Source organism: Oncorhynchus nerka, linkage group LG12 (genome assembly GCF_034236695.1).
Source record: "Oncorhynchus nerka isolate Pitt River linkage group LG12, Oner_Uvic_2.0, whole genome shotgun sequence".
NCBI lineage: Eukaryota > Metazoa > Chordata > Actinopteri > Salmoniformes > Salmonidae > Oncorhynchus > Oncorhynchus nerka.
Window position 1 is genome coordinate 74833492 of NC_088407.1, and position 71892 is coordinate 74905383.

The 71892-nt window shown below is 48.4% G+C and overlaps 1 long non-coding RNA gene across 2 annotated transcripts; it reads left to right on the forward strand.

The window, feature by feature from the left end:
• Positions 1–9754: 9754 nt before the first annotated feature.
• On the forward strand, positions 9755–58859 carry LOC115139020 (uncharacterized). Of its 2 annotated transcripts, XR_010465415.1 has the most exons (4): positions 9755–9952; positions 13574–13746; positions 14262–14429; positions 58573–58859. It is a non-coding gene; the product is annotated as an uncharacterized LOC115139020 (long non-coding RNA). The 2 variants fall into 2 exon arrangements; XR_003865054.2 differs by lacking the exon at positions 58573–58859 and having other exon boundaries at positions 14262–18415.
• Positions 58860–71892: the final 13033 nt, after the last annotated feature.

Consider the following 71892-nt stretch of genomic DNA (forward strand, 5'->3'; position numbering starts at 1 on the left):
AGGATAAGGGGAGAGGGGAGAAGGAGTAGAGGAGAGGGAAGAGGGAAGAAGGAGGAGAGAAGAGAGGAGAGGAGAGAAGGTGGAGAGGGGCAAAGGAGAGAGAATAGGGGAGAGGGGAGAAGGAGAGAGAAAAGGGGTGAGGGGAGAAGGTGGAGAGGAGAGGGGCGAAGGAGAGAGGAGAGGGGAGAAGGAGAGAGAGGGGAGAATGGAGAAGGAGGAGAAGAGAGGGGAGAAGGAGGAAAGGAGAGGCAGAAGGGTGAAGGATGAGAGGAGAGAAGGAGGAGAGGAAAGTGGAGAGGGGCGAAGGTGATAGAAGAGGGGAGAGGGGAGAAGGAGAGGGGAGAGGGAAGATGGAGAGAGACGAGGGGAAAGGAGAGGAGAGTAGAGAAGTAGAGAGAAGAGGGGAGAGGGCAGAGTTGCTCTGCTTTTCCTTTGGTTAACTTTATACCGAGAATAAAAATAACTCCTGAAAACACAAGACTATAATTCTGTATGGCTGCAACGACATGATTCATCCAAAACAAGCAGGTTAAGAAACACTTATAAAGTATGCCAGACAGTGGGATAGTCATTATCTAGTGGATATGAGGTTACATTGGAGTATTTTCCACCAATAAATAAGTGACCATGATGACAGAACAGGTTAAGTTCATCCTCATCAAATACTGTTTCACCAATATATAATATATATATATAATATATATATATATATATATATATAATATATATATATATAATATATATAATCTCTCTCTCTCTAACACGCACACACACACACACACACACACACACACACACACACACACACACACACCTCTCCCATCCCACCAAGCCCCTCAGCATCTTACCTGCAGGCCCAGAGGACGGTAGGTCTGCCAACGGAGGGCCCAAATACGAGATAATCTCAGTCATTCATATTCCACTTCCTGACACAAATGATCTGATAATTCACATCTGAAGTGAATTAACATCTGTTGTTTGAATGGGGCTAATGTCTAGCCATTCATCAATTTCACAGAATTATATTGCTGACCGGAGGTGTGTGTGTGTGCCTGTGTGTGTGTGCCTGTGTGTGTGTGTGTGTGTGTCTGTGTGTGTGTGTGTGCGTGTGCGTGTGCGTGTGTGTATGTGTGTGTGTGTGTGTGTGTGTGTGTGCCTGTGTGTGTGTGTGTATTATTTAAATGAAGGTCCATGAAGATTAATCAAAATCACCCAGTCAATCACATTAGCTAAATCTGTAAACCCTATGTTGATTTGAAGACACAAAGACTCACATTGACATCAATGTTAAACATGCTTGATCACAATACCTCATCCAGACTTGAATTCCATCTCCAGAGCTCAAATACATTCATGAATGTATGAAACGCAAACTTTTCCTTTATATTCACTCTGAGGCATTTTCTTCCAAATGTTATTGATTCTTGATCAAGGCAAAATAAGGCATAACAAGGAAGAGCAAGCATAGACTGCAGGTAGAGTACACTGCAGGTAGAGAACACTGCAGGAAGAGTACACTGCAGGAAGAGTACACTGCAGGAAGAGTACACCGCAGGAAGAGTACACTGCAGGAAGAGTACAATGCAGATCTAGTACACTGCAGGTAGAGTACACTGAAGGAAGAGTACACTGCAGGAAGAGTACACTGCAGATCTAGTACACAGCAGGTAGAGTACACTGCAGGAAGAGTACAATGCAGGAAGAGTACACTGCAGGAAGAGTACACTGCAGGAAGAGTACACTGCAGGAAGAGTACACTGCAGAGCTAGTACACTGCAGGTAGAGTACACTGAAGGAAGAGTACACTACAGGAAGAGTACACTGCAGATCTAGTACACTGCAGGAAGAGTACACTGCAGGAAGAGTACACTGCAGATCTAGTACACTGCAGGTAGAGTACACTGCAGATCTAGTACACTGCAGGAAGAGTACACTGCAGGAAGAGTACACTGCAGATCTAGTACACTGCAGGTAGAGTACACCGCAGGAAGAGTACACTGCAGGAAGAGTACAATGCAGATCTAGTACACTGCAGGAAGAGTACACTGCAGGAAGAGTACACTGCAGGAAGAGTACACTGCAGATCTAGTACACTGCAGGAAGAGTACACTGCAGATCTAGTACACTGCAGGTAGAGTACACTGCATGAAGAGTACACTGCAGGAAGAGTACACTGCAGATCTAGTACACTGCAGGTAGAGTACACTGCAGGAAGAGTACACTGCAGGAAGAGTACACTGCAGATCTAGTACACTGCAGGTAGAGTACACTGCAGGAAGAGTACACTGCAGGAAGAGTACACTGCAGATCTAGTACACTGCGGGTAGAGTACACTGCAGGAAGATTACACTGCAGGAAGAGTACAATGCAGATCTAGTACACTGCAGGTAGAGTACACTGCAGGAAGAGTACACTGCAGGAAGAGTACACTGCAGGAAGAGTACACTGCAGGAAGAGTACAATGCAGATCTAGTACACTGCAGGAAGAGTACACTGCAGGAAGAGTACACTGCAGGAAGAGTACACTGCAGATCTAGTACACTGCAGGAAGAGTACACTGCAGATCTAGTACACTGCAGGTAGAGTACACTGCATGAAGAGTACACTGCAGGAAGAGTACACTGCAGATCTAGTACACTGCAGGTAGAGTACACTGCAGGAAGAGTACACTGCAGGAAGAGTACACTGCAGATCTAGTACACTGCAGGTAGAGTACACTGCAGGAAGAGTACATTGCAGGAAGAGTACACTGCAGATCTAGTACACTGCGGGTAGAGTACACTGCAGGAAGATTACACTGCAGGAAGAGTACAATGCAGATCTAGTACACTGCAGGTAGAGTACACTGCAGGAAGAGTACACTGCAGGAAGAGTACACTGCAGATCTAGTACACTGCAGGTAGAGTACACTGCAGGAAGAGTACACTGCAGATCTAGTACACTGCAGGTAGAGTACACCGCAGGAAGAGTACACTGCAGGAAGAGTACAATGCAGATCTAGTACACTGCAGGAAGAGTACACTGCAGGAAGAGTACACTGCAGATCTAGTACACTGCAGGTAGAGTACACTGCAGGAAGAGTATACTGCAGGAAGAGTACACTGCAGATCTAGTACACTGCAGGTAGAGTACACTGCAGGAAGAGTACACTGCAGATCTAGTACACTGCAGGTAGAGTACACCGCAGGAAGAGTACACTGCAGGAAGAGTACAATGCAGATCTAGTACACTGCAGGTAGAGTACACTGCAGGAAGAGTACACTGCAGGAAGAGTACACTGTAGATCTAGTACACATCAGGTAGAGAACACTGCAGGAAGAGTACACTGCAGGAAGAGTACAATGCAGATCTAGTACACTGCAGGTAGAGTACACTGCAGGAAGAGTACACTGCAGATCTAGTACACTGCAGGTAGAGTACACTGCAGATCTAGTATACTGCAGGTCTAGTACACTGCAGGTAGATTAAGCTGCAAGTCTAGTACACTGCAGGTAGAGTACATATCAGGTAGAGTACAATGCAAGTCCTGTACACTTCAGGTGGAGTACACTGCAGATCTAGTACACTGCAGGTCTAGTACACTGCATGTAGATTAAGCTGCAAGTCTAGCGCACTGCAAGTCTAGTACACTGCAGGTAGAGTACATATCAGGTAGAGTACAATGCAAGTCCTGTACACTTCAGGTGGAGTACACTGCATGTCTAGTACACTGCAGGTAGAGTATACTGCAAGTTTAGCACTCTGCACGTCTAGTACACTGCATTTATAGTACACTGCACGTCTAGTACACTGCAGGTAGAGTATACTGCAAGTTTAGTACTCTGCAAGTCTAGTACACTGCATTTATAGTACACTGCAAGTCTAGTAAACTGCAGGTAGAGTACACTGCAGGTCGAGTACACTGCAAGTCTAGTACACTGCAAGTCTAGTACACTGCACATCTAGTACCCTTCAGGTAGAGTATACTTCAGGTAGAAGTACACTGCAAGTCTAGTAAACTGCAGGTAGAAGTACACTGCACTTCTAGGACACTGCAAGTCTAGTACAGTTCAGGTAGAGTATACTGCAAGTCTAGTACACTGCAAGTCTAGTACACTGCATGTAGAGTACACTGCAAGTCTAGTACACTGCAGGTAGAAGTACACCTCAAGTCTAGTACACTGCAGGTAGAAGTACACTGCACTTCTAGGACACTGCAAGTCTAGTACAGTTCAGGTGGAGTACACTGCAGGTCTAGTACACTGCATGTAGAGTACACTGCAAGTCTACTACACTGCAAGACTAGTCCACTGAATGTCTAGTACACCACAAGTCTAGTACACTGCAGGTAGAGTACACTGCAGTTCCACTACACTGCAGGTAGAGTACACTGCAGTTCCAGTACACTGCAGGTAGAGTACACTGGAGGCTTAGTAAGCTGCAGGTAGAGTACACTGCATGTCTAGTATGCTGCAGGTAGAGTACACTGAAGTTCTAGTACACTGCAGGTAGAGTACACTGCAGGCTTAGCAAACTGTAGGTAGAGTACACTGGAGGCTTAGTAAGCTGCAGGTAGAGTACACTGCAGTTAGAGTACGCTGCAGGCATAGGAAGCTGCAGCTAGAGTACACTGCAGGTAGAGTACACTGCAGGTAGAGTACACTGCAGGTAGAGTACACTGGAGGTCTATTACAATGTAGATCTAGTACACTGCATATCTAGTACACTGCAGGTCTAGTACACTGCAGGTAGATTAAGCTGCAAGTCTAGCGCACTGCAAGTCTAGTACACTGCAGGTAGAGTACACTGCACGTCTAGTACACTGCAGGTAGAGTATACAGCAAGTTTAGTATTCTGCAAGTCTAGTACACTGCATTTATAGTACACTGCAAGTCTAGTAAACTGCAGGTAGAGTACACTGCAGGTAGAGTACACTGCAAGTCTAGTACACTGCAAGTCTAGTACACTGCACATCTAGTACCCTTCAGGTAGAGTATACTTCAGGTAGAGTACACTGCAGGGAGAGAAAACTGCAGGTAGAGTACACTGCAAGTAGAGTATGATGCAGGTAGAGTACACTGCAAGTCTCGTACACTGCAGGTAGATCACAATGCAGATCTAGTACTCTGCAGGTAGAGTACACTTCAGATAGAGTACACTGCAAGTCTAGTACTCTGCAGATCTCGTACACTGCAGGTAGAGTACACTGCAATTATAGTACATTGCAGGATGATTACACTGCAAGTAGCCTACACAGCAAGTAGAGTACACTGCAGGTTTAGTACACTGCAGGAAGAGTACACTGCAGGTAGAATACACTGCATGTAGAGTACACTATAGGGATGTACACTGCAGTATTCAACATTTGCGCGTGTTTAGATAAAGGTGACGTATATACATTCCCATCCTCATCTAACATTTAAAGATAACACAATGAACAAGTGATTGAGGCTTCTCACTACTTTGCATAACAGCCTTGAGTAACAATGCAGATGAGGCTTCCCATTCATCAGTGATGCAATTATGTTCCTCGTCAACAGCTGAACGGGGAGTATTTATACTCAGAGAGGTAAGAAAGCGCATTTATCAGAAGGAATGCTCTCTGAAAATGTCTGCTTCTCAGGAACTGAGACAATTTAAAAAATGTGTGGTGATAAGTCGTATTTAACCGTCTACATTTGATAACCCTGAATATCTGACTCCATGTGATATTATAGTAAAACCAGGTGCAATCAAGAGGTATTTATTTAGCTGACTAAGATCAATAAATGGTCATGAGAAGTGAATGCAAAATGCAAGTATTAATAACTTTGTAAAATGCTTAAGTTAATTAACACACAATACAATGCATTATTCTAGAGAGAGAGAGAGAGAGAGAGAGAGAGAGGCCATGTCCCAAGATTCACTGAGGTGGGGAGAGAAATAGTGTATCTCACCAGCGCAGGTCAGGAACAAAGAGACAATGAATCTGAATCCCCGTTTTAACATCTGAGTAGTTTGGATTTAAAATCAAGTTGTTGACCAATAGTATAAATTTAAAGTTAAACTCCAATCAGTTATCAGACCTACAGAATGTAAAGACAACAAACCCTGCATTGTTATTGTAGTCCTTTTTTTACTTCATCAGTTTCACACAGATGCTATAATGAGTTTTAGAAATGAAGACAGGGTGAAGAAAAGAGGGTCCGGAAGAGAGAGAGATTGAGGGAAGCTGAGGCAAAATCCGGAGGATGAAGGGCAGGGATGAGTCAAATTCTAGAAGAAATCTATGCGATTCAATCAAGCTGAATTCTATTTTGATAATGGTCTGCGTTTGCATCTCTGCCTCTCTCCATAGGGATGCTGTGACTTGTGTATGAGACTGACAATGAAGTCGGTAACAGCAGCTGCTTGGTGCTGGGGAGCTTGTGTACCTCACTGCTCAAGTCTTGTCTGTCACATGTCTCCTAATTAACTAACATCTGCTTTCCATTTCCAGTTACACTGCATCGCCAGCTTGCCTCATGTGAATCGCAGAATCCTGACCTCCCCTGAGGTAGGAGCTCACTGTCAGAAGAACCCCCGCAACCACCCAGCCACCTCTTAAGAGTGGTGCTTTAAAGGCCCTGAACACACTGGGTGAAACAGAGTGGAGAGAACACACACACAAACACACACACTTACACACACACACACACACACACACACACACACACACACACACACACACACACACACACACACACACACACACACACACACACACACACACACACACACACATTACCACACACACACAAACAGAGTGTGCCGAGGCCACGCCAGACACCAGAGGGGCCTTTGGGCGTGTGGCGGGTTAACCTCTGAGACTTTGGCTGGAGACGGTCCCTGCGATAAGCATTCTCTGGTGACTTCAGACTCTTTTTCTCCCTGAAGGACCAGAACATCCCTCTCTGTGCTTTGCTGTTCGCCAGAATGTGTGTGTGTGTGTGTGTGTGTGTGTGTGTGTGTGTGTGTGTGTGTGTGTGTGTGTGTGTGTGTGTGTGTGTGTGTGTGTGTGTGTGTGTGTGTGTGTGTGTGTGTGTGTGTACAGACAGCGATGGGGATGGGCTTGTTGATCAAGTAGAGCAACTGAAACGGTACCAGGTGGCAACTATACAGAACAAAACATGCATTTATGTACACTGTATTTCTGCTATCTAAGTCAAATATTACTAAGACTTAGTTCTCAATAAGGGAAGCAACATATCACATCACTTACACAGCACTTCTTGTACATTTCACCTTTAACTTGTTTGGTTTTAATGTTGTGGTTTGACATCATGATAGTATGGTACATTTTAGTATTTAATCCACAGTTAAAATAGATTGTGTGGGATACCACTTAATTCAAATCCCTTTTCCAGACAGCTACAAGCCTTAGCCACTGCACAGTCTGTTGTTGTCTACTCATCACTGTACTGATACAAATCTATATGATTTACTCATATATCAGAGAATATATTATCAAGACGTGAATATATACATGCATATCTTTAAATATATGTATGTTTCTAAGGTGACTTTAAATTACAAGTGCTAGTGTAATCCCTCAGGAGAGAAATCCTGTCCCAGTTTAGTGCTCTGACAGTTGAACTGTCACTGTTTTTCCTCTGCCAGCTGGAAATACACAAACCAAACAACTGAGCAAGATGGCCTCTAGTCACCATATAGATGTGTGAGAGCTGTCAGTGAAAAGGCTGTTTACGCCCACGTGATGCTACAGTAGTATAGCATTACACTCTCTCATGTCTGACTACACCACATGCCTCCTTATAATGTTTTAATCATGCATTTCAGAATTGTACATATTCTGTCATATTTACCACTGGTCCCATACCTTCTATCTTGTTTGGGAAAGGAACAAAACTATGAGGTTTTATCAAAAACAAAGGGTCAATTATTACATTAAAAAAACACAAAAAACACGCATATATATATATATATATATAATAATTGTTATGATTAACGGATGGTCCAGCCTAGGAAAGAAATATGATTTTCTACAATGATTGCATTCTCTCCCCTTTGGTGTGAAAAGTAGATTCAAGAACACTTTTAAATAATTTGTTCAATTTGTTCCACCGCCAAAGAAAAGCGTCTTGGTGGAAATTCAAATTCATTAAAATGTAATTAATATGCATCATTATGTAAATGAGGTTGCAGTTAATGAGTTCTTAAAAGAAGCCTTCCTTAATTAGTTCACTTTTAATGGCATCATCATTTATCTTTTTTTCTTTGAAGCAGAATGACGCGTGGAACTAGCCGTTCCCAAAAGTGCCCACATTTTCAATCTTTTAATTATTCTTATTTCCTTCATTTATATATGATTAAGAATTGCATTTAGAATATTCAACATATTTGAAAAAAAACATTTTCTTACTCACCTATTTGAATTGAAAAGGGATGTCTCTTTAGATGGAAAGGTCCTTCAAATTTAAATGAAGAAGAGCATCTTCTCTCCTAAAACAACACAGAGATGATCTCTCTCCATCACCTCTACACTCTTTGAAAAAAAAGGTGATATCTAAGAACCTAAAATGGTTCTTCGGCTGTCAACATAGTAGAACCCTTTGAAGAACCATTTTTGGTTCCAGGTAGAACCCTTTTCAAATCAAATCAACAACAAAAAAACTTCAGATGAGGCGAGTACAACTGGTGTAAACTTTACCTTTCCACAGAGGGTTTCACATGGAACCCAAAAAGGGGTTTTCTAACAGTGTACAACAGGCCCTCATTAAGATAGTCTAGATAGAGATACACATATTAATTTGACTTTAAGCCATATAACTTACGTATCTGCTTGATGAATAAGTATATATAGAAGTTGTTGACTTTATTACTATTTATACAGTGTTATACATGGATGCTTTCTCTCACGGGAAATAAAAGACAGTGCCACAGATGTAACTAACATATGATAGTCAGACTTGGCATCGTTCCACATTTTTTTTGTAGCAATGTGCTTTGGCTAATCATTTGAAATCTTCTTTCTGTCTACCATATCCAGCATTACCCAGCATTACCCCCACATGGCACAGCAGTGGTACACTGATGTGTACTGAGTCTCATATATCTCTCTGGCATGATTGTTGTTGCTTTCCCAAAAGTTGGTGTGCCTATTTATAGCAGTGTAGGATGGTGGAGAGAATGTTGTAGCATTTATATCATTCTGATTGATACTTTTTATAGGTGGAGGTAATGAAATTAACTTGGGAAGAACATCAGCTATAGACTCCAATTGAAAGTAATGCTACATAGGAATTCTAACAAAGTTGCTAGTTACATTATTACTACACAGGTACAAGAGGATGTTCATGTAAAGTGTTACCCAAAGAACAAATGTATCTGCAATTTTAAACCTATTGTGACTATTGTCACACGAAACTTTAAGAATACCTTCCTAATATTGAGTGAATTTAACAGGTGATCAACAAGGGATCATAGCTTTCACCTGGATTCACCTGGTTAGTCTATGTCATGGAAAGAGCAGGTGTTCTTAATGTTTTGTACACTCAGTGTAAAAACATGACAGTAGATTACCATCTGATTTTACCGGTGTGAGGAATGTTCATCCATTTGAAAAGTTTTGGTGAAATAAATTCGGAGATCTTTTTTCATGTAGAAACATTTTGGGTGAACGATCTCTGTTCTACCCAGTCTGTATCATTGGAGGGATAGTGTTTCTCTTTTTCTATCTTGCTGAGGAAGTCCCTTATTACCAGAGAGGTAAGAGGCAGCAGCAAGGCCTACAGTACACTAGCGTTTCATGTTGTCAGAGCGCACCTTCCCTCTTAATTGATAACCACTGCCATTTGATCTGAAGGCGTTCAAACACACAGTCTATCTTTGTGCCTCCAATAAGAAAACCATCTGTTGTTGCTGAGCGATCGTTCATTACAATGTATTTCCTACTGCAGGAATATCTCACCAGCTGAATTCCTGGACACCATGGGTAAGGTAATATGACTGTTGTAAAGAATGAGTTAAAATGAGAATGAGAATGAGTGTTAAACAATTAGATTGTTTCTGTCTATTTGGTTCATTTATGGGACTTTAAATAAGGGATTGTTAATACAGTTGAAGTCGGAAGTTTACATACACTTAGGTTGGAGTCATTAAACTAGTTTACATACACTTAGGTTGGAGTCATTAAAACTAGTTTACATACACTTAGGTTGGAGTCATTAAAACTAGTTGACATACACTTAGGTTGGAGTCATTAAACTAGTTTACATACACTTAGGTTGGAGTCATTAAAACTAGTTTACATACACTTAGGTTGGAGTCATTAAACTAGTTTACATACACTTAGGTTGGAGTCATTAAAACTAGTTTACATACACTTAGGTTGGAGTCATTAAAACTAGTTTACATAAACTTAGGTTGGAGTCATTAAAACTAGTTTACATACACTTAGGTTGGAGTCATTAAAACTAGTTTACATACACTTAGGTTGGAGTCATTAAAACTAGTTTACATAAACTTAGGTTGGAGTCATTAAAACTAGTTTACATACACTTAGGTTGGAGTCATTAAAACTAGTTTACATACACTTAGGTTGGAGTCATTAAAACTAGTTTACATAAACTTAGGTTGGAGTCATTAAAACTAGTTTACATAAACTTAGGTTGGAGTCATTAAAACTAGTTTACATACACTTAGGTTGGAGTCATTAAAACTAGTTTACATAAACTTAGGTTGGAGTCATTAAAACTAGTTTACATACACTTAGGTTGGAGTCATTAAAACTAGTTTACATACACTTAGGGTGGAGTCATTAAAACTAGTTTACATACACGTAGGTTGGAGTCATTAAACTAGTTTACATACACTTAGGTTGGAGTCATTAAAACTAGTTTACATACACTTAGGTTGAAGTCATTAAAACTAGTTTACATACACTTAGGTTGGAGTCATTAAAACTAGTTTACATACACTTAGGTTGGAGTCATTAAAACTAGTTGACATACACTTAGGGTGGAGTCATTAAAACTAGTTTACATACACTTAGGTTGGAGTCATTAAAACTAGTTGACATACACTTAGGGTGGAGTCATTAAAACTAGTTTACATACACTTAGGTTTGAGTCATTAAAACTAGTTTACATACACTTAGGTTTGAGTCATTAAAACTCGGTTTTCAACCACTCCACACATTTCTTGTTAACAACTATAGTTTTGGCAAGTCTGTTAGGACATCTACTTTATGCATGACACAAGTATTTTTTCCAACAATTGTTTACAGACAGACTATTTCACTTATAATTCACTGTATCATAATTCCAGTGGGTCAGAGAAAACATACACTAAGTTCACTGTGCCTTTAAACAGCTTGGAAAATTCCAGAAAAATATGCAGCTTTAGAAGCTTCTGATAGGCTAATTGACATCATTTGAGTCAATTGGAGGTGTACCTGTGGATGTATTTCGAGGCCTATCTTCAAACTCAGTATCTCTTTGCTTGACATCATGGGAAAATCAAAATAAAATCTCAGGACCAAGACCTCAGAAAAGAAATTGTAGACCTCCACAAGTCTGGTTCATCCTTGAGAACAATTTCCAAATGCCTGAAGGTACCACGTTCATCTGTACAAACAATAGTACGCAAGTATAAACACCATGGGACCATGCAGCCGTCATACCGCTCAGGAAGGAGGCATGTTCTGTCTCCTAGAGATGAACGTACTTTGATGCGAAAAGTGCAAATCAATCCCAGAACAACAGCAAAGGACCTTGTGTAGATGCTGGAGGAAACAGGCACAAAAGTATCTATATCCACAGTAAAGGAGGCCTATATAGATATAATCTGAAAGGCCGATCAGTAAGGAAGAAGCCACTGCACCAAAACCACCATAAAAAAGCCAGACTACAGTTTGCAGCTGCACATGGGGACAAAGATTGTACTTTTTGGAGAAATGTCCTATGGTCTGATGAAGAAAGAATTGAACTGTTTGGCCACAATGACCATTGTTATGTTTGGAGGAAAAGGGGGAGGCTTGCAAGCCAAAGAACACCATCCAACTGTGAAGCATGGGGGTGGCAGCATCATGTTGTGGGAGTGCATTGCTGCATGAGGGACTGGTGCACTTCACAAAATAGATGGCATCAAGAGGGAGGAAAATTCCGTGGATATATTGAAGCAACATCTCAAGATATTAGTCGGGAATTTAAAACTTGGTCGCAAATGGGTCTTCCAAATGGACAATGACCCCAAGCATACTTCCAAAGTTGTGGCAAAATTGCTTAAGGATAACAAAGTCTAGGTATTGGAGCGGCCATTGCAAAGCCCTGACCTCAATCGTATAGAAAATTTGTGGGCAGAACTGAAAAAGTGTGTGCAAGCAAGGAGGCCTACAAACCTGACTCAGTTACACCAGCTATGTCAGGAGGAATGGGCCAAAATTCACCCAACTTATTGTGGGAAGCTTGTGGAAGGCTACCTGAAACCTTTGACCTAAGTGAAACAATTTAAAGGTAATGCTACCAAATTCTAATTGAGTGTATGTAAACTTCTGACCCACTGGGAATGTGATGAAATAAACAAAAGCTGAAATAAATCATTCTCTCTACAATTATTCTGACATTTCACATTCTTAAAATAAAGTGGTAATCCTAACTGACCTAAGACAGGGAATTTTTCACTTGAATAAATGTCAGGAATTGTGAAAAACTGAGTTTAAATGTATTTGCCTACGGTGTATGTAAACTTCCGACTTCACCTGTATGCCGGAAGGTTTAGGAGAGTGTTTTTTTATCAACCTACTCTTTTGTTTCAGGCTATAAAAGTCCAGGTATTTCCAATGAACTTCCATTCAAATAGAATCAATGCACTACCAACACCTGACTCTAATAACCAAAATAATGGTTGAGTGATGTGTGGATGTAGCCAGTTGTCTCCTCCTGTGATATAGAGACACTGGTGACATTCTGTACATAATTCAACCAACTCACCGAATATTTCAGTCCGTCAGTCCTATGAAAGAGCTCCAGCTCTAATAGATAAATACGATGTTTGTTTCACCACGCCAACTTATCTCAACTACACATTATATGCGATGAGTGAACACTCCTTTGCAGTTAAGTGCATTGTTTGTGAGACCACGGATTTCGTTTTTCCGGTTTTAATTGCCATCTGTGCCAGAGAGGGAAAAAAGACATGGTGAGAGAGTTAACCAATTGAAGAACCTTTAGTTTGCTGCAAATGAAAGAAGAGAAGGAATCCAATCTCCAGCTAGATGCATTAGCGCTGCACTGTTAGCTATTATGTTACGTTTTAGGGTTTGGGTTTTAGAGTCAATGGCTTAGAGGATGAATGGAACTGATTTCTGTACAGTATATTTAGGAAGTGACAATATGAGTCTCTTATTAAAAGTGGATGTGCCCGCTTGCATGTTGTCCATTTTGTACATCATCAAAACATCAACAGTGACGTTTACATGCAACCTCCTGTGTGTGGAATATGACTATCACAGACTATACACTCTAATCACATGATCATCTTATTCAACATACCACACTGTGATGTACATTATAGATGCCTCTTTGTCTTGGCTGACACTAGATCTCATTGGTAGGTGCCTGTAGATAAACTCCTGTAGGGCCTCCAGCCTCAGTCCAGACATAACTGATCATGACACAGAGCCTTGGAGACGGAGTGAGGGATAGGAGGTGAAGACATGTCGGGTAGACATGGCCCTTCCACAAGGCCTGGCCAATAAGAGCTCAGATATCTAGGAGGGCCAAGCTGGTAAGTTGGCGTTTGATTGTATTCAATGTGATGTCCGAAGTTAGGCCCAGCGCCAGCCCATTTATTGATGCTCTCTTGGATTAGAATGGGCCGGTGAGTGTGAAATGATGGAGTGATCATAACATGTTAATCTCATCCCTTGGCTTTTTCTTCTTCTCTGGCAGGGGAGGAGGGATCGGGGGATGTGGAGATAGAGTTATGAGGTTTGACAAAGGGAGGAGGGGACACGATTATTTATCCAGATGTTTGTTTGAAAGTGTTGATGATTGATGGGACGTGTGTGTGTGTGTGTGTGTGTGTGTGTGTGTGTGTGTGTGTGTGGGGGGGGGCGGGGGGGGGGGGGTTCAGAGGTGGTGGAAATGCTGAAATTGCATCACACCTAAACAATCGTCCATTTGAGGTCTGCGTCTCTACTCTTCTAAAATTCTACAATCTACGTCAGTCTAGCATAGGAAGTGACTGTTGAGAGTTAAACAGTTAAACTGGTCCATGTTTCTTTCTGTGTTTCTGTGCAGTGTGTTTAGAACAGCAGCGGAGGCCAGGCTTCCTTTTGTTCTAAGTCTGATGAGGAGGGGAACCCTGCTAGGCTGCTATGAGCGCTCATCATCGCCCTGCGCAGCCCCACAGCCCTGCCAAGCTGTCGACAGCACATTTCTCACAGACTGGGGGGTGTGATTGACAGGGTAAGGAGTAAGGAGAGCAGCTTTTGGTACAGAGAGATCTTTATCTTCCTGTAAGGCAGATAGATGTACCACAGTGTTCTGCTAAGGACCCAGGGACGGAACGTTGGGTGAGAATAGAACACAGAATGTACAGTAGAGATGCTTCTAGAACTGGTGTGTGTTGTGGTGTCAACCTAGACTTGACCTTTTGTTGCAGATAAACACACACATACATAGATAGAATCACAAATAACAACATTAGCCATAAAAAAGTATTCTTTAGAATTACACTGTTGAGTTTGTTGTTTCATGGTCACCTTGGGTTGTGCTCATGAATCTCTGTAAATTGTGGCACGTAAGATAAAATATCAATATTTCTTGTGCAAGTCCAGGCAGTCAATGTCAAAGGCGTTTTTTCAAGTTCTGCATCAACAAAGCAATTTGTTTCCCTTGAGTATACTAATTTCTGGATTTCACAGTGGCAGGTGTTATGGCTGCCAGTCATTATATGAAAATCAGCAAAATCCTAACCATGGTGCTTATCCTCCTGACAAAATGGGACTGATTCCTTCTGCCTGATTTGACAACCTGGTCTCAGAGCATTTTCTATTATTCTGTATGTAAATCCGAGACACTCTATTTAGTATGATATGTTACGTTTCATATGGCACAGTATGTATTAATTTGTGGATGTCCATCACCCATTTCATATGATATGTTACGAATAACCATTTTTATTACATGTTATGCATTTTCAAAACATACAATATGTTACGCATTCGCAAAAAAATTGAGCATCCCAAATTTACATTTAGTGTGTTACATCTAGTCTCTGAGACTGGGCTGGATTTGAGGGAGGGCAGGCAGAAGACAGGTTAACTTTCTGATTTGAGGGAGGGCAGGCAGAAGACAGGTTAACTTTCTGATTTGAGGGAGGGCAGGCAGAAGACAGGTTAAGTTTATGATTTGAGGGAGGGCAGGCAGAAGACAGGTTAACTTTCTGATTTGAGGGAGGGCAGACAGGAGACAGGTTAACTTTCTGATTTGAGGGAGGGCAGGCAGAAGACAGGTTAACTTTCTGATTTGAGGGAGGGCAGGCAGAAGACAGGTTAACTTTCTGATTTGAGGGAGGGCAGGCAGGAGACAGGTTAACTTTCTGATTTGAGGGAGGGCAGGCAGGAGACAGGTTAACTTTCTGATTTGAGGGAGGGCAGGCAGAAGACAGGTTAACTTTCTGATTTGAGGGAGGGCAGGCAGGAGACAGGTTAACTTTCTGATTTGAGGGAGGGCAGGCAGGAGACAGGTTAACTTTCTGATTTGAGGTAGGGCAGGCAGGTGACAGGTTAACTTCCTGATTTGAGGGAGGGCAGGCAGGAGACAGGTTAACTTCCTGATTTGAGGTAGGGCAGGCAGGTGACAGGTTAACTTCCTGATTTGAGGAGGGGAGGCGGAAGGTAGGTTAACTTCTTTCCATCTTATATGTGCTTTAATTTAAGAACAAAAATTCCAAACCGTTTTTGTCTCAACAGACAGCATTTCTGATTCCAACAGTCTCCACAGAATTACTCCACTCTTTTCCCTCAGACAAAGATCAGTGTTGTTTGATACAAGCATTTTGCATTAACAATTAACAATGCATGACTATAGCACCCTTGTGAATTGTGAGGTTGCCATAAATATATAAGGGATGCCTTGCAATATTAAAGTTAATAGCATCGGGGAGAAGATGTGCAAAAATGCACTGGTTGAGGAAAACAGTGAATCCATACTTCAGCGAATGCTTGAGTTATGCGCCTGTAGCAACCTGCACGCAGTTCTGAATGTGTGGTAAAAACAGAGCTTTGCACAAAGATGTGTTTTATATTCGTGCGAACATTCCTATCGCTGTAAAAGAGAAGTGTGGGTCAACTCAGTCCCTGGCAGAACATATCCACTTTGTCTGAAATGGAAATGGAGGGATGACTTGAAAAATAAAAACTCTTAAAGATCAGTGTCTGAAGATATAGAAAATAACAAAATACAGAAACGTGTTATTGTATGTCTTGTTTCACTTGAGAACAGCGTTCCTCTCAGAGGCCATAGAATTGTCTGCTAATTCACAACATAAACATTTTATTTTGACAGTTCATTAATCAGTCAGTTGTAAAAAAAACAATCGGGAGGTATGGTAAGGTATGGCTACCATATGTTATTTCTGAATAACTAAATATTGTGTCAAAAGTAGTTTTCAGATTAATTGCTGTGAACATGTACATATTGAAATTGAAATAGATAAATGTATATGCAAAATGTGTACATCTGCAGCCATAGTTTCTGCACATATTTTTATATTTTTATATTATGGATGAACATTATAACTAGGGCTGTCAAACAATTAAAAAAGTAGATTTTTGTTAATTGCAGGATTTACTGTGATTAATCACAATTAATCGCAAATTCCGAATTTGCTCAAATAGAGCTGCTAAAAAGCATTGATTTTGTAATGGTAAGTAATGGAAAGCACAATCAGGTCAATTGATAAAGCATATTGTGTTTTGGATGTTTTCAGTGTATTTTTAATGATTTCAGACAATGAGATTAATCGTGAAAAAAAATGGTGTAATTGTGATAGTAATTCATCTGTGTAGTGTAATATAATACATTACAATGGTTTTGGAGTATGAAGCAGTTTCATTGCAGTTATGTTCATGTCATAGAAGCTATGTTGTTGTTGAGATATACAGTATGTTTAGATTTACTGAGAGCAGCATTCCATTTTGGGCATTCATTATGTACACTTGTGTTGAGCTAATTGAGTCAATCAGCTACAGAAATAACATGAGGAGATAAAGATTCATCTAAAGTGATAGGGTGTGTGTGTGTGTGTGTGTGTGTGTGTGTGTGTGTGTGTGTGTGTGTGTGTGTGTGTGTGTGTGTGTGTGTGTGTGTATGTGTGTGTGTGTGTATGTGTGTGTGTGTGTGTGTGTGTGTGTGTGTGTGTGTGTGTGTGTGTGTGTGTGTGTCTATACATGCACATTTTAGGAATATGTTCTGGTTAATATGAATATTGTAGTTAATGATAATTCATGATAACAGTAAGTATCATTTTTTGTTATTATTATTAATATTATTATTATTATAGATAACTTTGGTAAGAATAATTTCCTAATTTTGGACATTGAACCAAATTGAACAATGAACTTGTGTTTATCATTCCCCGTTTCTTTATGCACATATACAACTAATGGAATCAATCTTGGCAGAACACCGAGTCATTTATTTGAAGGAAAACCCACACTTGATAAATTATTTAAAGCAACTGGGATTACAATATGTTATCAAATCAGAGCCAACAAAGTCTTCTCTTTCTCTCGCTCTGCGCTGTCGGCAGAGAGGAGACGTGTACCAGCCAGTCTTCAGAACCGGGGTGGGTCTGATGCTAAATAAAGAGACATTCCCTGCAAACTGCTTATGATTCCAGAATAATTGGTAAATTCCACATCGAGGTACATACTGTAGACTCTGTTATTCAAATGTGGCCTTTGTTGGCCTTGTTTACAGGAATGTTAATTGGGCTATTGACACTCTCTGAGTGGACTCCTGTTCTCCTCCTTCAGCTTGTCTTATTTTCTCTCTCGCTCGTTATATTTTCGTTGTTTCATTCCCTACTTCTGAATGAACTTTGTTTCACGGTCTCCTTTTCTCTCCAGTCTCAGACGGTGTTAGTTTACTGAAGGTACTTGCTGTTGCATGTCAACACACATCCAGTCTGCTGTAGTCATTTACTGTTCAATGATGAAATAGGAACGATTGTCCAGAAATAATCATAAGAACGTCAATTTGTTTTGATTGATGATTCGGATCATAATTCAATTGAATATAACTGATATGTGGGTTTTCATATTTGTTTTGTTTTGTGGGTTTAAGGCGTTTTTAAATGTATCATTAATTAAATTGAAAAAAATGTAATCAATAATAATACAAATAGTTATTTGAATAATTGAATAAAGAAGCAATTATAGTGAAAAGTTATTGCATTTTACATTTAGGATTTCTTCCCCCAAACAATATATACATTTCCAAACAAAAACTAACAGATATAGCCTCTACACAAAAAACTAACACATATAAGTAGACATAGACTACAGGTCTTAGTCATGCCCGTACACTTAACAACGTCGGTCCCTGCTAAAATGACCACAAGATGAAGTATATGTACACACTCCATCCTGCATAACGAACCTGTAGTGGTGTTCAGGGCATGTATTCTATGTTGGGGAGTGTGTTTCTATGTCCAAACTAAAGAGAGAGAGATAGAGAAAGAGAGAGAGATTTCGCTTCTCCTCTCCCTCTCCTCTCCTCCCCCCCTCTCCTCATCCCCCTCTCCAGCTGTAGCCTATATGATGCCGCCATGGTACTTGTGGGTTGGTAAATATGAAGGAAAAAGGAGGGGGCATCATTTCATCCTTCCTATCATCACGCTTAACCCCAAACCATGCCACCCTTCGGCAACAGCTACAGCACAGGTGGGCACACCTCCGCACTGCCAGGGCATGGAAGTGGGTGGGCGGGCAAGCGGGGCACACAGGGCACATGGGGCTCGGCAGGAAGCCAGACAGGAAGCAGAAAGCTGACAGAGGAAGCTGCAGGGTGAAGGGTGTAGCGGAGGAGTACGGTGTCTACCATGTTGTGTCAGAGAGAGCTGTAGTCACTCAGACAGAGAGAGAGACGAGGGGAAACCACGCTCAGGCGGTCACACTCCTCACGGGACTAGCACACACACAGATACAATGTCCCAGTTACACTAACCCTACAAACAGGAAGAAGTCGTGCCACATCGGGCACAGATAGATCTCGCCCCTTTCCTTCCCTCCCCATCCGTGGCTCCCTGGCACAACCCGGCATGACACCAACTCCCCCACCATTCTGCCATCAGAACACACCACAGCCCCTCTGGAAGCTCAACGTGTCACTTATGAAAGCCTCTCTCTGCTGAATATGCTAACGTGGATGAAAGGATGGCAAAACTTGGGGTTCATTCGCAACGCACTGAATTCTTCGTCTTTTTGTTCCTCTGCTTCTTGCCTCCTCTCCTCTTTTATTTGTTTCAAGGGCAGCTGTCTCCTCTACGGGTTTCTAGGGCTGAACACAACCCTGTATAGTCAGAGGAAGGTTTTTCTCACACAGACATGCCTCAGCTGTATCCTGTAAATATGTAGGCCTCGGCTCAATCAAACCCACATTGCAGTAAGCAATGGCATATACTGTATGTGTATTTTTCCACGTGTCCAACAACAATAAGAAATTCTTGCTCTCAAGGTAAACCTGAAGTTTCAGCTAAATCCCAATTGGAAAAACTTAAATGGATACCATCAAATGACTCTGACTTGCAGGTTCACCCCCAGACATTTGCTCTCACAAGAGTCAAGCTGTTTATCCATTTCATGTAAGCATTATGTTGAGCATCTCGTACTGTCAGAATTCAAAATGGAGGTAGGCCTAAACACTTGTACTTCTGTGCACCTGGTCGTGTCACCGTGGTGACATGTATATGAATGTTTCTATCAGAGGTGGCTGGTGGGAGGAGCTATAGGAGGAAAGGATCATTGTTATGGCTGGAATGGAATAAATGGAAATGGAGTCAAACATGTGGTTTGATATGTTTGATGTTTGGTACTGTTCCATTTACTCTATTCCAACCATTACAATGAGGCCGTCCTCCTAAAGCTCCACCCCCAGCCTCCTCTGGTTTCAATACACGTTGTCTGTTGTCAGAGCAATGTGGATAAATTAGCAAACCAACTTCAGGTGTCAGTCTGAGGGATCGTTCCTTTATCCCCATTCCACCATCCATCTGTCACTCCACACATTTTTCATGTTTTCAGATATGTTTTCTCCCCCCTTCTCCCTCCTTCCTTCATAGGACAATCTCAACAACAAGCAAGCAGAACCTCCCCCTTCTCCCTCCTTCCTTCATAGGACAATCTCAACAACAAGCAAGCAGAACCTCCCCCTTCTCCCTCCTTCCTTCATAGGACAATCTCAACAACAAGCAAGCAGAACCTCCCCCTTCTCCCTCCTTCCTTCATAGGACAATCTCAACAACAAGCAAGCAGAACCTCCCCCTTCTCCCTCCTTCCTTCATAGGACAATCTCAACAACAAGCAAGCAGAACCTCCCCCTTCTCCCTCCTTCCTTCATAGGACACTCTCAACAACAAGCAAGCAGAACCTCCCCCCTTCTCCCTCCTTCCTTCATAGGACAATCTCAACAACAAGCAAGCAGAACCTCCCCTCTTCTCCCTCCTTCCTTCATAGGACAATCTCAACAACAAGCAAGCAGAACCTCCCCCCTTCTCCCTCCTTCCTTCATAGGACAATCTCAACAACAAGCAAGCAGAACCTCCCCCCTTCTCCCTTCTTCCTTCATAGGACTGGGAGACGTAGCTAGATTAGTCATTGTATAACTACTAGGGAGATCACATTCTCACAGGTACACCATGAATCATAACAGATGCCCCAGAATACCCAGACATCCTTATCCCTTCCCTGTCCCCATCCCTGTCCCTGGTCACTGGTCCTTGGTCCCATCCCTGTCCCTGTTGCTGTGCCTGTCCCATCCCTGTCCCCGTCACTGTCCCATCCCTGTCTCCATCCCTGTCCCCGTCCCTGGTGCCATCCCTGTCCCTGATCCCATCCCTGTCCCCATCCCTGGTCCCATCCCTGTCCCCATCCCTGGTCCCATCCCTGTCCCTGTTGCTATGCCTGTCCCATCCCTGTCCCCATCCCTGTCCCCGTCGCTGTCCCATCCCTGTCTCGATCCCTGTCCCTGTCCCCATCCCTGTCCCCGTTGCTGTCCCATCCCTGTCTCGATCCCTGTCCCCATCCCTGTCCCATCCCTGTCCCTGGTCCCATCCCTGTCCCCATCCCTGTCCCATCCCTGTCCCTGGTCTCATCCCTGTCTCTATCCCTGTCCCCATCCCTGTCTCGATCCCTGTCCCCATCCCTGTCCCTGGTCCCATCCCTGTCTCGATCCCTGTCCCCATCCCTGTCCCATCCCTGTCCCTGGTCCCATCCCTGTCCCTGGTCCCATCCATGTCCCTGGTCCCATCCCTGTCCTCATCCCTGTCCCTTTCCCTGTCCCTTTCCCTGTCCCCATCCCTGTCCCCATCCCTGTCCCTATCCCTGGTCCCCATCCCTGTCCCTATCCCTGGTCCCCATCCCTGTCCTCATCCCTGTCCTCATCTTTTCCCCTGTCCCCGTTGCTGTCCCTGCCCGCATACACGTTAACAATGAAGTAGCTCTTTATAATTCACAGACTGATTAGCATAGTTTTCCTGATTAGCGTACGAAAGCTCTGGTTGGCTGCCCTGTAAAGAAACAATGCAGAAAGGAGTTGAGGAGGAAGGAGGGAGGAACGTCTAGTTCGGGTTTATCTCCATAGTTCCTAGATTACAGTTTGACTGTTGGCATTGTTGTTAAATAATCTTATTTTCCCGTAGATGATGTCAACCTCTTATCCTTCTTGTGGCAGAGCTGAAGGAGGAACAGGAGGAACTTAACTAACGCTCACAGCACTGTGTTGGTAAAACGAAAAAAAATCACTTTCAATATTCACACCAGGTCTCAAATGGCACCCTATTCCCTATATAGTACACTACTTTTGACCAGGGCCCATTGGCCTATTCCCTAATGTTATGAATGAAATAGGGGAAACAGGTTACCATTGGGTACACACTATGATTTCCGCCCTTCCTCCTCTTCCAGTATCTCATTAAAGAGTAGTTTTTGATCTTTACCGCTGCCCTGTCCACCATGAGGTCAGTCTCTGTAGAGGAACGCACAGCCCTGTCTCTCGCTCTCTCTCTCTCTCTCTGCCCTGTCCACCATGCGGTCAGTCTCTGTAGAGGAACGCACAGCCCTGTCTATCGCTCTCTCTCTCTCTCTCTCTCTCTCTCTCTGCCCTGTCCACCATGCGGTCAGTCTCTGTAGAGGAACGCACAGCCCTGTCTCTCTCTCTCTCTCTCTCTCTCTCTCTCTCTCTCTCTCTCTCTCTCTCTCTCTCTCTCTCTCTCTCTCTCTCTCTCTGCCCTGTCCACCATGCGGTCAGAGTCTCTGTAGAGGAACGCACAGCCCTGTCTCTCGCTCTCTCTCTGCCCTGTCCACCATGCGGTCAGTCTCTGTAGAGGAACGCACAGCCCCGTCTCTCTCTCTCTCTCTCTGCCCTGTCCACCATGCGGTCAGTCTCTGTAGAGGAACGCACAGCCCTGTCTCTCTCTCTCTCTCTCTCTCTCTCTCTGCCCTGTCCACCATGCGGTCAGAGTCTCTGTAGAGGAACGCACAGCCCTGTCTCTCTCTCTCTCTCTCTGCCCTGTCCACCATGCGGTCAGTCTCTGTAGAGGAACGCACAGCCCTGTCTCTCTCGCTCTCTCTCTGCCCTATCCACCATGAGCTCAGTCTCTGTAGAGGAACGCACAGCCCTGTCTCTCTCTCTCTCTCTGCCCTGTCCACCATGCGGTCAGTCTCTGTAGAGGAACGCACAGCCCTGTCTCTCTCTCTCTCTCTCTGCCCTGTCCACCATGCGGTCAGAGTCTCTGTAGAGGAACGCACAGCCCTGTCTCTCTCTCTCTCTCTGCCCTGTCCACCATGCGGTCAGTCTCTGTAGAGGAACGCACAGCCCCGTCTCTCTCTCTCTCTCTCTGCCCTGTCCACCATGCGGTCAGTCTCTGTAGAGGAACGCACAGCCCTGTCTCTCTCTCTCTCTCTCTGCCCTGTACACCATAAGGTCAGTCTCTGTAGAGGAACGCACAGCCCTGTCTCTCTCTCTCTCTCTGTCCTGTCCACCATGCGGTCAGTCTCTGTAGAGGAACGCACAGCCCTGTCTCTCTCTCTGCCCTGTCCACCATGCGGTCAGAGTCTCTGTAGAGGAACGCACAGCCCTGTCTCTCTCTCTCTCTCTGCCCTGTCCACCATGCGGTCAGTCTCTGTAGAGGAACGCACAGCCCCGTCTCTCTCTCTCTCTCTCTGCCCTGTCCACCATGCGGTCAGTGTCTGTAGAGGAACGCACAGCCCTGTCTCTCTCTCTCTCTCTCTCTCTCTCTCTCTCTCTCTCTCTGCCCTGTCCACCATGCGGTCAGAGTCTCTGTAGAGGAACGCACAGCCCTCTCTCTCTCTCTCTCTCTGCCCTGTCCACCATGCGGTCAGTCTCTGTAGAGGAACGCACAGCCCTGTCTCTCTCTCTCTCTCTCTGCCCTATCCACCATGAGGTCAGTCTCTGTAGAGGAACGCACAGCCCTGTCTCTCTCTCTCTCTCTCTCTCTCTCTCTCTCTCTCTCTCTCTCTCTCTGCCCTGTCCACCATGCGGTCAGAGTCTCTGTAGAGGAACGCACAGCCCTGTCTCTCTCTCTCTCTCTGCCCTGTCCACCATGCGGTCAGTCTCTGTAGAGGAACGCACAGCCCTGTCTCTCTCTCTCTCTCTGCCCTGTCCACCATGCGGTCAGTCTCTATAGAGGAACGCACAGCCCTGTCTCTCTCTCTCTCTCTCTCTCTCTCTCTCTCTCTCTCTCTCTCTCTCTCTCTCTCTCTCTCTCTCTCTCTCTGCCCTGTCCACCATGCTGTCAGTCTCTGTAGAGGAACGCACAGCCCTGTCTCTCTCTCTCTCTCTCTCTCTCTCTCTCTCTCTCTCTGTCTCTCTCTCTCTCTCTGCCCTGTCCACCATGCGGTCAGTCTCTGTAGAGGAACGCACAGCCCTGTCTCTCGCTCTCTCTCTCTCTCTCTCTCTCTCTGCCCTGTCCACCATGCGGTCAGTCTCTGTAGAGGAACGCACAGCCCTGTCTCTCTCTCTCTCTGCCCTGTCCACCATGCGGTCAGTCTCTGTAGAGGAACGCACAGCCCTGTCTCTCTCTCTCTCTGCCCTGTCCACCATGCGGACAGTCTCTGTAGAGGAACGGACAGCCCTGTCTCTCTCTCTCTCTCTGCCCTGTCCACCATGAGGTCAGTCTCTGTAGAGGACCGCACAGCCCTGTCTCTCTCTCTCTCTGCCCTGTCCACCATGAGGTCAGTCTCTGTAGAGGAAAGCACAGCCCTGTCTCTCTCTCTCTCTCTCTCTGCCCTGTCCACCATGCGGTCAGTCTCTGTAGAGGAACGCACAGCCCTGTCTCTCTCTCTCTCTCTCTGCCCTGTCCACCATGCGGTTAGTCTCTGTAGAGGAACGGACAGCCCTGTCTCTCTCTGCCCTGTCCACCATGCGGTCAGTCTCTGTAGAGGAACGGACAGCCCTGTCTCTCTCTCTCTCTCTCTCTCTCTCTCTGCCCTGTCCACCATGCGGTCAGTCTCTGTAGAGGAACGGACAGCCCCGTCTCTCTCTCTCTCTCTCTGCCCCGTCGACCATGCGGTCAGTCTCTGTAGAGGAACGGACAGCCCCGTCTCTCTCTGCCCTGTCCACCATGCGGTCAGTCTCTGTAGAGGAATGCACAGCCCTGTCTCTCTCTCTCTCTGCCCTGTCCACCATGCGGTCAGTCTCTGTAGAGGAACGCACAACCCTGTCTCTCGCTCTCTCTCTCTCTCTCTCTCTCTCTCTCTCTCTCTCTCTCTCTCTCTCTCTCTCTCTCTGCCCTGTCCACCATGCGGTCAGTCTCTGTAGAGGAACGCACAGCCCTGTCTCTCTCTCTCTCTCTCTCTCTCTCTCTCTCTCTCTCTCTCTCTCTCTCTCTCTCTCTCTGCCCTGTCCACCATGCGGTCAGTCTCTGTAGAGGAACGCACAGCCCTGTCTCTCGCTCTCTCTCTCTCTCTCTCTCTCTCTCTCTGCCCTGTCCACCATGCGGTCAGTCTCTGTAGAGGAACGCACAGCCCTGTCTCTCTCTCTCTCTGCCCTGTCCACCATGCGGTCAGTCTCTGTAGAGGAACGCACAGCCCTGTCTCTCTCTCTCTCTGCCCTGTCCACCATGCGGACAGTCTCTGTAGAGGAACGGACAGCCCTGTCTCTCTCTCTCTCTCTCTGCCCTGTCCACCATGAGGTCAGTCTCTGTAGAGGACCGCACAGCCCTGTCTCTCTCTCTCTCTGCCCTGTCCACCATGAGGTCAGTCTCTGTAGAGGAAAGCACAGCCCTGTCTCTCTCTCTCTCTCTCTCTCTGCCCTGTCCACCATGCGGTCAGTCTCTGTAGAGGAACGCACAGCCCTGTCTCTCTCTCTCTCTCTCTGCCCTGTCCACCATGCGGTGAGTCTCTGTAGAGGAACGGACAGCCCTGTCTCTCTCTGCCCTGTCCACCATGCGGTCAGTCTCTGTAGAGGAACGGACAGCCCTGTCTCTCTCTCTCTCTCTCTCTCTCTCTGCCCTGTCCACCATGCGGTCAGTCTCTGTAGAGGAACGGACAGCCCCTCTCTCTCTCTCTCTCTGCCCCGTCGACCATGCGGTCAGTCTCTGTAGAGGAACGGACAGCCCCGTCTCTCTCTGCCCTGTCCACCATGCGGTCAGTCTCTGTAGAGGAATGCACAGCCCTGTCTCTCTCTCTCTCTGCCCTGTCCACCATGTGGTCAGTCTCTGTAGAGGAAGGCACAGCCCCGTCTCTCTCTCTCTCTTTCTGCCCTGTCCACCATGTGGTCAGTCTCTGTAGAGGAACGCACAGCCCTGTCTCTCTCTCTCTCTCTCTCTCTCTCTCTCTCTGTCCTGTCCACCATGCGGTCAGTCTCTGTAGAGGAATGCACAGCCCTGTCTCTCTCTCTCTCTGCCCTGTCCACCATGCGGTCAGTCTCTGTAGAGGAAGGCACAGCCCCGTCTCTCTCTCTCTCTTTCTGTCCTGTCCACCATGCGGTCAGTCTCTGTAGAGGAACGCACAGCCCTGTCTCTCTCTCTCTCTCTCTGCCCTGTCCACCATGCGGTCAGTCTCTGTAGAGGAACGGACAGCCCCGTGTCTCTCTCTCTCTGCCGTGTCCACCATGAGGTAAGTCTCTGTAGAGGCCCGGACAGCCCTGTCTCTCTCTCTCTCTCTGCCCTGTCGACCATGCGGTCAGAGTCTCTGTAGAGGAACGCACAGCCCTGTCTCTCTCTCTCTCTCTCTGCCCTGTCCACCATGCGGTCGGTCTCTGTAGAGGAACGCACAGCCCTGTCTCTCTCTCTCTCTCTCTGCCCTGTACACCATAAGGTCAGTCTCTGTAGAGGAACGCACAGCCCTGTCTCTCTCTCTCTCTCTGTCCTGTCCACCATGCGGTCAGTCTCTGTAGAGGAACGCACAGCCCTGTCTCTCTCTCTGCCCTGTCCACCATGCGGTCAGAGTCTCTGTAGAGGAACGCACAGCCCTCTCTCTCTCTCTCTCTCTCTCTCTCTCTCTCTTTCTCTCTCTCTCTCTCTCTGCCCTGTCCACCATGCGGTCAGTCTCTGTAGAGGAACGCACAGCCCTGTCTCTCTCTCTCTCTCTCTCTCTCTCTCTCTCTCTCTCTCTCTCTGCCCTGTCCACCATGCGGTCAGAGTCTCTGTAGAGGAACGCACAGCCCTGTCTCTCTCTCTCTCTCTGCCCTGTCCACCATGCGGTCAGTCTCTGTAGAGGAACGCACAGCCCTGTCTCTCTCTCTCTCTCTCTGCCCTATCCACCATGAGGTCAGTCTCTGTAGAGGAACGCACAGCCCTGTCTCTCTCTCTCTGCCCTGTCCACCATGCGGTCAGTCTCTGTAGAGGAATGCACAGCCCTGTCTCTCTCTCTCTCTCTCTGCCCTGTCCACCATGCGGTCAGAGTCTCTGTAGAGGAACGCACAGCCCTGTCTCTCTCTCTCTCTCTGCCCTGTCCACCATGCGGTCAGTCTCTGTAGAGGAACGCACAGCCCTGTCTCTCTCTCTCTCTCTGCCCTGTCCACCATGCGGTCAGTCTCTATAGAGGAACGCACAGCCCTGTCTCTCTCTCTCTCTCTCTCTCTCTCTCTCTCTCTCTCTCTCTCTCTCTCTCTCTCTCTCTCTGCCCTGTCCACCATGCGGTCAGTCTCTGTAGAGGAACGCACAGCCCTGTCTCTCTCTCTCTCTCTCTCTCTCTCTCTCTCTCTCTCTCTCTCTCTCTGCCCTGTCCACCATGCGGTCAGTCTCTGTAGAGGAACGCACAGCCCTGTCTCTCGCTCTCTCTCTCTCTCTCTCTCTCTCTCTCTGCCCTGTCCACCATGCGGTCAGTCTCTGTAGAGGAACGCACAGCCCTGTCTCTCTCTCTCTCTGCCCTGTCCACCATGCGGTCAGTCTCTGTAGAGGAACGCACAGCCCTGTCTCTCTCTCTCTCTGCCCTGTCCACCATGCGGACAGTCTCTGTAGAGGAACGGACAGCCCTGTCTCTCTCTCTCTCTCTCTGCCCTGTCCACCATGAGGTCAGTCTCTGTAGAGGACCGCACAGCCCTGTCTCTCTCTCTCTCTGCCCTGTCCACCATGAGGTCAGTCTCTGTAGAGGAAAGCACAGCCCTGTCTCTCTCTCTCTCTCTCTCTGCCCTGTCCACCATGCGGTCAGTCTCTGTAGAGGAACGCACAGCCCTGTCTCTCTCTCTCTCTCTCTGCCCTGTCCACCATGCGGTTAGTCTCTGTAGAGGAACGGACAGCCCTGTCTCTCTCTGCCCTGTCCACCATGCGGTCAGTCTCTGTAGAGGAACGGACAGCCCTGTCTCTCTCTCTCTCTCTCTCTCTCTGCCCTGTCCACCATGCGGTCAGTCTCTGTAGAGGAACGGACAGCCCCGTCTCTCTCTCTCTCTCTCTGCCCCGTCGACCATGCGGTCAGTCTCTGTAGAGGAACGGACAGCCCCGTCTCTCTCTGCCCTGTCCACCATGCGGTCAGTCTCTGTAGAGGAATGCACAGCCCTGTCTCTCTCTCTCTCTGCCCTGTCCACCATGCGGTCAGTCTCTGTAGAGGAACGCACAACCCTGTCTCTCGCTCTCTCGCTCTCTCTCTCTCTCTCTCTCTCTCTCTCTCTCTCTCTCTCTCTCTCTCTCTCTCTCTGCCCTGTCCACCATGCGGTCAGTCTCTGTAGAGGAACGCACAGCCCTGTCTCTCTCTCTCTCTCTCTCTCTCTCTCTCTCTCTCTCTCTCTCTCTCTCTCTCTCTCTCTCTCTCTCTCTGCCCTGTCCACCATGCGGTCAGTCTCTGTAGAGGAACGCACAGCCCTGTCTCTCGCTCTCTCTCTCTCTCTCTCTCTCTCTCTCTCTCTCTGCCCTGTCCACCATGCGGTCAGTCTCTGTAGAGGAACGCACAGCCCTGTCTCTCTCTCTCTCTGCCCTGTCCACCATGCGGTCAGTCTCTGTAGAGGAACGCACAGCCCTGTCTCTCTCTCTCTCTGCCCTGTCCACCATGCGGACAGTCTCTGTAGAGGAACGGACAGCCCTGTCTCTCTCTCTCTCTCTCTGCCCTGTCCACCATGAGGTCAGTCTCTGTAGAGGACCGCACAGCCCTGTCTCTCTCTCTCTCTGCCCTGTCCACCATGAGGTCAGTCTCTGTAGAGGAAAGCACAGCCCTGTCTCTCTCTCTCTCTCTCTCTGCCCTGTCCACCATGCGGTCAGTCTCTGTAGAGGAACGCACAGCCCTGTCTCTCTCTCTCTCTCTCTGCCCTGTCCACCATGCGGTGAGTCTCTGTAGAGGAACGGACAGCCCTGTCTCTCTCTGCCCTGTCCACCATGCGGTCAGTCTCTGTAGAGGAACGGACAGCCCTGTCTCTCTCTCTCTCTCTCTCTCTCTGCCCTGTCCACCATGCGGTCAGTCTCTGTAGAGGAACGGACAGCCCCGTCTCTCTCTCTCTCTCTCTGCCCCGTCGACCATGCGGTCAGTCTCTGTAGAGGAACGGACAGCCCCGTCTCTCTCTGCCCTGTCCACCATGCGGTCAGTCTCTGTAGAGGAATGCACAGCCCTGTCTCTCTCTCTCTCTGCCCTGTCCACCATGTGGTCAGTCTCTGTAGAGGAAGGCACAGCCCCGTCTCTCTCTCTCTCTTTCTGCCCTGTCCACCATGTGGTCAGTCTCTGTAGAGGAACGCACAGCCCTGTCTCTCTCTCTCTCTCTCTCTCTCTCTCTCTCTGTCCTGTCCACCATGCGGTCAGTCTCTGTAGAGGAATGCACAGCCCTGTCTCTCTCTCTCTCTGCCCTGTCCACCATGCGGTCAGTCTCTGTAGAGGAAGGCACAGCCCCGTCTCTCTCTCTCTCTTTCTGTCCTGTCCACCATGCGGTCAGTCTCTGTAGAGGAACGCACAGCCCTGTCTCTCTCTCTCTCTCTCTGCCCTGTCCACCATGCGGTCAGTCTCTGTAGAGGAACGGACAGCCCCGTGTCTCTCTCTCTCTCTGCCGTGTCCACCATGAGGTAAGTCTCTGTAGAGGCCCGGACAGCCCTGTCTCTCTCTCTCTCTCTCTGCCCTGTCGACCATGCGGTCAGAGTCTCTGTAGAGGAACGCACAGCCCTGTCTCTCTCTCTCTCTCTCTGCCCTGTCCACCATGCGGTCAGTCTCTGTAGAGGAACGCACAGCCCTGTCTCTCTCTCTCTCTCTCTGCCCTGTACACCATAAGGTCAGTCTCTGTAGAGGAACGCACAGCCCTGTCTCTCTCTCTCTCTCTGTCCTGTCCACCATGCGGTCAGTCTCTGTAGAGGAACGCACAGCCCTGTCTCTCTCTCTGCCCTGTCCACCATGCGGTCAGAGTCTCTGTAGAGGAACGCACAGCCCTGTCTCTCTCTCTCTCTCTGCCCTGTCCACCATGCGGTCAGTCTCTGTAGAGGAACGCACAGCCCCGTCTCTCTCTCTCTCTCTCTCTGCCCTGTCCACCATGCGGTCAGTGTCTGTAGAGGAACGCACAGCCCTGTCTCTCTCTCTCTCTCTCTCTCTCTCTCTCTCTCTCTCTCTGCCCTGTCCACCATGCGGTCAGAGTCTCTGTAGAGGAACGCACAGCCCTGTCTCTCTCTCTCTCTCTCTGCCCTGTCCACCATGCGGTCAGTCTCTGTAGAGGAACGCACAGCCCTGTCTCTCTCTCTCTCTCTCTGCCCTATCCACCATGAGGTCAGTCTCTGTAGAGGAACGCACAGCCCTGTCTCTCTCTCTCTCTCTCTCTCTCTCTCTCTCTCTCTCTCTCTCTCTCTCTCTCTCTCTGCACTGTCCACCATGCGGTCAGAGTCTCTGTAGAGGAACGCACAGCCCTGTCTCTCTCTCTCTCTCTGCCCTGTCCACCATGCGGTCAGTCTCTGTAGAGGAACGCACAGCCCTGTCTCTCTCTCTCTCTGCCCTGTCCACCATGCGGTCAGTCTCTATAGAGGAACGCACAGCCCTGTCTCTCTCTCTCTCTCTCTCTCTCTCTCTCTCTCTCTCTCTCTCTCTCTCTCTCTCTCTCTCTCTCTCTCTCTGCCCTGTCCACCATGCGGTCAGAGTCTCTGTAGAGGAACGCACAGCCCTGTCTCTCTCTCTCTCTCTCTGCCCTGTCCACCATGCGGTCAGTCTCTGTAGAGGAACGCACAGCCCTGTCTCTCTCTCTCTCTCTCTGCCCTATCCACCATGAGGTCAGTCTCTGTAGAGGAACGCACAGCCCTGTCTCTCTCTCTCTGCCCTGTCCACCATGCGGTCAGTCTCTGTAGAGGAATGCACAGCCCTGTCTCTCTCTCTCTCTCTGCCCTGTCCACCATGCGGTCAGAGTCTCTGTAGAGGAACGCACAGCCCTGTGTCTCTCTCTCTCTCTGCCCTGTCCACCATGCGGTCAGTCTCTGTAGAGGAACGCACAGCCCTGTCTCTCTCTCTCTCTCTGCCCTGTCCACCATGCGGTCAGTCTCTATAGAGAAACGCACAGCCCTGTCTCTCTCTCTCTCTCTCTCTCTCTCTCTCTCTCTCTCTCTCTCTCTCTCTCTCTCTCTCTCTCTCTCTCTGCCCTGTCCACCATGCGGTCAGTCTCTGTAGAGGAACGCACAGCCCTGTCTCTCTCTCTCTCTCTCTCTCTCTCTCTCTCTCTCTCTCTCTCTCTCTCTCTCTCTCTCTCTGCCCTGTCCACCATGCGGTCAGTCTCCGTAGAGGAACGCACAGCCCTGTCTCTCGCTCTCTCTCTCTCTCTCTCTCTCTCTCTCTGCCCTGTCCACCATGCGGTCAGTCTCTGTAGAGGAACGCACAGCCCTGTCTCTCTCTCTCTCTCTGCCCTGTCCACCATGCGGTCAGTCTCTGTAGAGGAACGCACAGCCCTGTCTCTCTCTCTCTCTGCCCTGTCCACCATGCGGACAGTCTCTGTAGAGGAACGGACAGCCCTGTCTCTCTCTCTCTCTCTCTGCCCTGTCCACCATGAGGTCAGTCTCTGTAGAGGACCGCACAGCCCTGTCTCTCTCTCTCTCTGCCCTGTCCACCATGAGGTCAGTCTCTGTAGAGGAAAGCACAGCCCTGTCTCTCTCTCTCTCTCTCTCTGCCCTGTCCACCATGCGGTCAGTCTCTGTAGAGGAACGCACAGCCCTGTCTCTCTCTCTCTCTCTCTGCCCTGTCCACCATGCGGTGAGTCTCTGTAGAGGAACGGACAGCCCTGTCTCTCTCTGCCCTGTCCACCATGCGGTCAGTCTCTGTAGAGGAACGGACAGCCCTGTCTCTCTCTCTCTCTCTCTCTCTCTGCCCTGACCACCATGCGGTCAGTCTCTGTAGAGGAACGGACAGCCCCGTCTCTCTCTCTCTCTCTGCCCCGTCGACCATGCGGTCAGTCTCTGTAGAGGAACGGACAGCCCCGTCTCTCTCTGCCCTGTCCACCATGCGGTCAGTCTCTGTAGAGGAATGCACAGCCCTGTCTCTCTCTCTCTCTGCCCTGTCCACCATGCGGTCAGTCTCTGTAGAGGAACGCACAACCCTGTCTCTCGCTCTCTCGCTCTCTCTCTCTCTCTCTCTCTCTCTCTCTCTCTCTCTCTCTCTCTCTCTCTCTCTCTCTCTGCCCTGTCCACCATGCGGTCAGTCTCTGTAGAGGAACGCACAGCCCTGTCTCTCTCTCTCTCTCTCTCTCTCTCTCTCTCTCTCTCTCTCTCTCTCTCTCTCTCTCTGCCCTGTCCACCATGCGGTCAGTCTCTGTAGAGGAACGCACAGCCCTGTCTCTCTCGCTCTCTCTCTCTCTCTCTCTCTCTCTCTCTGCCCTGTCCACCATGCGGTCAGTCTCTGTAGAGGAACGCACAGCCCTGTCTCTCTCTCTCTCTGCCCTGTCCACCATGCGGACAGTCTCTGTAGAGGAACGGGCAGCCCTGTCTCTCTCTCTCTCTCTCTGCCCTGTCCACCATGAGGTCAGTCTCTGTAGAGGACCGCACAGCCCTGTCTCTCTCTCTCTCTGCCCTGTCCACCATGAGGTCAGTCTCTGTAGAGGAAAGCACAGCCCTGTCTCTCTCTCTCTCTCTCTCTGCCCTGTCCACCATGCGGTCAGTCTCTGTAGAGGAACGCACAGCCCTGTCTCTCTCTCTCTCTCTCTGCCCTGTCCACCATGCGGTCAGTCTCTGTAGAGGAAGGCACAGCCCCGTCTCTCTCTCTCTCTTTCTGTCCTGTCCACCATGCGGTCAGTCTCTGTAGAGGAACGGACAGCCCCGTGTCTCTCTCTCTCTCTGCCGTGTCCACCATGAGGTAAGTCTCTGTAGAGGCCCGGACAGCCCTGTCTCTCTCTCTCTCTCTCTGCCCTGTCCACCATGCGGTCAGTCTCTGTAGAGGAACGGACAACCCTGTCTCTCTCTCTCTCTCTCTCTGCCCTGTCCACCATGCGGTCAGTCTCTGTAGAGGAATGGACAGCCCTGTCTCTCTCTCTCTCTCTCTCTCTCTCTCTCTGCCCTGTCCACCATGCGGTCAGTCTCTGTAGAGGAATGCACAGCCCTGTCTCTCTCTCTGCCCTGTCCACCATGCGGTCAGTCTCTGTAGAGGAAGGCACAGCCCCGTCTCTCTCTCTCTCTTTCTGCCCTGTCCACCATGCGGTCAGTCTCTGTAGAGGAACGCACAGCCCTGTCTCTCTCTCTCTCTGCCCTGTCCACCATGCGGTCAGTCTCTGTAGAGGAATGCACAGCCCTGTCTCTCTCTCTCTCTGCCCTGTCCACCATGCGGTCAGTCTCTGTAGAGGAAGACACAGCCCCGTCTCTTTCTCTCTCTCTGCCCTGTCCACCATGCGGTCAGTCTCTGTAGAGGAATGCACAGCCCTGTCTCTCTCTCTCTCTGCCCTGTACACCATGTGTTCAGTCTCTGTAGAGGAACGCACAGCCCTGTCTCTCTCTCTCTCTGCCCTGTCCACCATGCGGTCAGTCTCTGTAGAGGAACACACAGCCCCGTCTCTCTCTCTCTCTCTGCCCTGTCCACCATGCGGTCAGTCTCTGTAGAGGAATGCACAGCCCTGTCTCTCTCTCTCTCTGCCCTGTCCACCATGTGGTCAGTCTCTGTAGAGGAACGCACAGCCCCGTGACTCTCTCTCTCTCTCTGCCCTGTCCACCATGCGGTCAGTCTCTGTAGAGGAATGCACAGCCCTGTCTCTCTCTCTCTCTCTGCCCTGTCCACCATGCGGTCAGTCTCTGTAGAGGAAGGCACAGCCCCGTCTCTCTTGCTCTCTTTCTGCCCTGTCCACCATGCGGTCAGTCTCTGTAGAGGAATGCACAGCCCTGTCTCTCTCTCTCTCTGCCCTGTCCACCATGCGGTCAGTCTCTGTAGAGGAACGCACAGCCCTGTCTCTCTCTCTCTCTGCCCTGTCCACCATGCGGGCAGTCTCTGTAGAGGAACGCACAGCCCTGTCTCTCTCTCTCTCTGCCCTGTCCACCATGAGGTCAGTCTCTGTAGAGGAACGCACAGCCCTGTCTCTCTCTCTCTCTGCCCTGTCCACCATGCGGTCAGTCTCTGTAGAGGAACGCACAGCCCTGTCTCTCTCTCTCTCTGCCCTGTCCACCATGCGGACAGTCTCTGTAGAGGAACGGACAGCCCTGTCTCTCTCTCTCTCTCTCTGCCCTGTCCACCATGAGGTCAGTCTCTGTAGAGGACCGCACAGCCCTGTCTCTCTCTCTCTCTGCCCTGTCCACCATGAGGTCAGTCTCTGTAGAGGAAAGCACAGCCCTGTCTCTCTCTCTCTCTCTCTGCCCTGTCCACCATGCGGTCAGTCTCTGTAGAGGAACGCACAGCCCTGTCTCTCTCTCTCTCTCTCTCTCTCTGCCCTGTCCACCATGCGGTCAGTCTCTGTAGAGGAAGGCACAGCCCCGTCTCTCTCTCTCTCTTTCTGCCCTGTCCACCATGCGGTCAGTCTCTGTAGAGGAAAGCACAGCCCTGTCTCTCTCTCTCTCTCTCTCTGCCCTGTCCACCATGCGGTCAGTCTCTGTAGAGGAAGGCACAGCCCCGTCTCTCTCTCTCTCTTTCTGCCCTGTCCACCATGCGGTCAGTCTCTGTAGAGGAACGCACAGCCCTGTCTCGCTCTCTCTCTCTCTCTGCCCTGTCCACCATGCGGTCAGTCTCTGTAGAGGAACGGACAGCCCCGTGTCTCTCTCTCTCTCTGCCCTGTCCACCATGAGTTAAGTCTCTGTAGAGTCCCGGACAGCCCTGTCTCTCTCTCTCTCTCGCTGCCCTGTCGACCATGCAGTCATTCTCTGTAGAGGAACGGACAGCCCCGTCTCTCTCTGCCCTGTCCACCATGCGGTCAGTCTCTGTAGAGGAACGGACAGCCCTGTCTCTCTCTCTCTCTCTCTCTCTCTGCCCTGTCCACCATGCGGTCAGTCTCTGTAGAGGAATGGACAGCCCTGTCTCTCTCTCTCTCTCTCTCTGCCCTGTCCACCATGCGGTCAGTCTCTGTAGAGGAATGCACAGCCCTGTCTCTCTCTCTCTCTGCCCTGTCCACCATGCGGTCAGTCTCTGTAGAAGGCACAGCCCCGTCTCTCTCTCTCTCTTTCTGCCCTGTCCACCATGCGGTCAGTCTCTGTAGAGGAACGCACAGCCCTGTCTCTCTCTCTCTCTGCCCTGTCCACCATGCGGTCAGTCTCTGTAGAGGAATGCACAGCCCTGTCTCTCTCTCTCTCTCTGCCCTGTCCACCATGTGGTCAGTCTCTGTAGAGGAATGCACAGCCCCGTCTCTTTCTCTCTCTCTGCCCTGTCCACCATGCGGTCAGTCTCTGTAGAGGAACGCACAGCCCTGTGTCTCTTTCTCTCTTTCTGCCCTGTCCACCATGCGGTCAGTCTCTGTAGAGGAATGCACAGCCCTGTCTCTCTCTCTCTCTGCCCTGTCCACCATGCGGTCAGTCTCTGTAGAGGAAGGCACAGCCCCGTCTCTCTCTCTCTCTTTCTGCCCTGTCCACCATGCGGTCAGTCTCTGTAGAGGAACGCACAGCCCTGTCTCTCTCTCTCTCTGCCCTGTCCACCATGCGTTCAGTCTCTGTAGAGGAATGCACAGCCCTGTCTCTCTCTCTCTCTGCCCTGTCCACCATGTGGTCAGTCTCTGTAGAGGAATGCACAGCCCTGTCTCTCTCTCTCTGCCCTGTCCACCATGTGGTCAGTCTCTGTAGAGGAACGCACAGCCCCGTGTCTCTCTCTCTCTCTCTGCCCTGTCCACCATGCGGTCAGTCTCTGTAGAGGAACGCACAGCCCTGTCTCTCTCTCTCTCTCTGCCCTGTCCACCATGCGGTCAGTCTCTGTAGAGGAACGCACAGCCCTGTCTCTCTCTCTCTCTGCCCTGTCCACCATGAGGTCAGTCTCTGTAGAGGAAAGCACAGCCCTGTCTCTCTCTCTCTCTCTCTCTGCCCTGTCCACCATGCGGTCAGTCTCTATAGAGGAACGCACAGCCCTGTCTCTCTCTCTCTCTCTCTCTCTGCCCTGTCCACCATGAGGTCAGTCTCTGTAGAGGAACGCACAGCCCTGTCTTTCTCTCTCTCTCTGCCCTGTCCACCATGCGGTCAGTCTCTGTAGAGGAACGGACAGCCCTGTCTCTCTCTCTCTCTCTGCCCTGTCCACCATGCGGTGAGTCTCTGTAGAGGAACGGACAGCCCTGTCTCTCTCTGCCCTGTCCACCATGCGGTAAGTCTCTGTAGAGGAACGGACAGCCCTGTCTCTCTCTCTCTCTCTCTCTCTGCCCTGTCCACCATGCGGTCAGTCTCTGTAGAGGAACGGACAGCCCCGTCTCTCTCTCTCTCTCTGCCCCGTCGACCATGCGGTCAGTCTCTGTAGAGGAACGGACAGCCCCGTCTCTCTCTGCCCTGTCCACCATGCGGTCAGTCTCTGTAGAGGAACGGACAGCCCTCTCTCTCTCTCTCTCTCTCTGCCCTGTCCACCATGCGGTCAGTCTCTGTAGAGGAATGGACAGCCCTGTCTCTATCTCTCTCTCTCTCTGCCCTGTCCACCATGCGGTCAGTCTCTGTAGAGGAATGCACAGCTCTGTCTCTCTCTCTCTCTGCCCTGTCCACCATGTGGTCAGTCTCTGTAGAGGAAGGCACAGCCCCGTCTCTCTCTCTTTCTGCCCTGTCCACCATGTGGTCAGTCTCTGTAGAGGAACGCACAGCCCTGTCTCTCTCTCTCTCTCTCTCTCTCTGCCCTGTCCACCATGCGGTCAGTCTCTGTAGAGGAATGCACAGCCCTGTCTCTCTCTCTCTCTGCCCTGTCCACCATGCGGTCAGTCTCTGTAGAGGAAGGCACAGCCCCGTCTCTCTCTCTCTCTTTCTGCCCTGTCCACCATGCGGTCAGTCTCTGTAGAGGAACGCACAGCCCTGTCTCGCTCTCTCTCTCTCTCTCTCTGCCCTGTCCACCATGCGGTCAGTCTCTGTAGAGGAACGGACAGCCCCGTGTCTCTCTCTCTCTCTGCCCTGTCCACCATGAGGTAAGTCTCTGTAGAGTCCCGGACAGCCCTGTCTCTCTCTCTCTCTCGCTGCCCTGTCGACCATGCGGTCATTCTCTGTAGAGGAACGGACAGCCCCGTCTCTCTCTGCCCTGTCCACCATGCGGTCAGTCTCTGTAGAGGAACGGACAGCCCTGTATCTCTCTCTCTCTCTCTCTCTCTGCCCTGTCCACCATGCGGTCAGTCTCTGTAGAGGAATGGACAGCCCTGTCTCTCTCTCTCTCTCTCTGCCCTGTCCACCATGCGGTCAGTCTCTGTAGAGGAATGCACAGCCCTGTCTCTCTCTCTCTCTCTCTGTCCTGTCCACCATGCGGTCAGTCTCTGTAGAGGAACGGACAGCCCTGTCTCTCTCTCTCTCTCTCTGCCCTGTCGACCATGCGGTCATTCTCTGTAGAGGCCCGGACAGCCCTGTCTCTCTCTCTCTCTCTCTGCCCTGTCCACCATGCGGTCAGTCTCTGTAGAGGAAGGCACAGCCCCGTCTCTCTCTCTCTCTTTCTGTCCTGTCCACCATGCGGTCAGTCTCTGTAGAGGAAGGCACAGCCCCGTCTCTCTCTCTCTCTCTCTTTCTGTCCTGTCCACCATGCGGTCAGTCTCTGTAGAGGAACGGACAGCCCCGTGTCTCTCTCTCTCTCTGCCGTGTCCACCATGAGGTAAGTCTCTGTAGAGGCCCGGACAGCCCTGTCTCTCTCTCTCTCTCTCTGCCCTGTCGACCATGCGGTCATTCTCTGTAGAGGAACGGACAGCCCCGTCTCTCTCTGCCCTGTCCACCATGCGGTCAGTCTCTGTAGAGGAACGGACAGCCCTGTCTCTCTCTCTCTCTCTCTCTGCCCTGTCCACCATGCGGTCAGTCTCTGTAGAGGAATGGACAGCCCTGTCTCTCTCTCTCTCTCTCTCTCTCTCTCTCTCTGCCCTGTCCACCATGCGGTCAGTCTCTGTAGAGGAATGCACAGCCCTGTCTCTCTCTCTGCCCTGTCCACCATGCGGTCAGTCTCTGTAGAGGAAGGCACAGCCCCGTCTCTCTCTCTCTTTCTGCCCTGTCCACCATGCGGTCAGTCTCTGTAGAGGAACGCACAGCCCTGTCTCTCTCTCTCTCTGCCCTGTCCACCATGCGGTCAGTCTCTGTAGAGGAATGCACAGCCCTGTCTCTCTCTCTCTCTGCCCTGTCCACCATGCGGTCAGTCTCTGTAGAGGAAGACACAGCCCCGTCTCTTTCTCTCTCTCTGCCCTGTCCACCATGCGGTCAGTCTCTGTAGAGGAATGCACAGCCCTGTCTCTCTCTCTCTCTGCCCTGTACACCATGTGTTCAGTCTCTGTAGAGGAACGCACAGCCCTGTCTCTCTCTCTCTCTGCCCTGTCCACCATGCGGTCAGTCTCTGTAGAGGAACACACAGCCCCGTCTCTCTCTCTCTCTCTGCCCTGTTCACCATGCGGTCAGTCTCTGTAGAGGAATGCACAGCCCTGTCTCTCTCTCTCTCTGCCCTGTCCACCATGTGGTCAGTCTCTGTAGAGGAACGCACAGCCCCGTGACTCTCTCTCTCTCTCTGCCCTGTCCACCATGCGGTCAGTCTCTGTAGAGGAATGCACAGCCCTGTCTCTCTCTCTCTCTGCCCTGTCCACCATGCGGTCAGTCTCTGTAGAGGAAGGCACAGCCCCGTCTCTCTTGCTCTCTTTCTGCCCTGTCCACCATGCGGTCAGTCTCTGTAGAGGAATGCACAGCCCTGTCTCTCTCTCTCTCTGCCCTGTCCACCATGCGGTCAGTCTCTGTAGAGGAACGCACAGCCCTGTCTCTCTCTCTCTCTGCCCTGTCCACCATGCGGGCAGTCTCTGTAGAGGAACGCACAGCCCTGTCTCTCTCTCTCTCTGCCCTGTCCACCATGAGGTCAGTCTCTGTAGAGGAACGCACAGCCCTGTCTCTCTCTCTCTCTGCCCTGTCCACCATGCGGTCAGTCTCTGTAGAGGAACGCACAGCCCTGTCTCTCTCTCTCTCTGCCCTGTCCACCATGCGGACAGTCTCTGTAGAGGAACGGACAGCCCTGTCTCTCTCTCTCTCTCTCTGCCCTGTCCACCATGAGGTCAGTCTCTGTAGAGGACCGCACAGCCCTGTCTCTCTCTCTCTCTGCCCTGTCCACCATGAGGTCAGTCTCTGTAGAGGAAAGCACAGCCCTGTCTCTCTCTCTCTCTCTCTCTGCCCTGTCCACCATGCGGTCAGTCTCTGTAGAGGAACGCACAGCCCTGTCTCTCTCTCTCTCTCTCTCTCTCTCTGCCCTGTCCACCATGCGGTCAGTCTCTGTAGAGGAAGGCACAGCCCCGTCTCTCTCTCTCTCTTTCTGCCCTGTCCACCATGCGGTCAGTCTCTGTAGAGGAAAGCACAGCCCTGTCTCTCTCTCTCTCTCTCTGCCCTGTCCACCATGCGGTCAGTCTCTGTAGAGGAACGCACAGCCCTGTCTCTCTCTCTCTCTCTCTCTCTCTGCCCTGTCCACCATGCGGTCAGTCTCTGTAGAGGAAGGCACAGCCCCGTCTCTCTCTCTCTCTTTCTGCCCTGTCCACCATGCGGTCAGTCTCTGTAGAGGAACGCACAGCCCTGTCTCGCTCGCTCTCTCTCTCTGCCCTGTCCACCATGCGGTCAGTCTCTGTAGAGGAACGGACAGCCCCGTGTCTCTCTCTCTCTCTGCCCTGTCCACCATGAGGTAAGTCTCTGTAGAGTCCCGGACAGCCCTGTCTCTCTCTCTCTCTCGCTGCCCTGTCGACCATGCAGTCATTCTCTGTAGAGGAACGGACAGCCCCGTCTCTCTCTGCCCTGTCCACCATGCGGTCAGTCTCTGTAGAGGAACGGACAGCCCTGTCTCTCTCTCTCTCTCTCTCTCTCTGCCCTGTCCACCATGCGGTCAGTCTCTGTAGAGGAATGGACAGCCCTGTCTCTCTCTCTCTCTCTCTCTGCCCTGTCCACCATGCGGTCAGTCTCTGTAGAGGAATGCACAGCCCTGTCTCTCTCTCTCTCTGCCCTGTCCACCATGCGGTCAGTCTCTGTAGAAGGCACAGCCCCGTCTCTCTCTCTCTCTTTCTGCCCTGTCCACCATGCGGTCAGTCTCTGTAGAGGAACGCACAGCCCTGTCTCTCTCTCTCTCTGCCCTGTCCACCATGCGGTCAGTCTCTGTAGAGGAACGCACAGCCCTGTGTCTCTTTCTCTCTTTCTGCCCTGTCCACCATGCGGTCAGTCTCTGTAGAGGAATGCACAGCCCTGTCTCTCTCTCTCTCTGCCCTGTCCACCATGCGGTCAGTCTCTGTAGAGGAAGGCACAGCCCCGTCTCTCTCTCTCTCTTTCTGCCCTGTCCACCATGCGGTCAGTCTCTGTAGAGGAACGCACAGCCCTGTCTCTCTCTCTCTCTGCCCTGTCCACCATGCGTTCAGTCTCTGTAGAGGAACGCACAGCCCTGTCTCTCTCTCTCTCTCTGCCCTGTCCACCATGCGGTCAGTCTCTGTAGAGGAACGCACAGCCCTGTCTCTCTCTCTCTCTGCCCTGTCCACCATGAGGTCAGTCTCTGTAGAGGAAAGCACAGCCCTGTCTCTCTCTCTCTCTCTCTCTGCCCTGTCCACCATGCGGTCAGTCTCTATAGAGGAACGCACAGCCCTGTCTCTCTCTCTCTCTCTCTCTCTGCCCTGTCCACCATGAGGTCAGTCTCTGTAGAGGAACGCACAGCCCTGTCTTTCTCTCTCTCTCTGCCCTGTCCACCATGCGGTCAGTCTCTGTAGAGGAACGGACAGCCCTGTCTCTCTCTCTCTCTCTGCCCTGTCCACCATGCGGTGAGTCTCTGTAGAGGAACGGACAGCCCTGTCTCTCTCTGCCCTGTCCACCATGCGGTAAGTCTCTGTAGAGGAACGGACAGCCCTGTCTCTCTCTCTCTCTCTCTCTCTCTCTCTCTGCCCTGTCCACCATGCGGTCAGTCTCTGTAGAGGAACGGACAGCCCCGTCTCTCTCTCTCTCTCTGCCCCGTCGACCATGCGGTCAGTCTCTGTAGAGGAACGGACAGCCCCGTCTCTCTCTGCCCTGTCCACCATGCGGTCAGTCTCTGTAGAGGAACGGACAGCCCCTCTCTCTCTCTCTCTCTCTGCCCTGTCCACCATGCGGTCAGTCTCTGTAGAGGAATGGACAGCCCTGTCTCTATCTCTCTCTCTCTCTGCCCTGTCCACCATGCGGTCAGTCTCTGTAGAGGAATGCACAGCCCTGTCTCTCTCTCTCTCTCTGCCCTGTCCACCATGTGGTCAGTCTCTGTAGAGGAAGGCACAGCCCTGTCTCTCTCTCTCTGCCCTGTCCACCATGTGGTCAGTCTCTGTAGAGGAACGCACAGCCCCGTGTCTCTCTCTCTCTCTCTCTCTGCCCTGTCCACCATGCGGTCAGTCTCTGTAGAGGAATGCACAGCCCTGTCTCTCTCTCTCTCTGCCCTGTCCACCATGCGGTCAGTCTCTGTAGAGGAAGGCACAGCCCCGTCTCTCTCTCTCTCTTTCTGCCCTGTCCACCATGCGGTCAGTCTCTGTAGAGGAACGGACAGCCCCGTCTCTCTCTCTCTCTCTCTCTGCCCTGTCCACCATGCGGCCAGTCTCTGTAGAGGAACGGACAGCCCCGTCTCTCTCTCTCTCTCTCTCTGCCCTGTCCACCATGCGGTCAGTCTCTGTAGAGGAACGGACAGCCCCGTCTCTCTCTCTCTCTCTGCCCTGTCCACCATGCGGTCAGTCTCTGTAGAGGAACGACAGCCCCGTGTCTCTCTTTCTGCCCTGTCCACCATGCGGTCAGTCTCTGTAGAGGAATGCACAGCCCTGTCTCTCTCTCTCTCTGCCCTGTCCAACATGCGGTCAGTCTCTGTAGAGGAAGGCACAGCCCCGTCTCTCTCTCTCTCTTTCTGCCCTGTCCACCATGCGGTCAGTCTCTGTAGAGGAACGCACAGCCCTGTCTCTCTCTCTCTCTGCCCTGTCCACCATGCGGTCAGTCTCTGTAGAGGAACGCACAGCCCTGTCTCTCTCTCTCTCTGCCCTGTCCACCATGCGGTCAGTCTCTGTAGAGGAACGCACAGCCCTGTCTCTCTCTCTCTCTGCCCTGTCCACCATGCGGACAGTCTCTGTAGAGGAACGGACAGCCCTGTCTCTCTCTCTCTCTCTCTGCCCTGTCCACCATGAGGTCAGTCTCTGTAGAGGACCGCACAGCCCTGTCTCTCTCTCTCTCTGCCCTGTCCACCATGCGGTCAGTCTCTGTAGAGGAAGGCACAGCCCCGTCTCTCTCTCTCTCTTTCTGCCCTGTCCACCATGCGGTCAGTCTCTGTAGAGGAAAGCACAGCCCTGTCTCTCTCTCTCTCTCTCTCTGCCCTGTCCACCATGCGGTCAGTCTCTGTAGAGGAACGCACAGCCCTGTCTCTCTCTCTCTCTCTCTCTCTCTCTGCCCTGTCCACCATGCGGTCAGTCTCTGTAGAGGAAGGCACAGCCCCGTCTCTCTCTCTCTCTTTCTGCCCTGTCCACCATGCGGTCAGTCTCTGTAGAGGAACGCACAGCCCTGTCTCGCTCGCTCTCTCTCTCTGCCCTGTCCACCATGCGGTCAGTCTCTGTAGAGGAACGGACAGCCCCGTGTCTCTCTCTCTCTCTGCCCTGTCCACCATGAGGTAAGTCTCTGTAGAGTCCCGGACAGCCCTGTCTCTCTCTCTCTCGCTGCCCTGTCGACCATGCAGTCATTCTCTGTAGAGGAACGGACAGCCCCGTCTCTCTCTGCCCTGTCCACCATGCGGTCAGTCTCTGTAGAGGAACGGACAGCCCTGTCTCTCTCTCTCTCTCTCTCTCTCTGCCCTGTCCACCATGCGGTCAGTCTCTGTAGAGGAATGGACAGCCCTGTCTCTCTCTCTCTCTCTCTCTGCCCTGTCCACCATGCGGTCAGTCTCTGTAGAGGAATGCACAGCCCTGTCTCTCTCTCTCTGCCCTGTCCACCATGCGGTCAGTCTCTGTAGAAGGCACAGCCCCGTCTCTCTCTCTCTCTCTTTCTGCCCTGTCCACCATGCGGTCAGTCTCTGTAGAGGAACGCACAGCCCTGTCTCTCTCTCTCTCTGCCCTGTCCACCATGCGGTCAGTCTCTGTAGAGGAACGCACAGCCCTGTGTCTCTTTCTCTCTTTCTGCCCTGTCCACCATGCGGTCAGTCTCTGTAGAGGAATGCACAGCCCTGTCTCTCTCTCTCTCTGCCCTGTCCACCATGCGGTCAGTCTCTGTAGAGGAAGGCACAGCCCCGTCTCTCTCTCTCTCTTTCTGCCCTGTCCACCATGCGGTCAGTCTCTGTAGAGGAACGCACAGCCCTGTCTCTCTCTCTCTCTGCCCTGTCCACCATGCGTTCAGTCTCTGTAGAGGAACGCACAGCCCTGTCTCTCTCTCTCTCTCTGCCCTGTCCACCATGCGGTCAGTCTCTGTAGAGGAACGCACAGCCCTGTCTCTCTCTCTCTCTGCCCTGTCCACCATGAGGTCAGTCTCTGTAGAGGAAAGCACAGCCCTGTCTCTCTCTCTCTCTCTCTCTGCCCTGTCCACCATGCGGTCAGTCTCTATAGAGGAACGCACAGCCCTGTCTCTCTCTCTCTCTCTCTCTCTGCCCTGTCCACCATGAGGTCAGTCTCTGTAGAGGAACGCACAGCCCTGTCTTTCTCTCTCTCTCTGCCCTGTCCACCATGCGGTCAGTCTCTGTAGAGGAACGGACAGCCCTGTCTCTCTCTCTCTCTCTGCCCTGTCCACCATGCGGTGAGTCTCTGTAGAGGAACGGACAGCCCTGTCTCTCTCTGCCCTGTCCACCATGCGGTAAGTCTCTGTAGAGGAACGGACAGCCCTGTCTCTCTCTCTCTCTCTCTCTCTCTCTCTCTGCCCTGTCCACCATGCGGTCAGTCTCTGTAGAGGAACGGACAGCCCCGTCTCTCTCTCTCTCTGCCCCGTCGACCATGCGGTCAGTCTCTGTAGAGGAACGGACAGCCCCGTCTCTCTCTGCCCTGTCCACCATGCGGTCAGTCTCTGTAGAGGAACGGACAGCCCTCTCTCTCTCTCTCTCTCTGCCCTGTCCACCATGCGGTCAGTCTCTGTAGAGGAATGGACAGCCCTGTCTCTATCTCTCTCTCTCTCTGCCCTGTCCACCATGCGGTCAGTCTCTGTAGAGGAATGCACAGCCCTGTCTCTCTCTCTCTCTGCCCTGTCCACCATGTGGTCAGTCTCTGTAGAGGAAGGCACAGCCCTGTCTCTCTCTCTCTGCCCTGTCCACCATGTGGTCAGTCTCTGTAGAGGAACGCACAGCCCCGTGTCTCTCTCTCTCTCTCTCTCTGCCCTGTCCACCATGCGGTCAGTCTCTGTAGAGGAATGCACAGCCCTGTCTCTCTCTCTCTCTGCCCTGTCCACCATGCGGTCAGTCTCTGTAGAGGAAGGCACAGCCCCGTCTCTCTCTCTCTCTTTCTGCCCTGTCCACCATGCGGTCAGTCTCTGTAGAGGAACGGACAGCCCCGTCTCTCTCTCTCTCTCTCTCTGCCCTGTCCACCATGCGGCCAGTCTCTGTAGAGGAACGGACAGCCCCGTCTCTCTCTCTCTCTCTCTGCCCTGTCCACCATGCGGTCAGTCTCTGTAGAGGAACGGACAGCCCCGTCTCTCTCTCTCTCTCTGCCCTGTCCACCATGCGGTCAGTCTCTGTAGAGGAACGCACAGCCCCGTGTCTCTCTCTCTCTTTCTGCCCTGTCCACCATGCGGTCAGTCTCTGTAGAGGAATGCACAGCCCTGTCTCTCTCTCTCTCTGCCCTGTCCAACATGCGGTCAGTCTCTGTAGAGGAAGGCACAGCCCCGTCTCTCTCTCTCTCTTTCTGCCCTGTCCACCATGCGGTCAGTCTCTGTAGAGGAACGCACAGCCCTGTCTCTCTCTCTCTCTGCCCTGTCCACCATGCGGTCAGTCTCTGTAGAGGAACGCACAGCCCTGTCTCTCTCTCTCTCTGCCCTGTCCACCATGCGGTCAGTCTCTGTAGAGGAACGCACAGCCCTGTCTCTCTCTCTCTGCCCTGTCCACCATGCGGACAGTCTCTGTAGAGGAACGGACAGCCCTGTCTCTCTCTCTCTCTCTGCCCTGTCCACCATGAGGTCAGTCTCTGTAGAGGACCGCACAGCCCTGTCTCTCTCTCTCTCTGCCCTGTCCACCATGCGGTCAGTCTCTGTAGAGGAAGGCACAGCCCCGTCTCTCTCTCTCTCTTTCTGCCCTGTCCACCATGCGGTCAGTCTCTGTAGAGGAAAGCACAGCCCTGTCTCTCTCTCTCTCTCTCTCTGCCCTGTCCACCATGCGGTCAGTCTCTGTAGAGGAACGCACAGCCCTGTCTCTCTCTCTCTCTCTCTCTCTCTCTCTGCCCTGTCCACCATGCGGTCAGTCTCTGTAGAGGAAGGCACAGCCCCGTCTCTCTCTCTCTCTTTCTGCCCTGTCCACCATGCGGTCAGTCTCTGTAGAGGAACGCACAGCCCTGTCTCGCTCTCTCTCTCTCTCTGCCCTGTCCACCATGCGGTCAGTCTCTGTAGAGGAACGGACAGCCCCGTCTCTCTCTCTCTCTCTGCCCTGTCCACCATGAGGTAAGTCTCTGTAGAGTCCCGGACAGCCCTGTCTCTCTCTCTCTCTCGCTGCCCTGTCGACCATGCAGTCATTCTCTGTAGAGGAACGGACAGCCCCGTCTCTCTCTGCCCTGTCCACCATGCGGTCAGTCTCTGTAGAGGAACGGACAGCCCTGTCTCTCTCTCTCTCTCTCTCTCTGCCCTGTCCACCATGCGGTCAGTCTCTGTAGAGGAATGGACAGCCCTGTCTCTCTCTCTCTCTCTCTGCCCTGTCCACCATGCGGTCAGTCTCTGTAGAGGAATGCACAGCCCTGTCTCTCTCTCTCTCTGCCCTGTCCACCATGCGGTCAGTCTCTGTAGAAGGCACAGCCCCGTCTCTCACTCTCTCTTTCTGCCCTGTCCACCATGCGGTCAGTCTCTGTAGAGGAACGCACAGCCCTGTCTCTCTCTCTCTCTGCCCTGTCCACCATGCGGTCAGTCTCTGTAGAGGAACGCACAGCCCTGTGTCTCTTTCTCTCTTTCTGCCCTGTCCACCATGCGGTCAGTCTCTGTAGAGGAATGCACAGCCCTGTCTCTCTCTCTCTCTGCCCTGTCCACCATGCGGTCAGTCTCTGTAGAGGAAGGCACAGCCCCGTCTTCTCTCTCTCTCTCTCTTTCTGCCCTGTCCACCATGCGGTCAGTCTCTGTAGAGGAACGCACAGCCCTGTCTCTCTCTCTCTCTGCCCTGTCCACCATGCGTTCAGTCTCTGTAGAGGAATGCACAGCCCTGTCTCTCTCTCTCTCTGCCCTGTCCACCATGTGGTCAGTCTCTGTAGAGGAATGCACAGCCCTGTCTCTCTCTGCCCTGTCCACCATGTGGTCAGTCTCTGTAGAGGAACGCACAGCCCCGTGTCTCTCTCTCTCTCTGCCCTGTCCACCATGCGGTCAGTCTCTGTAGAGGAACGCACAGCCCTGTCTCTCTCTCTCTCTGCCCTGTCCACCATGCGGTCAGTCTCTGTAGAGGAACGCACAGCCCTGTTCTCTCTCTCTCTGCCCTGTCCACCATGAGGTCAGTCTCTGTAGAGGAAAGCACAGCCCTGTCTCTCTCTCTCTCTCTCTCTGCCCTGTCCACCATGCGGTCAGTCTCTATAGAGGAACGCACAGCCCTGTCTCTCTCTCTCTCTCTCTCTGCCCTGTCCACCATGAGGTCAGTCTCTGTAGAGGAACGCACAGCCCTGTCTTTCTCTCTCTCTCTGCCCTGTCCACCATGCGGTCAGTCTCTGTAGAGGAACGGACAGCCCTGTCTCTCTCTCTCTCTGCCCTGTCCACCATGCGGTGAGTCTCTGTAGAGGAACGGACAGCCCTGTCTCTCTCTGCCCTGTCCACCATGCGGTAAGTCTCTGTAGAGGAACGGACAGCCCTGTCTCTCTCTCTCTCTCTCTCTCTCTCTGCCCTGTCCACCATGCGGTCAGTCTCTGTAGAGGAACGGACAGCCCCGTCTCTCTCTCTCTCTGCCCCTCGACCATGCGGTCAGTCTCTGTAGAGGAACGGACAGCCCCGTCTCTCTCTGCCCTGTCCACCATGCGGTCAGTCTCTGTAGAGGAACGGACAGCCCTCTCTCTCTCTCTCTCTCTGCCCTGTCCACCATGCGGTCAGTCTCTGTAGAGGAATGGACAGCCCTGTCTCTATCTCTCTCTCTCTCTGCCCTGTCCACCATGCGGTCAGTCTCTGTAGAGGAATGCACAGCCCTGTCTCTCTCTCTCTCTGCCCTGTCCACCATGTGGTCAGTCTCTGTAGAGGAAGGCACAGCCCTGTCTCTCTCTCTCTCTGCCCTGTCCACCATGTGGTCAGTCTCTGTAGAGGAACGCACAGCCCCGTGTCTCTCTCTCTCTCTCTCTGCCCTGTCCACCATGCGGTCAGTCTCTGTAGAGGAATGCACAGCCCTGTCTCTCTCTCTCTGCCCTGTCCACCATGCGGTCAGTCTCTGTAGAGGAAGGCACAGCCCCGTCTCTCTCTCTCTCTTTCTGCCCTGTCCACCATGCGGTCAGTCTCTGTAGAGGAACGGACAGCCCCGTCTCTCTCTCTCTCTCTCTCTGCCCTGTCCACCATGCGGTCAGTCTCTGTAGAGGAACGGACAGCCCCGTCTCTCTCTCTCTCTCTGCCCTGTCCACCATGCGGTCAGTCTCTGTAGAGGAACGGACAGCCCCGTCTCTCTCTCTCTCTCTGCCCTGTCCACCATGCGGTCAGTCTCTGTAGAGGAACGCACAGCCCCGTGTCTCTCTCTCTCTTTCTGCCCTGTCCACCATGCGGTCAGTCTCTGTAGAGGAATGCACAGCCCTGTCTCTCTCTCTCTCTGCCCTGTCCAACATGCGGTCAGTCTCTGTAGAGGAAGGCACAGCCCCGTCTCTCTCTCTCTCTTTCTGCCCTGTCCACCATGCGGTCAGTCTCTGTAGAGGAACGCACAGCCCTGTCTCTCTCTCTCTCTGCCCTGTCCACCATGCGGTCAGTCTCTGTAGAGGAATGCACAGCCCTGTCTCTCTCTCTCTCTCTCTGCCCTGTCCACCATGCGGTCAGTCTCTGTAGAGGAAGGCACAGCCCCGTCTCTCTCGCTCTCTTTCTGCCCTGTCCACCATGCGGTCAGTCTCTGTAGAGGAAGGCACAGCCCCGTCTCTCTCGCTCTCTTTCTGCCCTGTCCACCATGTGGTCAGTCTCTGTAGAGGAACGCACAGCCCTGTCTCTCTCTCTCTCTCTCTCTCTCTCTCTCTGCCCTGTCCACCATGCGGTCAGTCTCTGTAGAGGAATGCACAGCCCTGTCTCTCTCTCTCTCTGCCCTGTCCACCATGCGGTCAGTCTCTGTAGAGGAAGGCACAGCCCCGTCTCTCTCTCTCTCTTTCTGCCCTGTCCACCATGCGGTCAGTCTCTGTAGAGGAACGGACAGCCCCGTCTCTCTCTCTCTCTCTCTCTGCCCTGTCCACCATGCGGCCAGTCTCTGTAGAGGAACGGACAGCCCCGTCTCTCTCTCTCTCTCTCTCTGCCCTGTCCACCATGCGGTCAGTCTCTGTAGAGGAACGGACAGCCCCGTCTCTCTCTCTCTCTCTCTCTGCCCTGTCCACCATGCGGTCAGTCTCTGTAGAGGAACGGACAGCCCCGTCTCTCTCTCTCTCTCTCTGCCCTGTCCACCATGCGGTCAGTCTCTGTAGAGGAACGGACAGCCCTGTCTCTCTCTCTCTCTCTCTGCCCAGTCCACCATGCGGTCAGTCTCTGTAGAGGAACGGACAGCCCTGTCTCTCTCTCTCTCTGCCCTGTCCACCATGCGGTCGGTCTCTGTAGAGGAACGGACAGCCCTGTCTCTCTCTCTCTCTCTCTGCCCTGTCCACCATGCGGTCAGTCTCTGTAGAGGAACGGACAGCCCCGTCTTTCTCTCTCTCTCTCTGCCCTGTCCACCATGCGGTCAGTCTCTGTAGAGGAACGGACAGCCCCGTCTCTCTCTCTCTAACAGACTGCAGAATGCGATCTCTAGTGAAGATCAAATTGAACATGGAGGAGATTGTTGAAGTATGTTTTAATTGCGATGGGAAAGTGTAGTAATTTCCACCCCTGCAGAAAATACATTCAATTGTTTCTTCCACACCTCATCATCCAATGAAGAGTGCCAGGAATGAGACCAATGTGAGGATAGACTCACTCTGAGTAAATCCAGCTGTCAGATTGCGTTATTTTCTTGTGATAACTCATGTTTTTTTGGGGTTAGTTTCTTTGTTTCAATGTGTTTGTTTTTGTTGTTGCTTTCTTTGATTAATTGTAACCTTAAATTATTTATTTTGTTTTATTTAAGGCATTACAGTCAATAAACAATAATTGTAATTTGATTATAACAGTGTAAATGGATTTTTCTCGGCTAAGACTTTTAAAATCTTTTATAATATAATATTAGCAAAACCTCCGGACTCTCCTTCACTGCAGCCGACGTGAGTAAAACATTTAAACGTGTTAACCCTCACAAGACTCCAGGCCCAGACGGCATCCCCAGCCGCGTCCTCAGAGCATGCGCAGACCAACTGGCTGGTGTGTTTGCGGACATATTCAATCAATCCTTATCCCAGTCTGCTGTTCCCACATGCTTCAAGAGGGCCACCATTGTTCCTGTTCCCAAGAAAGCTAAGGTAACTGAGCTAAACAACTACCGCCCAGTTGCACTCACTTCTGTCATCATGAAGTGCTTTGAGAGACTAGTCAAGGGCCATATCACCTCCACCCTACCTGACCCTGACCCACCCTAGACCCACTCCAATTTGCTTACCGCCCCAATAGGTCCACAGACGACGCAATCTCAACCACACTGCACACTGCCCTAACCCATCTGGACAAGAGGAATACCTATGTGAGAATGCTGTTCATCGACTACAGCTCGGCATTTAACACCATAGTGCCCTCCAAGCTCGTCATCAAGCTCGAGACCCTGGGTCTCGACCCCGCCCTGTGCAACTGGGTACTGGACTTCCTGACGGGCGGTCCTCAGGTGGTGAGGGGAGGTAACAACATCTCCACCCCGCTCATCCTCAACACTGGGGCCCCACAAGGGTGCGTTCTGAGCCCTCTCCTGTACTCCCTGTTCACCTGTGACTGCGTGGCCATGCACGCCTCCAACTCAATCATCAAGTTTGCAGACGACACTACAGTGGTAGGCTTGATTACCAACAACGACGAGACAGCCTACAGGGAGGAGGTGAGGGCACTCGGAGTGTGGTGTCAGGAAAATCACCTCATGCTCAACGTCAACAAAACAAAGGAGATGATCGTGTACTTCAGGAAACAGCCGAGGGAGCACCCCCCATCCGCATCGACGGGACAGTAGTGGAGAGGGTAGTAAGTTGTAAGTTCCTCAGCGTACACATCCCGGACAAACTGAATTGGTCCACCCACACAGACAGCGTCGTGAAGAAGCCACAGCAGTGCCTCTTCAACCTCAGGAGGCTGAAGAAATTCAGCTTGTCACCAAAAGCACTCACAAACTTTTACAGATGCACAATCTAGAGCATCCTGTCGGGCTGTATCACCGCCTGGTACGGCAACTGCTCCACCCACAACCATAAGGCTCTCCAGAGGGTAGTGAGGTCTGCACAATGCATCACCGGGGACAAACTACCTGCCCTCCAGGACACCTACACCACCTGATGTCACAGGAAGGCCATAAAGATCATCAAGGACAACAACCACCCGAGCCACTGCCTGTTTACCCCGCTATCATCCAGAAGGCGAGGTCAGTACAGGTGCATCAAAGCAGGGACCGACAGACTGAAAAACAGATTCTATCTCAAGGCCATCAGACTGTTAAACAGCCACCACTAACATTGAGTGGCTGCTGCCAACACACTGACTCAACTCCAGCCACTTCAATAATGGGAATTGATGGAAATTGATGTAAAATATATCACCAGCCACTTTAAACAATGCTACTTAATATAATGTTTACATACCCTACATTACTCATCTCATATGTATATACTGTACTCTATACCATCTACTGCATCTTGCCTATGCCGTTCTGTACCATCACTCATTCATATATTTGTATGTACATATTCTTCATCCCTTTACACTTGTGTGCATAAGGTAGTTGTTGTGAAATTGTTAGGTTAGATTACTCGTTGGTTAGTACTGCATTGTCGGAACTAGAAGCACAAGCATTTCGCTACACTCGCATTAACAACTGCTAACCATGTGTATGTGACAAATAAAATTTGATTTGATTTGTAGAGATGATAGCAGTAACACTGTTAGGGGTCGTAGTAGAACACCTGTATGCTTGTAATATCATATAATATCAATACTTTCTGTTATTAATGATTGATATCTAGGAGATTATATTTTAGCACCTGCCTGTATTATAAAATGCTAATCACAGATTATAATATGCTATATAATAAACCATTTTCTTATCATTTAGAATTTACAGAATGCATCCATTTATTCATTTCACATTTTCAAAAGCAACCATGCTCATACAACAAATATGAACGCCGCCTCCTCCAAGCGACACTACATTTAATTAGCATATTAACAGACATCCTGTGTTGTTGTTTCTGTTGTCTGCGTTCAAACCTGAGAGATTATTACATACACATGAGAGTCACTCTCAGCACTGTTCAAACTGACACACAATCTTCATTTGATTGGCATATTCTATTTATTTCCATGCAGCTGGCTCTTTGGCGTTTTTTGCTTTCAGATTATCCAATAAGAAATGAGCAGCAGCACTCGGGCCCGTGTTGCAATGATGTCACTGATGCAGATTGAATACTCACAATGCTGTTTACCATGCTGGCCTGACTGGGGGTAGGAAAGATTAACTAGATGGGAAACGATGTGGGAAGGAAACCATTTGAGAGAATGTGGAATTTAAAAAAAATTGTACGTTTGGATTTTCCCTGGTTGTCAACTAATTTGTTTGATGTGAGTGGGAGATGGTGAGAGATGTTGGGGGATAGTGGTCCCGGTAATAACATTACAGAGCTCCCTGGTCACTCTAGGTTAGATATCACTGGACTGTAGCCTCACAGGCCACCACAACAACAGCACCCTCTTCCTGAGTGAACAGGAGGTAGGCCTACATGTGATAAATATACTGCCAAATGGCTAAATACAGGCAGAATGTTGAAGTAAAAAGGAATATTTCATTTTCTCTGACAGGTGTAACACACATATTGGAGGTGATCCTCCAAATCCTCCATCTAACATCTGTCCCTGATTGGCACCATATTCTAGTTGAGAAACCTCAATAAATAGAAGAAGAAGTAGAAGGGCACTAAAATGAGTTAGATATCAACAACATTTAGCAGAGGCTCCTCGTCTCTTGCATTCTGATCAACGTCTGGAAGCTCTAACTTATGAAATGTAATTCTGCCCTCCACTGGTACTAAAAAGGTGCATACACACTCAGGAACACACACACACTTCCTGCTCTAACAGTCACTCACATCTCCTGCTCTAACAATCACTCACATCTCCTGCTCTAACAATCACTCACATCTACTGCTCTCACAGTAACTCACATCTCCTGCTCAAACAATCACTAACATATCCTGCTCTAACAATCACTCACATCTACTGCTCTAATGGTCACTCACATATCCTGCTCTAACAATCACTCACATCTACTGCTCTCACAGTAACTCACATCTCCTGCTCAAACAATCACTAACATATCCTGCTCTAACAATCACTCACATCTCCTGCTCTAACAATCACTCACATCTACTGCTCTCACAGTAACTCACATCTCCTGCTCAAACAATCACTAACATATCCTGCTCTAACAATCACTCACATCTACTGCTCTAATGGTCACTCACATCTCCTGCTCTAACAATCACGAACATATCCTGCTCTAACAATCACTCACATCTACTGCTCTAACAGTAACTCACATCTACTGCTCTAACAATCACTAACATATCCTGCTATAACAGTCACTCACATCTACTGCTCTAACAATCACTCACATCTCCTGATCTAACAATCACTCACATCTACTGCTCTAACAGTAACTCACATCTCCTGCTCAAACAGTCACTCACACATCTCCTGCTCTAACAGTCACTCACATCTACTGCTCTAACAATCACTCACATCTCCTGCTCTAACCATCACTCACATCTACTGCTCTAACAGTAACTCACATCTACTGCTCTAACAGGAACACAGATCTCCTGCTCTCACAATCACTAACATCTCCTGCTCTAACAGTCACACACATATCCTGCTCTAGCAGTCACTCACATCTCCTGCTAAAACAATCAATCACATCTCCTGCTCTAGCAGTCACACACATCTCCTGCTCGAACAGTCAATCACATCTCCTGCTCTAGCAGTCACACACATCTCCTGATCTAACAGTCAATCACATCTCCTGCTCTAACAGTCACACACATATCCTGCTCTAACAGTCAATCACATCTCCTGCTCTAACAGTCACACACATATCCTGCTCTAACAGTCAATCACATCTCCTGCTCTAACAGTCAATCACATCTCCTGCTCTAACAGTCACACACATCTACTGCTCTCACAGTAACTCACATCTCCTGCTCAAACAATCACTAACATATCCTGCTCTATCAATCACTCACATCTACTGCTCTAATGGTCACTCACATATCCTGCTCTAACAATCACTCACATCTCCTGCTCTAACAATCACTCACATCTACTGCTCTCACAGTAACTCACATCTACTGCTCTAATGGTCACTCACATATCCTGCTCTAACAATCACTCACATCTCCTGCTCTAACAATCACTCACATCTACTGCTCTCACAGTAACTCACATCTCCTGCTCAAACAATCACTAACATATCCTGCTCTAACAATCACTCACATCTCCTGCTCTAACAATCACTCACATCTACTGCTCTCACAGTAACTCACATCTCCTGCTCAAACAATCACTAACATATCCTGCTCTAACAATCACTCACATCTACTGCTCTAATGGTCACTCACATCTCCTGCTCTAACAATCACTAACATATCCTGCTCTAACAATCACTCACATCTACTGCTCTAACAGTAACTCACATCTACTGCTCTAACAATCACTAACATATCCTGCTATAACAGTCACTCACATCTACTGCTCTAACAATCACTCACATCTCCTGATCTAACAATCACTCACATCTACTGCTCTAACGGTAACTCACATCTCCTGCTCAAACAGTCACTCACAGATCTCCTGCTCTAACAGTCACTCACATCTACTGCTCTAACAATCACTCACATCTCCTGCTCTAACCATCACTCACATCTACTGCTCTAACAGTAACTCACATCTACTGCTCTAACAGGAACACAGATCTCCTGCTCTAGCAGTCACACACATCTCCTGCTCGAACAGTCAATCACATCTCCTGCTCTAGCAGTCACACACATCTCCTGCTCTAACAGTCAATCACATCTCCTGCTCTAACAGTCACACACATATCCTGCTCTAACAGTCAATCACATCTCCTGCTCTAACAGTCACACACATATCCTGCTCTAACAGTCAATCACATCTCCTGCTCTAACAGTCAATCACATCTCCTGCTCTAACAGTCACACACATATCCTGCACTAACAGTCAATCACATCTCCTGCTCTAACAGTCACACACATCTCCTGCTCTAACAGTCACACACATCTCCTGCTCTAGCAGTAACACACATCTCCTGCTCTAACAGTAACTCACATCTACTGCTCTAACAATCACTCACATCTCCTGCTCTAACAATCACTCACATCTACTGCTCAAACAGTCACTCACATCTCCTGCTCAAACAGTCACTCACACATCTCCTGCTCTAACAGTCACTCACATCTACTGCTCTAACAATCACTCACATCTACTGCTCTAACAGTAACTCACATCTACTGCTCTAACAGTAACTCACATCTACTGCTCTAACAGTAACACAGATCTCCTGCTCTAACAATCACTAACATCTCCTGCTCTAGCAGTCACTCACATCTCCTGCTAAAACAGTCAATCACATCTCCTGCTCTAGCAGTCACACACATATCCTGCTCTAACAGTCAATCACATCTCCTGCTCTAACAGTCAATCACATCTCCTGCTCTAGCAGTCACACACATCTCCTGCTCTAACAGTCAATCACATCTCCTGCTCTAACAGTCACACACATCTCCTGCTCTAACAGTCACACACATATCCTGCTCTAGCAGTCACACACATATCCTGCTCTAACAGTCACACACATCTCCTGCTCTAACAGTCACACACATATCCTGCTCTAACAGTCTTTCACATCTCCTGCTCTAACAGTCACACACATATCCTGCTCTAGCAGTCACACACATATCCTGCTCTAACAGTCACACACATATCCTGCTCTAACAGTCTTTCACATCTCCTGTTCTAAAAGTCACACACATCTAGTGGTCTAGCAGTCTTGCCATGCAGGAAAATAGAGTGTACTTTTCAGTGCTACTAAATGAGAATATTTGAACGAGAAATAAACTGTTGAGTTAAACCCAAAATAACTGTCATTTACTGAGTTTGTATTGTTGTTATTGTTTGTATGTCCTATTTGGAACACATTATAACATGTTAAACTGCAATATAAAGACTAGACAAATATATTTACTGCACTGTACATCCACGATATGTTTTGAAAATATAATTGTATATTACAGCACTTTAAGTGGGGTTTATACATATATTAGCTAAAATGTGTACATTTTGTCTCCTTTACGTTTATCTAAAATGCAAAATAACTGCATCTCAGTTTAAACAATTCTGTGTTCTTTGTTTTGAGCTTCGTTCTTGACATTGTGTTACAGTATGTACAGTCCATAAAAAAATATTTTGTACACATAAACAAACAATCTGACTGCATACAAGTAAACAACTCACAAGGCCGTATGACATAAACATCCGTTTTCATCCTTGGTGTGTGTGTGTGTGTGTGTGTGTGTGTGTGTGTGTGTGTGTGTGTGTGTGTGTGTGTGTGTGTGTGTGTGTGTGTGTCCCACCTCGCCTGGCTCCTGTTTGAATGCCTGACCTGGCGTTGTGCGCAGGGAAGGAGGGAGGGAAGGAGGGAGGGAAGGAGGGAGGGAAGGAGCAGCGTGGAACTCTGGGGGCTATGACATGGCTGCTCCCCCGAGGCGTCACCAGAGCCCCTGTCACCCCAGGTGTTGCCAGAGGCGATGGGCCTACTCTTCAGAGAGGATGGAACTCAGTACAAACAGCCTGTACCACCCCCCCCAAAAAAACACACATACAGTCCCTTTGAGTACCTTCAAATAAGTGCTCCTCGTTAAAACTCCTAGTCCTGCTGTCTCAAAGTGCCCTACAGACAATCGGTTCTAATTGGCATGTGTCTGTCTGAGGATTTATTTTCAAATAAATATTATAATATGAAAGGAAAAAGTTCCATGGGTTTAGGTATACATACAATGAAGTGTACGATTTCTCTACCTCAATGTTGTCCTACGTTTCTGAGGGGAAGCAAACTAAAGAAGTTACATCAATTGCATTCGCTCAAAAGATATAGATGATCATAATGAGAACAGTCCCCCCCGTTCCCCTTCCAAACCTGGAATTCATTCTAGCAAATGTATAATTTGAGCTCTCCTACTGTGCTACTGGGATTATCAGTTTGTTGGGGACTCCTGCAGAAAAACTCATTTCATGTGGGTGCCAAAGAACTGCAGGTAATTACTAGTGAAGGAGCACCTTTTCTAACCCGAGTGCATTTGTAACAAAGACAACTGCATCTCCTGCAGAAAGAATGCAGCTCAAAGCGTTTGTCATTTTTAATCTAATGCTCCTGCTGTGAGGGCTGGGCTAGCTACAGCGCTAGCTACAATCACAGACATCTGGAGAGAGAGAGAGAGAGAGAGAGAGGACAGGCATCTAAAAAGGTAGAGGAGAGAGAGAGAGAGAGAGAGAGAGAGAGAGAGAGAGAGAGAGAGAGGGGACAGGCATATAAAAAGGTAGAGGAGAGAGAGAGAGAGAGAGAGAGAGAGAGAGGGAGAGAGAGAGAGAGAGGACAGGCATCTAAAAAGGTAGAGAGAGAGAGAGAGAGAGAGAGAGAGAGAGAGAGAGAGAGAGAGAGAGAGAGAGGACAGGCATCTAAAAAGGTAGAGGAGAGAGAGAGAGAGAGAGAGAGAGAGAGAGAGGGGACAGGCATATAAAAAGGTAGAGGAGAGAGAGAGAGAGAGAGAGGGGACAGGCATATAAAAGGTAGAGGAGAGAGAGAGAGAGAGAGAGAGAGGGGACAGGCATATAAAAAGGTAGAGGAGAGAGAGAGAGAGAGAGAGAGAGAGGGGACAGGCATATAAAAGGTAGAGGAGAGAGAGAGAGAGAGAGAGAGGGGACAGGCATATAAAAAGGTAGAGGAGAGAGAGAGAGATTGCCTCAAATAAAAGAGCAGGAATGAAAAAGAAAGTCTGAGCCACACAAAAAGGCATTCTTAAACAGGTGGACATGTTCTTCTGAAACCTGAGGAGGGATGTGGCTTACACTGTATACTGCTACAGTAGAGCCAAACACTTACCACCATATCGGCAGAGTTTCTCTCTCTCTCTCGCTTTTGCTTTTTATATTTTAGAAAAAAAACAGGGGAAAGATGATTTACCCAATCAATAGTTTTTTGTCTGTCTGTCTGTCTGTCTGTCTGCAAATGTATAAGTGGTGAAGGCCAAGGGTTTCTGCAAAGGCAAGCACTCCCAGCAGCCCCACTCACTCCCTCACTCCCTCTTATCTTTTGTTTGTTCGGAAGTTACATTTATAGACAGTCAGTATCAGAAGCCAACGATAAATGAAGACTGGAAAGGAGGGGAATGGGAGGGAAGAAGGGGGGAAAAAAGCTCAAAGTGTTTCAAGCTATTGTTGAAACAATGAAATTACATTGCCTATCAAACTCAGCTTCACAGGTTAGAGCTCCTAATTGCCTGACAAAAATTGATACTTCAGTCATAACACTGTAATATAATAGAAGGCCAAATTAAATTTGATCGAGGGGCAGAAAACGACGGTATCACTCAGCGGCGCAGAAAGGAGGAGATCAACTAGCATGATATAATGGATCAAAAATGGAAATGATTCATTAATCGCATTGGGTTTTCCAATAAAGGAAATGACACAGTTCAGACGTCTTCGTAAAAAACACTATTAATTAAAGGGATGATAGATCTAACAAGGCATGGAGCCGGGAGAAGTCTCTTTCTTCCTCTCTCACTTCATATCTCTTTCTCTACCCCTCTTTTTCTTTCTCTTCCCCCGCTTTCTTTCTTTCTCTCGTTCCAGCTCTCTACCTAGGCCTCATTCTTTCTTTTTTTCTTCCCCTCTCTCTCTGTTTAGGTAAAGGACGCAGATTGACATTTATTGTCATGAATCTTGGCCTGGAGGCAGAAATGAGTGAGACATGTCTCCTACTGAAAGTATGAAAGTAATGCGTTGTGAAACTGATGTGTGTTTAATATTTAATAATGCATATGCAGGATTAGTGATATGTACATGTTAGGATGGCTACCTTGGAGAAATGGAAATTGTGAACCTGACCCATTCTCTCCAGTATAATATGAAAAGGAAAATGTGAGACACCTGCAAAGTCAAAATTGGTTATATTGTAAAAAAATAAAATTATAATGGAGAAAACAAAAATGTGCTTTTTGGTCTTCATTTAAGTTTAGGGTTTGGCATTAGGGTTAGGTTTCAAATCAAATGTTATGACCACTCTGCAGAGCTGCCTTCACAACAAGATTTGTGAAGAAAAATGCTAACCTGCGTGAAGGTCAGTCAGGACGAATTCAGACCGAGTCTGGACAGACCACACAACTCTGAGCCTCTGGTCCATTTCTCCGCCACCATTCCAAACAGCCTGTACATAGCCCTCTGATTTGCTGAGCAACACATTCCTTCCATCCTGTGACCCCTGGCTGACCCTGGATTCCGCATCCTTCCCCTCCCCTATGAGGATGACCAGGAGTAAACCAGGAAGCGGTTTCATTAATCTCTCCTCTCCTTTAATTGGGTCAAAGCCTTCCTCCTCTCCTTATTGGTGTGCAAATGAACAGAGCATCAGGGGAGGCCTGCGCTTCGCGTCACTCTCAGGCATATTACAGGACACCTCGGGTCCTTGGTGGACAGTCTTCAGTGTGTGACCTGTATTTGCATGATTCGGTCATCTGTGTGATATGAGTGATTGTGGGAGGAAGGGGGTGAGAAGGGGGGAGAAGGGAGAAAGGAGGCGGTTGAAAGACTGTTAGAAGGTGTTTGGTTCAGAGCCCAGTCAGACAACCTGGCTGTCTGTCTCAACTCCTGAAATAATTCTTCAGATGAAAGCCTGCAGTCTTTAATTAACCATGTCTCCTACTGAAAGTATGAAAGTAATGCGTTGTGAAACTGATGTGTGTTTAATATTTAATAATGCATATGCAGGATTAGTGATATGTACATGTTAGGATGGCTACCTTGGAGAAATGGAAATTGTGAACCTGACCCATTCTCTCCAGTATAATATGAAAAGGAAAATGGATGCTGATCATAATGTTCAAACGAAGCATCTGCTACTGTAGCTAAGTGTATTACTAGGGTGGCTTACTGTAAATAAGCATTGGCAGAATTTAGAGATTACTTGGTCCTATGTTACATTTAGTGTACCTATATGAGTTTTTTTTTGTGCTTATCACATATCTATAAAACTTATGGTGAGAACAACTACCCCAACTGCAGTTTCACAATTATAAGCAATATAATGTGTATTTGTATGGTAACTACATTGTGTTTGCTATCTAATTACCATGTAAATGCACAATTTACATGACATCTTCTTAGAATGATTCTTGATCATATGTTTGTGGTCTATCATCCCTACAACTGGCCGTGATTGTCCCTAAAACTATTTACCCAAAGACAATAAAGTGCAGCGAATGGGGAACCCAAGTCCCTCAGTACCCCAGAGTGCAACGAATGAGGGAACCCACTCTCTCAGTATCCCTGTGTGCAGCAAATGGGGGGACCCACTCCCTCAGTACCACAAAGTGCAGCGAATGTGGGGACCTAGTCCCTCAGAACCCCAGAGTGCAGTGAATGGGGGGGCCCCACTCCCTCAGTACCCCAGAGTGCAGTGAATGGGGGGACCCAGTCCCTCAGTACCCCAGAGTGCAGTAAATGGGGGGACCCAGTCCCTCAGTACCCCAGAGTGCAGTGAATGGGGGGGCCCACTCCCTCAGTACCCCAGAGTGCAATGAATGGGGGAACCCAGTGCCTCAGTACCCCAGAGTGACAGATCATTGAAAGTTATTGGTGGCCTATAGTCTTGTAATTGGGTAGCGATGGCCAATGATTCTTTCCATTTAATCTTTTTTTGGCTTGATCGACCCTCTGGAACTCCCAGACAACCTAATCAGAACCCCCACTGGGCCGGTGGGGCCACGGAACGAGAGGAGAGAGGGTGAGAAGGAAAAGAGGGGATTGGGGATAGTTTGATAATGGACCCCTGACTCCTTCTACCTATCCGGTCTCAATTGGAAAAACTTCCCAGGACAACACAAGGGAGGAAATAGTCTGAACTGCTGTATGAACTGGTAAAATCCCTTCAAGCTGACTGAACTTTTTCTGAAAAACACAATGTCTATGTCCTCATCTCAGAAATCAAAGTATGTTTTGTTTATTCCATGTGTAACTCTGTGTTGTTGTTTGTGTCGAATTGCTACGCTTTATCTTGGCCAGGTCGCAGTTGCAAATGAGAACTTGTTCTCAACTAGCCTACCTGGTTAAATAAAGGTGAAAAAAATATATATTGTGTCCACATCCCACAGTAGTACATTTGATGCTAAGCAAGGTCTGCCCTTAAGCCCAGTCCCAGTTCACCACTTACAAAACAGAATACCTTCCTCACCACACAGAGGCTTTTTAGGACAGTTATCCAGGGCTAGGCTGAATACTGCCCCCTTTGGAGGAATTGCGTGCCCATAGTAAACAGAAAAAAAATCTGTCCAAAATTGCTAATATATGCATATAATAATTATTATTGAATAGAAAACACTATAAAGCTTCTAAAACCATTCAAATGATGTCTGTATGTAAAGCAGAACTCCCAGGGCAGCCATTCTTCCAAACTCTCTCTTGTCATCAGGAAAGTTGGGCCAACTTTGACGTCATCGCCCCCACCCTTCCCAACCAGCTACGGATCTGGGAACAGTTTCTATCTCTTCAGCGCGATGTCTCCTTTCAATGGGGCGTTTCATTGTGAAAATCGCGCGCTCCCTCACCCTTTGGCGGACTAAAACCTTCGGGTCACGCGAAAATACATGTACTCTCATGCGCGCATCGCGTCTGGAGCTCTCTTTGTTCCAGGATTCACCAAACGATGTCAGTTTGTCTGTTCGAGCTGAGAATTGTTTTGCACGTTTAGAACATCCTAAAGCTTGATTCTGCACTTAGTTTGACCAGTTTAGTCGACATATAATATGTAATTGTGAAGTTTTGATGCGCAACCCCTAGAATTTTGGCTGCATTTCAGCCGGAATTTGTCGCGTTTGATAACCCAAAGACACAGACTTGAAAGCCAAACGCAGTTTTTGGTAAGTATGACTCCTTCCACGACTTCTGATCGAAGAACATCAAAGGTAAGGGAATATTTATGTGGTAATTTTGTGTTTCTGTGGACTCCAACATAGAGGAGACATATTGCTAATGTCTGAGCGCCGTCTCATATTATTGCCTAGTGAACGAATTCTGTAACGTTAAAAATAAATGTAACACAGCGGTTGCACTAAGAAGAAGTGTATCTTTCTAACTATATGTAGAACATGTATATTTAGTCAAAGTTTATGATGTGTATTGCTTGTTATCTGGCGTTATCTGACGGAGCTATCATCATTTCTCCGGACATTTGAGTAGCATTTTTTGAACATGGCGTCATTGTAAACAGAGATTTATGGATATAAATGGCATATTATTGAAAAAAACATAAATGTACTGTGTAAATGTCCTATTACTGTCATCTGATGAAGATTTTCAAAAGGTTAGTGAATTATTTTTCTTTTAATCCTGCGTTTGTTGATTGCATCTTTTGTTCAACATGGCTATTCAAATTAGCTGTGTCTTTGGAATATGTGCTATGTTTTCGCCGTAAAACATTTTAGAAATCTGACTTGCTGGCTAGATGAACAAGGTGTTTATCTTTCATTTGAGCTATTGGACTTGTTAATGTGTGGAGGTTAAATATTTCTAAGAATATTTTTGCATTCCATGCGCCACCGTTCCAGCTGAAGGTGGCGTTCCCCTAGGGGAAAACCTTGCGTTATGTAGTTCCACTCCAGGGTTTAGCTCAGAACTCTGGTCATTACAGCAGCCAGTTGGACAGGCAAGTCTGGGCAAGCCATCATGGTTCAACCTCCTTTCCTCCACTTCAATATATATATTTTTGGCCTTAGTTAAAACTGATTAGTGATCAATGACCTGGAGTAGTTGGCATCCACCATCCCCTTCTCCTCTACTCTCTACATCCTCTCTTCCTCTACTCTCTACATCCTCTCTTCCATCTACATCCTCTCTTCCTCTACTCTCTACATCCACTCTTCTTCTACTCTCTACATCCTCTCTTCCTCTACTCTCTCCATCCACTCCTCTACTCTCTCCATCCTCTCCTCCTCTACTCTCTACATCCTCTCATCCTCTACTCTCTACATCCTCTCCTCCTCTACTCTCTCCATCCTCTCCTCCTCTACTCTCTCCATCCTCTCCTCCTCTACTCTCTACATCCTCTCCTCCTCTACTCTCTCCATCCTCTCCTCCTCTACTCTCTACATCCTCTCTTATTCTACTCTCTCCATCCTCTACTCTCTACTCTCTACATCCTCTCCTCCTCTACTCTCTACATCCTCTCCTCCTCTACTCTCTCCATCCTCTCCTCCTCTACTCTCTACATCCTCTCTTATTCTACTCTCTCCATCCTCTCCTCCTCTACTCTCTACATCCTCTCCTCCTCTACTCTCTACATCCTCTCCTCCTCTACTCTCTCCATCCTCTCCTCCTCTAATCTCTACATCCTCTCCTCCTCTACTCTCTACATCCTCTCTTATTCTACTCTCTCCATCCTCTCCTCCTCTACTCTCTACATCCTCTCCTCCTCTACTCTCTACATCCTCTCCTCCTCTACTCTCTCCATCCTCTCCTCCTCTACTCTCTACATCCTCTCCTCCTCTACTCTCTCCATCCTCTCCTCCTCTACTCTCTACATCCTCTCTTATTCTACTCTCTCCATCCTCTCCTCCTCTACTCTCTACATCCTCTCCTCCTCTACTCTCTACATCCTCTCCTCCTCTACTCTCTACATCCTCTCCTCCTCTACTCTCTACATCCTCTCCTCTCTACATCCTCTCCTCCTCTACTCTCTCCATCCTCTCCTCCTCTACTCTCTCCATCCTCTCCTCCTCTACTCTCTACATCCTCTCTTATTCTACTCTCTCCATCCTCTCCTCCTCTACTCTCTCCATCCTCTCCTCCTCTACGCTCTCCATCCTCTCCTCCTCTACTCTCTCCATCCTCTCCTCCTCTACTCTCTCCATCTTCTCCTCCTCTACTCTCTACATCCTCTCCTCTCTACATCCTATCCTCCTCTACTCTCTACATTCCCCATGCTTCTACTCTCTACATCCTCTCTTCTTCTACTCTCTCCATCCTCTCTTCCTCTACTCTCTACATCCTCTCCTCCTCTCCTCTCTCCATCCTCTCCTCCTCTACATCCTCTCTTCTGCTACTCTCTACATCCTCTCATCTACTCTCTTCATCCTCTCTTCCTCTACTCTCTCCATCATCTCCTCCTCTACTCTCTACATCCTTTCCTCCTCTACATCCTCTCTTCCTCTACTCTACATCCGCTCTTCTTCTACTCTCTATATCCTCTCTTCCTCTACTCTCTACATCCTCTCTTCTTCTACTCTACATCCTATCCTCTCTACATCCTCTCTTCCTCTACATCCTCTCTTCTTCTACTCTCTACATCCTCTCTTCTTCTACTCTCTACATCCGCTCTTCTTCTACTCTCTATATCCTCTCTTCCTCTACATCCTCTCTTCTTCTACTCTCTACATCCTCTCTTCCTTTACTCTCTCCATGCTCTCATCCTCTACTCTCTCTATCCTCTCGTCCTCTACATCCTCTCTTCCTCTACATCCTCTCTTCTTCTACTCTCTACATCCTCTCTTCCTTTACTCTGTCCATGCTCTCATCCTCTACTCTCTCTATCCTCTCCTCCTCTACTCTCTCCATCCTCTCCTCGTCTACATCCTCTCCTCCTCCACTCTCTCAATCATCTCCTCTGCTACATCCTCTCCTCCTCTAGCGTTTGGTCGTGTTTTTGTGGACTCTGAGAGAACCGGTGGACACGAGCCAAGGGAGACGTGGAGAGCCAGCCCCAACCAAGGCTCCAACCCAGGCCCCAGCCCCCAGCCCAGGCCTCAGCCCAAGCCCCAGCCCAGGCAGGAGATACATGCCAGGTTTCTGAATGGAATTGTACATGATGTTGTGTTTTTAGCAGTTGTGTGTCTAAATTATGTACGTTATATGATCATATTAATCTTTTCCTGAATTTGTCAAGTATTGCAATAATTGAGGTGGGAAACTTTACAGTAAACATTTCCTCAAAGTATCTTCAATCAGAAAACAGTGTGCTCTCCTTCCAAACATCCTCACATAATAATGTTATCATCCCTAAAGGACCTTTTTATCTATGAAGGAAGTTACAGTATCTTAGGGAAGTTACAGTATCTTAGGGAAGTTACAGTATCTTAAGGAAGTTACAGTATCTTAGGGAAGTTACAGTATCTTAGGGAAGTTACAGTATCTTAAGGAAGTTACAGTATCTTAGGGAAGTTACAGTATCTTAGGGAAGTTACATTATCTTAAGGAAGTTACAGTATCTTAAGGAAGTTACAGTATCTTAGGGAAGTTACATTATCTTAAGGAAGTTACAGTATCTTAGGGAAGTTACAGTATCTTAAGGAAGTTACAGTATCTTAGGGAAGTTACAGTATCTTAGGGAAGTTACAGTATCTTAAGGAAGTTACAGTATCTTAGGGAAGTTACAGTATCTTAAGGAAGTTACAGTATCTTAGGGAAGTTACAGTATCTTAGGGAAGCTACAGTATCTTAGGGAAGTTACAGTATCTTAGGGAAGTTACAGTATCTTAGGGAAGTTACAGTATCTTAAGGAAGTTACAGTATCTTAGGGAAGTTTTCGGTAATGCATTTTTCATTTTTATTAAACATTGCATTATGTTTCACTAATCTCCAGGGTGGACCAAACAAATTAAATCCTTAATAAAATAATTTTCACCAAATGTCTGTGGAATGTGCCCTCGTTAAATTAATACTCCATGCCAATAAACTATTGATATCTTACTTCTTGAAAGTTGCTCTGACACCTGGGAGTCCTCTGAAAAAAAAATAAAAAATCCCCCCCCCAAAAAAAAAGAGAGAGAGAGAGAGACAGACAGACAGATGGAGAGAGAGAGAGAGAGAGAGAGAGAGAGAGAGAGGGGAGAGAGGGTGCAAATGTAATTATCATTTTGAGCTCTTCTGTTTAGGATTTAAAAGTTAATTCTTAATTTGCGTTCGGAGTCCCAGACCAATGCAATGGTGGCGCAGTTGTCTGTGAAGAGATGATAGAATACTCAATGCACTGGCTTTCTTGATTGGAATAACAGTCCTAGACATATTGCTCAGATTATCTGTCCACAGAACAAGCTCACGTTGTTTTCCTCAGCAGGTCTGACATTACTCTACACACACAATATGAAAGAAATATTTTCTTTCTCACCAACTGTTCGCCTTTCTCCATTTTGCCCATCAGAAAGCAGCAACACAGTTAATGGAGGTCAGAAAACAGCACAACTTAAACAACCTGAGAACTGGCCAAAGTTATGATATCCATGTCAAAATCATGTTTATACACACAAGCAGACATAGTATGCACAATTCTGCGGTGTGTGTGCGCTTGATAATAATGGTGTCGGAGGAGATGGCTGTCGTTGTCACGTTCTGACCATCGTTCGTATGTATTTTCCTTGTTTTAGTGTTGGTCAGGACGTGAGCTGGGTGGGCATTCTATGTTGTGTGTCTGGTTTGTCTATTTCTATGTTTGGCCTGATATGGTTCTCAATCAGAGGCAGGTGTTAGTCATTGTCTCTGATTGGGAACCATATTTAGGTAGCCTGTTTTGTGTTGGGTTTTGTGGGTGATTGTTCCTGTCTTTGTGTTTGTGGCACCAGATAGGATTGTTTTGTTTTTTTCACGGTTCTTGTTTTGTAGATTGTTGTACTTTCATCTTTATTAAAGATGCACAAAACTAACCACGTTGCATTTTGGACCGCCTCAACTTCACCACAGGAAAACCGTTACAGACGTTTTACGGGCTCCTAACCAATTGTGCTATTATGTGTTTTTTTTTTCATTATTTGTAACTTATTTTGTACATAATGTTTCTGCCACTATTTCTTATGACTGAAAAATCTTCTGGATATCAGAAGAGCGATTACTCAGAACGAACTGGACAAAGATTTTTTCTTTAAAGAGTCGGACGCAAAGGATTTACTCCAGATACCCAATCAGGCCCAAATCCCCGTCATTCGCGTGAAGAGAAGACTCAGATATAGGGGATGCAAGTCCGGGTGCCTTGTGAGAATTCGTTGGCGAGTGGGTAACCCACCTCGACCATCCGTCCTATTGGCCAATGTGCAATCATTGGAAAATGAACTGCATGAGCTCCGTTCAAGACTGTCATACCAATGGGACATAAAAAACGGTATTATTTTCTATTTCACGAGTCGTAGCTGAACAACTAAAAGAATAATATACAGTTGCTGTTTTTTCCGTGCATTGGCAAGACAGAACAGCAGCCTCTGGTATGACAATGGGTGGAGGTCTGTGTCTATTCGTCAATAACAGCTGGTGCCTGAAATCAAATATTAAGGAAGTCTCAAGGTTTTGCTCACCTGAGGTAGAGTTTCTCATGATAAGCTAAAGACCACACTATTTACCAACATAGTTTTAATCTATATTTTTTGCAGCTGTCTATTTACCATCACAAACCGATGCTGGCACTAAGACCACACTCAACGAGCTGTATAAAGCCATAAGCAAACAAGAAAATGCTCATGCAGAGGCGGCGCTCCTAGTGGCCAGAGACTTTAATGCAGGGAAAAATCCATTAAAAAATCCAAATTACCTCAATTCTACCAGCATGTTACATGTGCAACAACAGGAAACAAAACTCTTGACCACCTTTACCCCACACTCAGAGACTCATACAAAGCCCTTCCTCACCCTCCATTTGGCAAATCTCAACATAGTTCTATCCTCCTGATTCCTGCTTACAAGCAAAAACAAAAGCAGGAAGTACCAGTGACTCGCTCAATACGGAAGTGGTCAGATCACGCGGATGCTAAGTTACAGGACTGTTTTGCTAGCATAGACTGGAATATGTTCCGGGACTCATCCGATGGCATTGAGGAGTATACCACATCAGTCACCGGCTTCATCAATAAGTACATCAATGATGTTGTCCCCACACTGAACGTAGGTACATACCCCAACCAGAAACCATGGATTACAGGCAAGATCCGCACTGAGCTAAAAGAGCTGCCTCTTACAAGGAGCAGGACTCTAACCCGTACACTTGTAAGAAATCCCGCAATGCCCTCAGACGAACCATCAAACAGGCAAAGAGTAAATACAGAACTAAGATTGAGTCCTACTACACCGGCTCTAACAATCGTCGGAGGTGGCAGAGCTTGCAAACTATTACGGACAACAAAGGGAAGACCAGTGTCGTGGAAATTTACTGTATTTACCAAATCATGAGAGCAAACCACACACAAGTCAGAGTTAGTTATCACAAAGTCCATCTTTAATTATATGAGCTCCATCACAACCCTGTGACTCTCAGATCAATTCAGTGTCTATAAATGAATTCTATGAGAGTCCCTTACACATTGCAACTGAGATCCTTTATAGCAAAGACACACATAGCCAGATAGTCGGCATAATTTATCGTTCAGCTTTGTCTCCTAAACTATGTTCTTTTCTCAAACTCAGAACCATAAACAAATCCTCCATATCAACAGGCATATATCAAATCCATCCTATCTTGACAAGATCACAGAGACACATTGACTGGCACACAGACATTGTGGAGCCAAGAGATACACGCTTGACCTCTCCCCTCTCTCCGGCCCAAATAACTTAGTCTTGACAGAGAACAGATACTGCAACCCCGCTACAGTATTATACAAACACATTCTGATGAGAAGTAACTTACAAACATATGATGAATATAAAACGTCTTACCTATGTTACCAACTAATTTTGATTATTCCCCAACACCAGCCATAAGCTGCCAAGCAACACAAGCCTACCAAACAAGCTAAATTACTGCTATGCACACTTCGAGGCAAGCAACACATGCATGTTCTGGATGACTGTGTGATCACGCTCGCCATCGCCGATGTGAGTAAGACCTTGAAACAGGTCAACATTCACAAGGCCGCAGAGCCAGACGGATTACCTGGACGTGTACTCCATGCATGCGCTGACCAACTGGCTTGTGTCTTCACTGACATTTTCAACCTGTCCATAGCTGAGTCTGTAATACCTATAGTGGCATGCAAAAATATTCACCCCCCTTGGCATTTTTCCTATTTTGTTGCCTTACAACCTGTAAATAAAATATATTTTGGGGGGGGGTTATATCATTTGATTTATACAACATGCCTACCACTTTGAAGATGCAAAATATGTTTGATTGCTAAAAGCAAGAAATAACACACAAAAAAACAGAACACTTGATCTTGCATAACTCATACTTTGTAGAGCCACCTTTTGCAGCATTTACAGCTGCAAGTCTCTTGGGGTATGTCTCTATAAGCTTGGCACATCTAGCCACTGGGATTTTTGCCCATTCTTCAAGGAAAAACTGCACCAGCTCCTTCAAGTTGGATGGGTTCTGCTGGTGTACAGCAATCTTTAAGTCATACTACAGATTTTCAATTGGATTGAGGTCTGGAATTTGACTAGGCCATTCCAAGCCATTTAAATGTTTCCCCTTAAACCACTCAAGTGTTGTTTTGGCAGTATGCTTAGAGTCACTGTCCTGCTGGAAGGTGAACCTCCGTCCTAGTCTCAAATTTCTGGAAGACAAACAGGTTTCCCTCAGGATTTTTCCTGTATTTAGTGCCATCCATCATTCCCTCAATTCATCCATCATTCCTTCAATTCATTCCTTCAGTTTCACAGTCCCTGCTGATGAAAAACATCCCCACAGCATGATGCTGCCACCACCATGCTTCACTGTGGGGATGATATTCTTGGGGTGATGAGAGGTGTTGAGTTTGCACCATACATAACATTTTCCTTGATGGCCAAAAAGCTCAATTTAGTCTCATCTGACCAGAGTACCTTCTCCATGTGTTTGGGGAGTCTCCCACATGGCGAACACCCAACGTGTTTTCCTATTTTTTTCTTTAAGAAATAGATTTTTTTCTGGTCACTTTTCCGTAAAGCCCAGCTCTATGAAGTGTACGGCTTAAAGTGGTCCTATGGACAGATACTCCAATCTCCGCTGTGAAGCTTTGCAGCTCCTTCAGGGTTATCTTTGGTCAATTTCCATTTTTGACCAGTTCCCCAGTCCCGGCCTATGAAAAATATCCCCACAGCATGATGCTGCTACCACCATGCATCACTGTGTTCTCGGGGTGATGACAGGTGTTGGATTTGCACCATACATAACGTTTTCCTTGATGGTCATAAAGCAACAATGTTGTCTCATCTGACCAGAGTACCTTCTCCATATGTCTGGGGAGTCTCCCACACACCTTTTGGTGAACACCAAACATGTTTTCTTATTTTTATCTTTAAGCAATGGCTTTTTTTCTGACCACTCTTCCGTAAAGCCCAGCTCTGTGGAGTGTATGGCTTAAAGTGGTCCTATGGACAGATACTACAATCTCCGCTGTGGAGCTTTGCAGCTCCTTCAGGGTTATCTTTGGTCTCTTTGTTGCCTCTCTGATTAATGCCCTCCTTGCCTGGTCCGATAGTTTTGGTGGGTGGCCCCATCTTGGCAGGTTTGTTGTGGTGCCATATTCTTTCCATTTTTTTTCCCCTGACCTGTTTGTAGAGCTCCTTGTCCTTCAATGTACGGCTTGCTTGGTGGTGCCCCCTGACAGTTAGATTGCACACAGGTGAACTTTATTTAACTAATTATGTGACTTCTGATGGTAATTGGTTGCACCAGATCTTATTTAGGTGATTCACAGCAAATGGGGTGAATACATACGCACACACCACTTATTTTTGTTTTTTTGTTTTTTAAACAAGTAATTTTTTTAATTTCTCTTCACCAATTTGGACTATTTTATGTATGTCCATTACTTGAAATCCAAATAAAATCCATTTAAATTACAGGTTGTAATGCAACAAAATAGGAAAAAACCCTAGACCAACCTTAATTTGCATACCGTCCCAACAGATTCACAGATGATGCAATCTCTATTGCACTGTTCTTTCCCACCTGGACAAAAGGAAATTCTACGTGAGAATGCTATTCGTTGACTACAGCTCAGCATTCAACACCATAGTGCCCTCAAAGCTAATCACTAAGCTAAGGACCCCGGGACTAAACAGCTCCCTCTGCAACTGGATCCTGAACTTCCTGACGGGCCGCCGCCAGGTGGTAATGGTATACACCAACACATCTGCCAAGTTGAACCTCAACACGGGGTCCCCTCACGGGTGTGTGCTTAGTCCCCTCCTGTACTCCCTGTTCACCCATGACTGCGTGGCCAAGCACGACTCCAACACCATCATTAAGAGACCTGGAAGTGTGGTGCCAGGAAAACAAGTTCTCCCTCAATGTGAGCAAGACAAAGGAAATGATCGTGGACTACAGGAAAAGATGGGCCAAGCACACCCCCATTCTCATCGACGGGGCTGTAGTGGAGCAGGTTGAGAGCTTCAAGTACCATGATGTCCACATCACCAACAAACTAACATGGTCCAAATACACCAAGACAGTTGTGAAGAGGACACAACAACACCTTTTCCCCCTCAGGAGACTGAAAATATTTGCCATGGGTCTTTTTTTTTTTACTACATTGTTGGTTAAGGACTTGTAAGTAAGCATTTCACGGTAAGGTATTCAGCTGTATTCGGGGCATATGACAAATACAATTTGATTTGATTTTGGTTGATGTACGCATGCATGCGTATATGTCTGGGTGTGCGCGCACTGTCATGTTTGTGTGTGTGTGTGCGAGCGTGTGTACCATAGTGTGTGTGCAGCAGTGTGTGTCCACGTCTGTGGGTTTGGGAGGGTGGGTGTAGATGTGATATTAGCTAGGGGGCATTCAATTCCATGCCACTGACCTTTCTCTGGTCTCTGTGCTCACGGCCCCATGCCATCAGTGCTCCGGAGAGGCTTTTAACCAAAATCTAATCTCGTCTGCATCTGATCTGTCCATTTCAGAACGCTGGTTTAACCCCCCCCCCACACACACACACACACGCACGCACACACACATCCTCCGCGCCTCTCCACCATAGAGCCATCTTTGTAACCAACCCTCAGCAACTGGAAGTGCCCGGTCGGCTGTAATTTCTTCAAAGCAGCTATAGCCT